Source organism: Hemiscyllium ocellatum, chromosome 45 (assembly GCF_020745735.1).
Source record: "Hemiscyllium ocellatum isolate sHemOce1 chromosome 45, sHemOce1.pat.X.cur, whole genome shotgun sequence".
NCBI lineage: Eukaryota > Metazoa > Chordata > Chondrichthyes > Orectolobiformes > Hemiscylliidae > Hemiscyllium > Hemiscyllium ocellatum.
The window spans coordinates 14985067-15057155 of record NC_083445.1 but is presented as its reverse complement, the minus strand read 5'-3'; the positions used below and the strand labels follow the sequence as shown (position 1 = coordinate 15057155).

General features: G+C 45.4%; 1 protein-coding gene across 1 annotated transcript; it reads left to right on the top strand.

Annotated features, from left to right (window-relative positions):
• Positions 1 to 21808: 21808 nt before the first annotated feature.
• On the top strand, positions 21809 to 34658 carry LOC132835951 (regulator of G-protein signaling 5-like). Its single transcript, XM_060855099.1, has 5 exons — positions 21809 to 22123; positions 23984 to 24094; positions 24926 to 24987; positions 30165 to 30331; positions 31506 to 34658. The coding sequence occupies exons 1-5, from the start codon at positions 22080 to 22082 to the stop codon at positions 31671 to 31673; spliced, it is 552 nt and encodes a 183-aa protein (XP_060711082.1). The 5' UTR covers positions 21809 to 22079; the 3' UTR covers positions 31674 to 34658.
• Positions 34659 to 72089: the final 37431 nt, after the last annotated feature.

Below are 72089 nucleotides of genomic sequence, written 5' to 3'. Positions count from 1 at the left end.
ATTTAATCGCTTGTAAGATTACCCTCCTTATCTTTACAAGTTGTTGCAATTATGGAGCTTCCAGTAATGGGGGTAAACCCTTTACCACAGTAACACTCATAGTTCCCAATTAAGTTGTGACATATTGCAGATGGATCACATGGTGACAGTATACACTCATCAAAGTCTATGTAAACAGTGATGTTTGTTAATGGCGGGATCACCATTTTGCTTTAATTAGAACCTCAGATAAAGGAGCATGAGCAGGGCCCTCAAGCCTGCTCCACCATTCAATAACTGGCCGGATTGTGGCCTTTACTCCACTTTTCTGTCTGTTCCTCACAACCCTCAACTCTTTTGTTGATCAAAATTCCATCTCATGTGCCTTGGATATAGAAACATAGCAAATAGGAGCAGGAGTAGGCCATTCAGCCCTTTTACATATGTTGTGTTATTCAATGGCTGAACATCTGATTGGCCTCTCTGCATAGGCCTTCAAGAGACATTAAACTTAGTGGGCATGTTGTGCAGGAAATTCTGAACAAAGCTTTCGCCCTTGATATTTTCTGTGCAGTTTTGGTCTCCTTATCTGATGAGGGGTGGCGATGTGAGCTGATTCATGGGATGGTGGGTCTGCTCTATGAGGAGAGGTTAAATCAATTTGGATTATATTCACTGGAGTTCATAAGAATGAAGAGGGCACCTCATTGAAACCTATAAAATTCCAATAGGACTAGGCGGGATAGATACAGGAAGGATATTCCCAAATCGCGGGAGAGTCCAGAATCAGAAATCATTGTTTAAGGATATGGGATAAAGCATTTAGGACTGAGATGAGGAGAATTCTCTTTACCCAGAGAGTGGTGAGTCTGTGGAATTTGTTGCCACAGAAACCAGTCAAGGCCAAAACATTGTAGGATTTCAGAAAGGTGCTGGATATAGTATGTGTGGCTCAAGGGATCAAAGGATATGGAGGAAAAGCAGGAAAATGCTGCTGAGTTGGATGGTCAGCCATGATCTTAATAAATATAGAAACAGGCTTGAAGGGCCGAATGGCCTCTTCCCATCCTGTTCTCTGTGTTTTGATGACTTGACTGTGGCCTGCTGAGAACCATGACAAGGTACTGAATAGCAATGTCAGGCAGAAGTAATGTGAGCAAAATACTGTGGATGCTGGCAATTTGAAAAGAAACTTAGGAATTGCTGGAAAAACCGAATTAACAATTCAAGCCCTAATCAACTCTTCTTCAAAATTAGTAGAAGCCAGGTATGTGGGACTGAGGGGTGAAGCACAAAAAGCCAAGGTAACATAAGGCAGGGATACAGTGGGCATCCTGGTAAGGCTCGCAGTGGGTGTGCACAATGACAGTGAGCAAACAGCCTGGAGATACAATCTGATCAATCTATGAACTGTGTGTCCCTGAGCACCCTTAGGTGTCCTTGCTGCAGCATTATAATGATCTGTGCTGGAGCAGTGTTCAAATGCAGAAGTAAGTGGATTGGAGATGTTCAAAGAGTTCTTTGAGGTTGGCACATTTTGGATGTCAATTTCCATGGATGTGAAGTACATTTGACCAGTGAGATATTGCTGCCTGGTGCCTGATAAGCAGGTCCTTCAGAGTAAGTGGTCAGGTGTAGTCACCAGGTAGAGGATAGTGAGGACTGCAGATGCTGGAGAGTCAGAGTAGATAGAATGTGGTGCTGGAAAAAGCACAGCAGGTCAGGCAGCATCTAAGGAGCAGGTAAGTTGATGTTTCGGACAGAATGTTGTTAAGAAAAGCAACAAGAGCTAGAGTGACTGGTGAGAATACAGCCATCCATCCGTTTTCAACACAGAAAGAAGAACAAGATGGGAAGGAGGTGCTGGGGAAGAGACTAGAAGAGGTAGGAGTTAAAGCAAAAGGGGAAAGTGGATAGGATGGGAGGAGGGGGAGAGCACTGGTGAGGAGAGGGGAGGTGAAGAGTCAGAAGACAGATTTGAGAGAGAGAACAAAAGACAAACAGCGAGAATGCAGAGAAAAGAGAGTGAGGACAGAGAACTTAGGGTTCGGAAGAAATGGTTGAGGGGAGGAAAGGATGGGCTTGCAGAATGTGAGCAGGAAAGAAGAGGAGAGGGGTGTGGAGGAAGAAAGAATGGAAGATGGAACATGATAAAGCAATCAGAAAAATACTTATTAAATACTTTTAGCCAGAAACGGCAAGCCACAGCTGATTTTCAAGTCAAAGGTACCGTTTTCCTCAGATGCTGGAAGTGCTGCACTATCTTGGCACTGAATATGAGAAATACATTCTCTGTATAAATTTTCATCTGTGATGATTCAATCAGCAGGGGCAGAAAATCAAAAACTTTCTTGTTGGTCTTGATCAAGACCAGAAAAACAAAGCGTATTTTTCTTCAGGTAACATGGATGCAGTCATTTCAACAGAGGCCAAATCAGGACTGACAGAAACAAGACTTTATCGCAAGGTTTGGGGTTTCAGGAATGAATACCCTTCCCCGGGATTAGGAGCTACGTTAGCAGCCACAGTTTTATAGAGACCACATTAACTACAGCACTGTCCGAGCCATAATGCCAATTCCCTTGAGATTAGCATCTACAACTATAATATCATAAATCAAGGGTTATGTTTCACCCAAACTGAGGTACATCAATTTCAAGAACACTGCTGGACTGCAATTTGATCTTAAAGCTCATTCGGCAGGCGGTTCTGAATAAAAATCCTGAATAAATTCTTTTTTTGCTAATCCTTGATATTTCGGTATTCTTTCATGGAAAGTATCAAGGTAATTGTGGTGGGAGCTCCTTGTATTGTGGTATATTCCTCTTCAGGAAAAGAGTAAGGCCATTGAATTAATCACTGAACTACTTCATGCTTATCCAGCCTCCTCTTAAATACAGCTATATTTAACTTTTCCTTGTGGTATAAGTTTCAGTTTCTCAACAAACTGTTTCTCCTGAAATCTCAGCTGCATTTAATTAGTTGTTATTTATACTTATGTCCATTGACTTGATTTTTGCAGTCTACTTGATATAAACGCCTTCATAATTTTAAACTGTAATGGAACCTCCATCAGCAGATGACAACAGTGACAGACAGCAGCTGGAGCAGTCAAACGGACCCTCTGTGGAAAGAAAGGGTCTCTCTGGGGGGAAAGGCATCTCTGTGGGAAGATGACAGACAGAAATGAGTCAGGCCAGGTGTCAGATCTCTCGGTGGGAAAGCATTTCGGTGACAGTGACCATAACTGCCCTCACCTTTACCATAGCCATGGAAAGGGATAACAAACAATATGGGAAGGTATTTAATTGGGAAGGGGAAATTATACTGCTGTTAGACAGGAGCTGTGAAGTTTAAATTGGGAACAATTGTTCTACAGGAAATGCACAACAGAAATGTGGAGGCTGTTTAAGGAGCACTTGTTGACAGTTTTGAATAACTTTGTCCCACTAAGACAGGCAGGAATACTAAGGTGAAGGAGCATTGGATGTCAAGAGCAGAGGAGTTTCTCATCAAAAGGAAGAAGGAAGCTTACTTAAGGTTGAGGAAGCCAGGATCTGACTCAGCTTAGAGGATTACAGGATAGCTACAAAATAACTCAAAAATGGATTGAAGAGAGCTAGTAGCAGGCACAAAGTAGCCTTGGTAGGAAGGGTTAGGGAGAATCCAAAGACGTTCTACACGGACGTGAGGAATAAGAGAATGATCAGAGAGAGGGAAGGGCCGATCAGGGATATTGGAGGGAACTTGTGCCTTGAATCTGAAGAGGCAAGAGTTAGAGCAAAGGATGAAAGTAGATAGAATGGGAGGAGAGGGGAGAGCACTGGTGAAGAGAAGGGAAGTGAGGAGAAAGAAGAGTTTTTTGCTTCAGTATTCATGACAGAGAGGGACTTGTTGATAGTGTGAACACTCTGGACAAGGTAATAGGCTTGAACAGATTGCTATTAAGGAAGGGGATGTGCTGGAAATTCTGGGAAGCATCATGGTAGACAAGGCCCCAGGGCCGGACCAGACAAAGAACACTAAACAGTACAGCACAGTACATGCCCGTCATCCTTCGATGTTTTAATGGCCTTTTATCCTACTCTTAAGATTAGACTAACCTACATACCTTTCATTGTACTAACTTCCGCGTGTATATCCAAGACTTGCTTAAATGTCCCTAATGCATCTGACTCTACTAGCACTGCTGGCAGTGCATTCCACACACCCTCCACTCTGAGTAAAGAACCTACTTCTGACATCTCCCCTAAACTTACCTCCAATTACCTTAAAATTATGCCCTCTCATGACAGATATTTCCACCATGTGGAAAATGTCTCTGGCTATCCACTCTATCTATGCCTCTCAACATCTTATGAAGTGACTTGTCATCCTACTTCGCTCCAATGAGAAAAGCCTTGACTCCCTCAATCTTTCTTCAGAAGACATGCCCTCCAGTCCAGGCAGCTTCTTGGTAAATCTCCTCTGCACCCTCTCTAAAACTTTCACATCTTTCCTATAATGTGGCAACCAGAACTGAACACAATATTCCTTGTGTGGTCGAACCAGGACTCGATAGAGCTGTAGCATAACCTCGCAGCTCTTAAACTCAATCCCCTGCTAATGAAAGCCAACACACTACATGTCTTCTTAACAACCCTATCAATTTGGGTTGCAACTTTGAGGGATCTATGGACATGGACCCCAAGATCCCTCTGTTCCTATACACTGCCAAGAATCATGCCTTTAACCTTGTATTCTGCTTTCAAATTCGATCTTCCAAAGAGAATCACTTCACACTTTTTCAGGTTGAACTCCATTTGCCACTTATCAGCCCAGTTCTGCATCCTATCAATGTCATGTTGCAACCTACAACAGCCCTCTACACTATCCACAACTCCACCAACCTTTGTGTCAGCGGCAAACTTACTAATCCACCTTTCCACTTCCTCATCCAAGTCATTTATAAAAGTCACAAAGAGCAGGGTCCCAAAACAGATCCCTGTGGAACACCAATGCTCACTTAGCTCCAGACTGGATACATTCACCACCATCCTCTGTCTTTTATGGGTCAGCCAATTCTGTATCCAGACAGCTTTTTTAATCTTTCTCCTTGCGCCTGAAAAATATGTCCCCCACATTTGAACTCCCCACCTCAGGGAAAAGACGTTTACTACTCACCTTATCTATGCCCTTCATGATGGTACAAAACCTTTGTAAGTCACCCCTCAACCTCCTATTTGTGCCTTTGACTATCCTTCACACTGAGCTTGCTCACCTCCACACTGGGCCTGCTGTCCCCCATAGAACGTGGATGATGTGAGTGACTTCAAAGAAACATTGACAACTTGGCTAAATTGGCAGACACCAATGTCTGACCATTTCACTTCATGTTTGCACTGACATGAAGTCAGTAGAATACAGAATCCCTGTTTCATGACTTGGGGCCATCCATGTGTTCAAATCTCATATTACATTTCTGATGTAGACATCAGGAGTTCACAACGTTCCAATTCTTGGGAGATGAAGTTGAAAGGTGCCTGGCCAGCATGGAGTGGATGGTCGGGGGAGCTGAAACTGTCTATGTTCATGAGGAGGGAGGCTGAAGCTCTATGGGATCATAGGAGATTCATCAATTTGCAGAGAGAATCAGATGTTTATGCCAAACCGAGGCAGAGGCTCCTCATGTGCATTCCTTTGACACAATGGAGGAAGGAAGCAGTCATCCTGGTCAGTACTTACCTGCCAATGAGTGAAAAACTGAACAACTAGGGGGAAGATTGGAAAAATGTGATGTTCAGTGCAGTATCTGCCAACACTGCAACAGTGCATGCATGCTTGTGTGGAAATGCGCATGTGCACAGTTCCACACCCTCTTATGTTGCTCCATCATGCACAAAGTGTGCACTGCAGATGTGTACAAAGCAGGAATGACATTGAAATGGGGATATGGGTGGAGAATAAAAGGAAATGAATAGTAGGGGAGGGAGAATAGACAGAGCTGGCGAACAGATGGAGTGAAATTAAGGAGGTGTTCTTCTATTTTCCTCCAGATACCCCATGCACTACCTGCCCAGTCTCCTCCCCCAACAGCACACCTCCCCTGATGCTCAGTTCCACGTAGAGCAGCTCACTCCTTTCCCATAATTCTGCCTGTACAGTTCAACCATAGGATGTACACTGCGACTTTACTCAGAAATCATTAGGATATCATATCAGTACAAAACTTTCCCATAAATACATAAACAGCTCTTATCATCTGCAAGTGGGCCTGGCAAAGGACAGCTGGAGTATCAAAATGTCATTTTTACAGGATGGGAACCATGCAAGGGCCTTCAGAAGCCGTAAAATTGGCTGCTGTTTCAAAAACCTCTGTATTTCCAGTTTGATTATTCAAAAATCAACACAGCTTCTGTTCTAACAAGCTTCTCCTCTCCTCTCCCCTCCCCGTGGCACTGAATACTCTACCTTTCAATTGCCTGTAAGCAATTCCCTGGCAATTACCCTACCAGGGAAAAGATTCACAGAAATATCAGGACAGGCAGTCAGAATGCTGGTCAACGATGTAGCATCTTGAAGTTGGACAAGGAATCTAGCAATGGAAAGTGGTTTAGGAAGAGAATTCTAGGGTCTCAGGCCTGGATGGAAGAATATCAGAGACAGGAGGAGACCATACAGTCCCTTGGGCCTATTCCATCACTCAATTACATTACAACTGATGTGCAACTTGACACTATCTACCTGTCTTCGTTCCGTAAACGTTAATGCATTTGCCTTAAAAATGTGTCAATCTATGCTTCCACATTTTCAGTTAAATTCCGCCCCAGAATCCACCACTCCGTCCAGTCTTCACAGCATGCACTAATATGCTATGGGAAGAGATGTTTCTTGATACCATCTCTTTATGGCCAGATTCTGATGTTAAAGCTTAGCTTTACATCGAACATTGAACAGCACAGCACAAGAGCAAGTCTATAGCCTACCATATCTGTGCTGACCATGATGCCGTTCTAAATGAATCCTATCTCCCTGCACATTGTCCATATCCCTCCATTTTCTGCCAGTTCATGTGTTTGTCAGAATGCCTCTTAAATGTTGCTTTCACGTTTACTTTTACCAGTTCCCCAGTCATGCGTTTCAGGTACCTATCATCCTCTGTGTAAAAGCTAAGCTCACACATCCCCCTTAAACTTTCACCTCCCATGTTAAACCTATAGTCTCTAGTATTTGACATTTCCACTTTGGGAAAGAGACTCCCATTATCCACGTCTCTCAAGATTTTACATAATTCTATCAGCTTGCCCTCAGCCTCTGAAACTATTATGAAAACAATCCAAGTTTGTCCAGTTTCTCCTTATAGCTAATATACTCCAATCCTGGCAACATCCTGGTAAATCTCTTCTGCACCCTGTCCAAAGCCTGCACATCCTTCCTCAAGTGTGGTAATCAGAACTGCACACAATACTTCACATGTGGCCTGACTGAAGTTTTATATAGCTGCAACATGACTTGCCAACTTTTATATTCAATGTCTCAATCGATGAATGCATGCATGCTACATACTTTCTTTACCATCTCATCCACTTGCCTTACCACTTTCAGGGAGCTATGGACTTGCACCCCAAAATCCATATCAATGCTCCTAAGTATATTGCCATTTACTATATACTTGATTTGACCTCCAAACATGCATCACCTCACACTTGTCCAAGTATCTCCATCTGCCATTTCTCCACTCAAATGTCCAACTGACTTATATCCTGCTGTATCCTTTGATAATCTTCTTCTCTATCTGCAACTTCACCTATTTTTAAGTCATCTTCAAACTGACTGCTCAGACCACCCACATTTTCATCTGAACCATTTATACATATTACAAACATCAGAGGTTCCAGCACCGATCCTTGAAAAACACTACTGGTCACAGATCTCCAGTCAGAAAAACACTCTGCCACAACTACCTTCTGTCTCCTATGACCCAGCCTATTTAGTATTCAACTCACCATGGATCCCCTGTGACTTAATCTTCTGGATCATCCTACCATGAGAAACCTTGTCAAATGCTTTAGTAAAGTCCATATAGACAACATCCACTGCCTTACCCTCATCAATTATCTTTGTTACTTTCTCAAAACTCAATCAAGAATGTGAGACGAGACGTCCTCCATGTAAACCCACATTGACTATGCATAATAATTTCTCTCCAAATGCGAATAAATACTGTCTCTAAGAATATTCTCCAATATCTTCCTTACTATTGACATAAGGCTTATCAGGCTCTAACTTTTTGGATTATCATTCTTTCCCCTCTTAAACAAAGGAGCAACTTTGTTATTCTCTAGTCCTTTGGGACCTTGTCTGTGGCTAAACAGGATACAAAGATCTCAGTTAAAGCCCCAGTAATTTCCTCCCTTGCCTGCTTCAGTATTCTGGGTTATCAACCTTAACGCTTGTCAAGGCACCTAACTCCTCTTCTTTCTTAATAACAACATGCCCTAGAACTTAACATACCCATCATCCATGCCTTTCTCATTGGTGATTACTGATGCAAAGTACTTCTCAAGGATCTCACCCACTTCCTCTGGCTCCACACGTTAATTCCCAACCTTGTGCTTGAGTGTATGACATTGTGAACTTCAGAATAACTGTTCATGGATTGGAAGAATTAACAAACTATTGCATATAGATTGAAATGAGCAGCAATAACTCTTTTTGGAATAAACTATTTCTTGAAATGAAAGGGATGAGAAACTGTCATAAAAGGACTTATAGCAACATGCAAATTAACCATTCCTGGGAAGGGGGAGTTACAGTAACAACATTAACAAGCTGTTTCCTGGGAGACAGGAGATAACACTGCTTGACAATTTGCTACCTTGTGACAAATGGACAATGAGACCTGCCAGCAGAAGCAATATTCTGTAGTAAAGGGATTAATTGCAGGGAAAAAAAAACTGTGTTTCAAGTAGACAACTAATGCCAAATGTAACAAGGAACAAAGGAGATATTTTTGATAAAAAGGCAAGCTTCAGATTTGAGGTCTGCAAAAAAGTAATTAATATTGGGGTGAAAGAATCTGAAGAACATCAATAATGCACACTACAAACTTTAAAGGCAGAAAATTATGTAAGAATCCAACACTGGAACAACTCAAAAGCAGAATTTCATGTAGGAGTTAGGAGGTCATTTTGCAGCTGTATAGGACATTGTTTAGGCCACTTTTGGAATATTGTGTGCAATTCTGGTCTCCTTCCTATAGGTAGGGTGATGTGAAACATGATAGGGTTCAGAAAAGATCTACAAGGATGTTGCCAGGGTTGGAGGATTTGAGCTATAGGGAGAGGCTGAATAGGTTGAGGCTGTCTTCCCTGGAGTGTCGGAGGCTGAGGGGTGACCTTATAGAGGTTTATAAAATTATGAGGGACATGGATTGGATAAAGTAGACAAAGTCTTTTCCCTGGGGTGGGGGAGTCCAGAACTAGAGGGTTTAGGGTGAGAGGAGAAGGATTTAAAAGGGATCTGTGGGACAAATCTTTTCATGTAGAAGACGTTGCATGTGTGGAATGAGCTGCCAGAGGAAGTGGTGGAGGCTGGTCCCAATACAACATTTAAAAGGCATCTGGATGGGTACATGAATAGGAAAGGTTTAGAGGGTATGGGACAAATGCTGGGAAATGGGACTAGATTAATTTAGGATATCTGGTCGGATTGGACAAGTTGTACCAGAGGGTCTGTTTCCATGCTGTACATCTCTATAGCTCCATAACAACACTGCAGAAGGAATCCTGGGACAGCTCCAGAAGACAGACTGTAGTTGGTTGAAGTCCTGGTTAGATTTCACCATTAATCGGTTAATAGCTGGATTGGGTTGGAAGCTTTTACTTGCTTACATGAGGATTCTCCTATTTGGTTGCTACATGTAATAACGTTTGAATTATTGTTTCAGTATTTGATCGTCTGTGAGATTTCTTAATAAGCAATTGAATTAAATGTAAGTTGTGTGATTTACCCACAAGTGGATCTACCCGTTCCCTACTTATCCTCTTGCTCTTCATATACATAGAAAATGCTTTGGGGTTCTCCTTAATCCTACTTGCCAAGGACATTTCATGGCCCTTCTAGTCCACTTGATTGATTGTTTAACTTGTTTTCTGCTTCAATGATACTTCTCAAGGGCCTTGCTTGATTCAGTTTGCTAAACCTTACACCACGCTTCCTTTTACTTTCTGACTAACCTTTTAACATCTCTTGCCAATAAAGGTCCCCAAATCTTGCCGTCCTTATCTTTCATCCTCACAGGAACATGTTGAACTCTGGTCAACTGGCTTTTAAAAGATTTCCACATATCAGATGTGGAGGAAGTGAGGACTGCAGATGCTGGAGATCAGAGTCAAGAGTGTGTTGCTGGAAAAGCATGACAGGTCAGGCAGCATCCGAGGAGCAGAAGAATTGACATTTTGGGCATAGGCCCTTCAACAGGACCACACTCTCGGGACATATCAGATGTGAATTTATCTTCAAACCCCGTGCCCAATCTAATTTCTCCAGTTTCTGCCCAATACTATTGTAATTAGCCTTCCCCAATTTAGCACTTTCCCCCCAAAGGCTGATGCTATCCTTACCCATAACTTTCTTATGACTTAAGAATTTATGATCACTGTTTCCAAAATGATCCCCCCACTGAAATTTTGATCACATGACCAGGCTCATTCCCTAACACAGGGTCTAGTATAACACCTTCCATATATTATTTCAAGAAACCCTCCTGGAAGCATCTAATAAATTTTGTCCCATCTAAGCCCCTGGCAATAAAGAAGCCCCAGCCAATATTGGGAAAGTTAATATCACCCACAACAACTCTTTTTTTTAAAAACTTTCCACAATTTGCTTACATGTCTGTCTCAAGATGGTGGCATTGGCATGGGAGGGAGTGTAAGGCTGCTGAGTCCATGCTATAGCAGTGCTTGATGCACAATGTCATTTTCTGCAGTGGAACTTGGTGCTAGAGTGGGGCTGCACTCTTTGTGCGGTATAAGGCTACGTTCAGTGAGGTCCCAGCACGGATTGCAGGCAAGATCCTGGCAAGATTGCTTGAAGGACCGCAATGCTGAACATTTAGTTCTTTATTTTTCTAATTTATTCCTAAACTTTTGTACCTAAGTACCTTGCATCAAAGATGGTGCAAAGGAATGCAATACTGAACATTTTAGTTCTTTATTTTCCTAATTTACTCTTAAAATGTTGTACCTAGGTACAATTGTACTTAGGATGGTACCATTAGCGGTAACTTTGTAAACTTTTCACTGCACTCACATGAGTACATGTGACAATAAACCTAATTCTAATTGTGTTCCTCCATCTCCTGCTGGCTATTAGGCGGCCTACAGTGGAACACTACACATACACACACACACATTTGTTGGGTGAATTTGTACTTGCAGAGTTACATTGTACTTTGCTCAAAAATTGCATGAATCTATGTAAGACTCTGTGAACTAATTTTTTAGATTAGAATCAGTCTAAACATTATGGTACAGACAACAGAACATAGGGGGCTAAACACCTTCAACATCTTATCTGGCCTAACACCAATTGTTACAGTTAACCTGAGAATATAACTTTTTAAAAAAGTTTTGTGATTTACATATGAAAGAAGTGAAACTGTCATGGTCAGTCTAACACATGAGACTTAACAAACAAAGTATTTTTCAATGTATAATTTCAGTTACATCACACTGTAAATGTTTGCTATAAATTCTGTGTCTTACAATTGTGTACTCCACAACCACCTGATGAAGGAGCAGCACTCCAAAAGCTAGTGTTTCCAATTAAACCTATTGGGCTATAACTTGGTGTTGTGTGATTTTTAACTTTGTACACCCCACTCCAACACCAGCATCTCTAAATCATGACTGCCTTACCTGTTATACTCTGCATTAAGATAAATACACTTCCAATAAATACATTCTTGCTGTGTTCATTTAACTGGTCTTGCCTGTTGTTCCTATTAGACTTTCTTGACTTAACCACTCCTTTCTACTCAAGCACTCCTCTTGCGAAGCTACTGCTCTGGTTCCCACCCCTCTGCTGCACTAATTTAAATCCTATTGAGTGGAACCAGCAAACATTCCTGCAAGGATATTAGTGCCCTTCAGTTTGGGTGTAACCTGCCCTGCTTGTACACTTCCCACTTGTGCTGGAAGAGATTCTAATGATCCAGATATCTGAAGTCCTCCCTCCTAGACCAACTCTTTAACTACACATTCAGCCATATTACCTTCCTTTTTCTGACCTCACTAGTACAAGGTAGACAGGCAGGAGGCTGGAAGAACACAGCGAGTCAGGCAGCATCAGGAGGTGCAAAAGTTGATGTTTCAGGTGCAACCCCTCTTCAGAACTGGGCGTAGGTGTGGGGGGAACTGCAGATAAAGGAGGAGGTGGGGGCAGGATGGGGAAGTGGGGATAGTTGAAGATAGGTGAAGGGTATGACCTGGTTGGTCAATGGGATGAATGAATCCGGTTGCTGGCAGGGAGCAGTGGCTGGGAGGGCCTGGAAAGGGAGTCAGGATATGAGGAGGGGAGTTATTTGAAATTGGAGAACTCAATGTTGAGTCCTCCGGGCTATAGGGTGCCCAGGCAGAAGATAAGGTTTTTGTTCCTCCAATAGATGCTGTGTTTTTTTTTTGGCAATGGAGGAGGCCGAGGAGGTCATGTCAGAAAGGGAGTGGTTGGGAAAATTGAAATGGGCAGTGATTGGGAAGTCTAGTTGGCCCTTGTGGACCCAGCTCCGATGCTTGGTGAGCCATTCCCAAGTTATGTTCGGTCTCCCTGACATAGAGAGGACCACATCGGGAGCACCTGATACAGTAAACTAGGTTGGAAGAGAGGCAGGTGAACCTATGTCTCACCTGGAAAGACTGTTTGGGGCCCTGGATGGAGGTAAGGGGTGTTGGTATACTGGCAGGTTTTAGATTAGATTGCTTACAGTGTGGAAACAGACCCTTCAGCCCAACAAGTCCACACCAACCCGCTGAAGCGCAACCCACCCACACCCATTCCCCTACATTTATTTACCCCTTTGCCTAATACTACGGGCAATTTAGCCTGGCCAATTCACCTAACCTGTACATTTTTGGACTGTGGGATGAAACCGGAGCACCCGGAGGAAACCCACGCAGACACGGGGAGAACGTGCAAACTCCACACAGTCAATCACCTGAGACGGGAATTAAACACGGGTCTCTGGCACTGTGAGGCAGCAGTGCTAACCACTGTGCCACCTGCATCTTTTCTGGTTACAGGGTAAGATACCTGGGGGTTTGGTGGTGGGGGTGGCATGAACCAAGGACTGTCAGAGAGAGTGGACACAGAAAGTAAACCTGAGATTACAACAGTCTTTCAACTTCCGACCTACTACTGAAGTTCCCTTTGCAGCACCTCATTTCTCTTTCTGCCTTTGTAATCAGTACCAGTATGAACCACAACCTCTGGCTGCTCACCCTCCCCTTTCAGAATGTCCTGTGCCTACTCAGAGACATCCATGACTTTGGCACCAAGGAGGCAAAGTACTATCCTGGAATCTCACTTGCAACCATAGGAATACTTTATCTCTCTGTGTAGCTCTTACTAGTGGTGTGACCAACTCAATCAATTACCTTTCCACACCATGATGATCTATAGTGAGTCCATTCACAGCTCCAACTGCTCCATGCAATGTATCAGGAGTTGCAACTAAACACACTTCCTGCATACATCATCACAATGGAATTGGAAAAGAATCATAGAATCCCTAATCCCTACATGGTGGAAGCAGGCCATTTGGTCCATTGAGTCCATAGCATCCCATTCAGACCTATCCCCCTACCGTATTCCTGTTAACCTGCATTTCCCATACTAATCCACCTACCCTGCACATTTTGGCACTTTGGAAGTGTTACTGATTTCCTACATACTGAAGGAAGAGCATTTCATAGGCTGGGTTTTCCTACAACTGTGAACCTTAGCAGCTACAAACAACAAACTATTCACAAACTTACCCACTACTAACCAACATCAGATTTCTCACTTTTGCTCTCTCTTCCTAAGAAACTATAAATCATAAAAATAAGTACTTTATCTCTGGGTATTGCTCACTCATTCTCCAGACCCGGTTCCCAGCAGCCAAGCCTACATCACCTATTGAAACCGAGGATTACCTCTGGAGCTTTGCCTCCTGATTCCCTCTGACTGACCTCGATCCAAACCCTACTCCTCAGGTATTTGGCCAGAAGGTCCTGCTGCTGTTTATTCCCAGGTCAGTTTTGCGGTACTCTCACGGCCATTCTGACTGACCTTTGTTTGATCCGGATTTCCACCACCACAGGAAATTATTTCTGCGTGTAAACAAAAGAATCAACCCTTTAACCATCCAAAAACAGTTAATAGAACTGAGAATATAGAATTCAGCCCTCGATGTGTCAGCTCTGATCTCCAGCATCTGCAGTCCTCACTTTCTCCTCGAAGATTTTAACCTACTGCGAATCCTCTTGCCAAGATCCGATTAACCTACATACGCTTCACTGTACTAACTTCCATGTGCCTATCCAAGACTCGCTTAAATGTCCCTAATGTATCTAACTCTACTGACAGTGCTGGTAGTGCATTCCAGGCACCCACCACTCTCTGAGTAAAGAACCTACTTCAGACATCTCCCTTAAACCTCCCTCCACTCACCTTAAAATTATGCTGCCATGGGAAAAAGTCTCTGGCTATCCACTCAATCTATGCCTCTCAACATCTTATGTACCTCTATAAAGTCACCTCTCATCCTTCTTCACTCCAACGAGAAAAGCTCTTACCTCCTTCAACCTTTCTTCAAAGCATATGCCTTCCAGTTCACACAGCATCCTGGTAAATCTCTTCTGCACCCTCTCCAAAGCTTCCACATCTTTCCTATAATGAGACAACCCGAACTGAACACAATATTCCAAGTGTGGTCTAACTCTAAATCTGCGAGCATAACATCACAGTTCTTAAACTCAATCTCCCTGCTAATGAAAGCCAACACACCATATGTCTTCTTAACAACATGGCTGGCAACTTTGAGGTATCTATGGACATGGACCTGAATATCCTTCTGTTCCTCCATACTGCCAAGTATCCTGACTTTAACCCTGTATTCTGCATTCAAATTTGACCTTCCAAAGTGAATCACTTCACACTTTTCCAGGTTGAACTCCATCTACCACTTCTCAGCCCAGTTCCGCATTCTGTCAATGTCTCTTTGAAATCTATAACAGCCCTCCACACTATCCACAACTCCACCAAACTTTCTGTCATCGGTAAACTTACTAACCCATTCTCCCACTTCCTCATCCAAATCATTAATAAAGATCACAAAGAGCAGGAGTCCCAGAACAAATCCCTGCAAAACACCACTGGTCATCAAACTCCAGGCTGAACACTTTCCATCTACCACCTCCCTCTGTCTTATATGGGCCAGCCATATCCAGAAAGACAACCTTCCCTGTGTCCCATGTCTTCTTATTTTCTGAATGAGCCTACTATGGGGGGCCTTATCAAACTCCTTGCTAAAATCCATATACACCACATCCACTGCTCTACCTTCACCAGTGTGTGTTGTCACATCCTCAAAGAATTCAGTAGGGCTTGTGAGGCATGATCTGCACCTCACAAAGCCATGCTAGCTATCTCTAATCAAACTATGATTTTCCAAGTAATCATAAATCTTGCCTCTCAGAATCCTCTCCGATAATTTGTCCACCACTGATAGAAGACTGTATGGTCTGTAATTCCCAGGATCATCTCAATTCCCTTTCCTGAATAAGCGAATAAAACTTGCCAACCGCCAATCATCTGGCACTACTCCATTGGACAGTGAGATGCAAAGATTATCGCCAAAGATGCAGCAATCTCTTCCCTCACTTCCTATAGTAACCTAGGGTATATCTCGTCTGGCCCAGGGAATTTATCTATACTTATGTTTTCCAAAATTTTCAGCACATCCTCCTTCCTAACAGCAAACTGTTGTAGCACTATCCTCTGAAACAACAAGGTCCCTCTCAGTAGTGAATACTGAAGCACTCCCCTACCTCCTCCAACTCCAAACGCAAGTTCCCTCCACTATCCCTGATTGGCCCTATCCGCACTCTCGCCATCTTCTTGTTCCTCACATAATTCCACCTGTCCAGGAGGTACGTAGAGAAGATTCATTAAAAATAATTTATTTGAGTGACTTTCCTCCTCATTCCAAGGCTAAGACAGAGACAGTGACATAGCCACTGGACAATAATCCAGCGATCCAAACAAATGTAATGTTCTAGGGACACAGGTGTATAGATGCTACCATGGCTAGTGAGATTTAAATTCAGTTAATAAACTCTGGTCTTTAAAGCTGGTCTCAGGATTATGGCAATCATCAAAAGTCATAGTGGCACATCTGGTTCATTAATATCCTGGAAGGAAAGAACTCTGCCATCTCTACTTGTATTGTTCAAAACATGACTCCAGACCAACAGCAATGTACTTTTTCCCCTTTAGTGGAGTCAGAGATAGGTTCTTTGGCCCAAACTGGTCCATTCTGACCAAAATGTCCGTCCGTATCTTAACTCCATTTCCCTTCACTTGGCCCCTGTCCTTTTAATCCTTTCCTATCCATATATTTGTCCAAATGCCCTTTAAATGCAGTTAATGTAATGACCTCAGTCACTTCCGCTGGCAGTTAATTTCATATCCATACCACTCCCCTATCTCTGCGTAAAAAAGCTGCCTCTCAGGTTTCCTTTTATTCTTTCCCCTCTATCCTTAAACTATGCCCACTCGTCCTCGATTTCCCAACCCTGGGAAAAAGACAGAATGCATTCTCCCTATCCATGCCTCTCATGATCTTATACCACCCTATAAGATCCCCTCTCAGTCTCCTATGCTCTTAAGTAAAAAGTCCCAGCTTGTCCAAATTCTCTCTATAACTCAGACCATTGAGTCCAGGCAACATCTTGTAAATTTTTTTCTGCACTCTTTCAGTTTAATAATATCTTTCCTATAGCAAGGTGACCAAAACTGAACACAATATTCCAAATGCGATCTCACCAATGTCCTGTACAACTGCAACATAACTTCCCAACTTCTATACTTAATGCCCTGACTGATGAAGGCTAGTGTGTCAAAAGTCTTCTTCACTACCTTGGCGGAAGTGAGGACTGCAGATGCTGGAGATTAGAGTCAAGATTAGAGTAGTGCTGGAGATGCACAGCAGGTCAGGCATCATCTGAGAAGCAGGAAAATCAATATTTCTGGCAGGAGCCCTTCATCAGGAATGAGATTGGAAGCCTCAGGGGTGAAGAGATAAATGGGAGGGAGTGGGGCTCGGGGAAAGATAGCAGAGGGTGCAATAGGTACATGGAGGTGGGAGTAAAGGTGATAGGTTGGACAGGAGGGTGAAGTGGATTGGTAGGAAGAAAGATTGGCAGATGGAACAGGTCATAAGGGTGGTGCTGAGCTGCAAGTTTGGAACTGGGATAAGGGTGTGTGTGTGTGTGTGTGTGTGTGTGTGTGTGTGTGTGTGTGTGTAGGAGGAGGTGAAATGAAGAAACTGATGAAGTAGTCCACATTGATGCCTTAGGGTTGAAGGGTTCTGAGGCGGAAGATGAAGCGTTCTTCCTCCAGGCGTCAGGTGGTGAGGGAGTGACGGTGGAGGGGGCACGGGACCTGTATATCCTCTGGAGTCACATATGGACCTGACAGTACTCCTATTGCAAAGCCAGTCAACTTTCTGAAGTCTGAAAATGTGTTGCTGGAAAAGCGCAGCAGGTCAGGCAGCATCCAAGAAACAGGAAATTCGACGTTTCAAGCATAAGCCCTTCATCAACTTTGAGGTCTATCCACTCCTCCAATTCTAGCTTTGTTCATGCCTTCATTGCTGGCTGTGCCGTTAGATCACAAGAAGAGTGAAGTATACAGAATCAGAGACAATCCATTGGTTTGGATCAGCAGTTATTAAGAACTGGAGACAGAGAAGGGCTACTTCAACAATAGGAACAGCAATACTGACTCAAATTAGCATAATATGTCCATTGGTATCCCCAAGGATCTGTATTAACATTCTCTGCCTTTCACTGTATTTGTAAATGACTGGAACAAAGGAACAGAAAGGTGTATATCTAGGTCTCCTGACAACACTAAGCTCAATGGCACAGTAAATATTGCAAATGGAAGCAGGAAGTTACAATGGGATAGCAATAGATTCCAATGAGTAGACAAAATGAGTGTGGTAAATTGAATCTGGCTAGGCAAAGTGTGAGGACATCCAAATTGGACCTAAGGAACATAGTACAAAGTATTCTTTAAGTGACAAGAAGTTGGGAATTGCCAAAGGCAGGAATTTAGAAATTCATTCACCGCAATCACAGAACAGAGAAAAAAAAATCCTCATGCCAAATCACCCACTACAAACTGACCAGTCAAATAGTAGCCTCTCTCTCAAAGAATGAATAGAATGGGGTTTGAGGTTTGTTACAGCTGCACAGGGGTCTGGTTAGTAAATATTGTTAATCTTTTCGTGGGATGGCAAGGCCAGCATTTATTGCCCATCCCTAATTGCTTTGTTCAGAGTCAATCACAAAGGAGAAAGATGGTGACACAGTGGTAATATCACTGGACAAATAATTGACACACATCTATGAATGGTCTGGCCATTCCCACCACATCAGCTGCTTGAATCTGAAATTCAATTGATCATCGCTAGAATTGAAAGCTAATCTTGGGAATGTTGACTAGGAAATTACCACTAGGAAATCCATCGAATTTACTGATATCCTTCAGGGAAGGACATCTGCTGTTCTTATCTGGTCTGCCCTACATATGTTTCCAAACCCACAGCAATGTGGTTAACTCTTCACTGCCCTCTGAAACGGATGAGCAAGTCTCTCAGTTCAAGGAAATTAGGTGTGGGCCACAAATGATGATCTCCTAGCAATGTCTACATATCACCAACAAGTTTTTTAAAAAATGTTTTGGAGATTGTGAGGATTGCAAGACTTGAGGCTATCAAGATACAGTGGTTTGGACGGCTGGAAGAGCTTACAGAGATGGGAGGGAGTTACAGGAGGAAGAATTGTAAGAACAGAAGAGGTTACAGGAAGGAAAGGATTATAAGGCTAGTGAAATTACAGGAAGGCAAGATAGAAACAGGGAAACATTGAACATAAGAGCAGGAGTAGGCCATTCAACACTTCGAGTCAAGTCTGCCATTCAATATGAGTATGGTTGATCATTAACCTCCATATCCTAATCCCACCCTCTTCCCATATCCCTTGATCTCTTTAGTCACAATTGCAATATCTACCTCCTTGAAACCAAATGATAGTTTGGCCTCAAGTTCTTTCTGTGGTGGTGAATTGCACAAGCTCTCTCTGCGAAAAAACTGACTTGGAGAGATTAAAACATTAACTGACTTGGAGAGATTCTTGCCTTATCTGGTTGAGTTGGAGGAAAGTTCACTGAGAATAAGCCAATTTAAAGCAAAGTCAGCTAGAAAGAAGCTGAGTTGCCAGACTTCTGTAGTACTGACTGTGTACATCAACCAATTTTTGCATCTTTATTTTGAGAATTTTTATTTTGAGAATAAACTCACATTGTTTTTATTAAGAGATCCAGTTGATAAATCTATTTGTTTAAAACCTGATAAATGTGAGTTATTTAGTTGGTAAAATCTGGGAGGGGCAGAAAAAAGTGATTTTATTTTGTGTTGTCATCCATGTTTCAGTGGAATTAGAGAGCGAGGAGTGAGTGTGAGAGTGAGGACAGCTTCAGCCTAAGTTGTTACAGGCTGTAGGGCTGGAAGTGGTCAGGGAGCAGTATTTGCAGCAACAACAGGGACCTTTTCTTCTCCAATTTGAATACGAGAGGGTTTTTATGCTGATGTGGTAGGCTGGATATTATTTATTGTCACAAATTGACAGAAAGCAAAGATCCACACCTCCAGAGATTCTAATCAGCATGTCCGCTGCGAAGGAGAACGTGAGGATAGAACCTGTCAGACTGGTTGTGTTTGAGGTGGACTGTCTTTGTGTCTGAACTGTCAGCATCTCTGAAGTGTGATAAATCAGGTGCTGCTTTCACTTGAAAAGACAAGTGTCTTTTTTTCAATGGAAACTCTGCCCTACTCAAGTTCAGTCGAGAGGGAGGTCACTGCTTCTCAGAGGAAGGTTGCAGGTGGATGCAGGAAACAGGAACTTATATTGCGCTGTTCACAACCTCAAGATGTCCTAAAATGTTTTTTGGCATTTAAAGCATACTAATGTTGTGATGTTGGAAACCACTGCACACACAGTAAGAGGAACACCAGGTTGATTCCTGGGTTGGCAGGACTGAAGTATCAAGACAGAAGGGATCTGTTAGGGCTATATTTCACTTGACTTTAGAAGAATGTAGGAGAAATCTCATAGACACCTTTAACATTCCAACAGGCCCAGATAGGGCGAATAGAAGAAGGATGTACCCAATGACCATGGATCCGAGGGGTCAGAGTTGTAGAGTACAGGGAAGGCCATTTAGGACTGAGATGAGGGGAAATGTCTTCATCCAGAGGCTGGTGATCCTGTTGAACTCTGCCACAGAAAATATTTGAGACAAAAACATTGAATATTTTCAAGGAGTTAAATATAGATCTGAGGGCTAAAGGGATCAAAAGGGATAGCCGTAATGTCACCCCCTCCTCCACTAACAGCCTGCAGCAGAATTTCTTCCACTCAGTCACCTGCAGGGTTGCCCCCTTTAGTGGAGATGCTTCTCCATGCTAGTCTGTAGGTCAACAAGTGGAATTAAACAATGGAGTCATAGGGCTCAAGACCCAAACATGGGGACAACAGGCACTGAGTGAGAACTCCACAAACACAACGATCCAACAGGAGGAGCGGCTCCAAGATTTGAGGTGTCTACTGCACCCACTTGCTTGTCTGTTTATAGTTCTGACCACCCTCGTAACGCCCCTCATGAGGTCCCTCAGAGTCACCAACTTGCCTCAGCTGTGCCCATCCTCTGCTGGTGGGTCTGCCAAAGCCTAAAAGCCAATGCCCTCTGATTGGGGAGCACTCCGAATCATAATGTACAGTAGAGGCCATTTAGTCCATTTGGGCTTTAACTCTAAAAATACACTAAAACCATACTCATGCCCATAGTATTCAATGTTATGGCACTTCAAATGCTCATCCAAATACTTTTTAAAGGCTGTAAGGCTTCTCATCTCAACTACCCTCCCAGTCCAAGCATTCCAAAATAGCATCACTCTCTGAGTCAAAGCCCTCGTCCTCAAATACCTTCTAAAACTCCTCGCTTTCACTTTAAAATTAAGCCCCCTTGTTATTGACCCTTCAGCTAAGGGGAGTAATTGTTTTTTATTCACGTTATGGCCCACACATCTCTATCACATCCCTCCTTTCAACCTTCAGTGTTCCAAAGAAAACAACCTAAACTTACCTAGCCGCTCTTCATCACTGAACTGCTCCATCCAGGTTACATCCTGGTGAACTGAAGGGTCACGAGGAGCTGGCCAGCCTGCCTCTGGACAAAATGCATGCTCAATGACTGGCCCTGGTACCTCGTAGGAGCAAAGTGACAGGTACACTCTGCTTGACGCAAAATACTCACAACCAAATGTCCCCTCAAGGGTTAACTGTTTCTTTCAGAGAATTCACCATTCATCATTCTCCTGGTTTATCATCAACTTGATCTGTGAATGGAAACTATGACAGAAAAACTAGTAACAAACTGAGCAGATGTTGCTCATTAGAGAAGAAGCTAGTAAATAGGTTCAGTGCAGCTCACTGAATCACAAAGCAAAGGCAACAGGTCAGGGCATCTTTCAACCTCAGCACTGGCTCTGAATGTCCCCATACTCTCAGCCAACAGAAGCTTTGTTGTTAAATGTCAGAGGCTCTTTCTTTGGGCTGAAATGAAGCTTAATTAGGCCTGCTGACTCCTCCCCCTTATCCGTGGAAGTACATCAAATGTATAAATCTCTGCTTCGTCCCCTCTACCTTGGCACTCACACAGAAATCAGTCTCAACTGGATGATTGTTTCCACTTCTCCCTCTGGAAGGTGAAAAGCATTAGCCGTCAAGATGTGTAGGGGTTTGGCTGCATTGCCCAGTACTTGCATTGAGAGGTATGTCGCCTTTTCCTTTTATCTCTTCAGCTACAGTTGTCAGTTTGCACAGACAATTTTTGCATTGGTTCATGGGTATGAATGGTTGATGTAACTGGTTCATGGGCATGAATGGTTCGTACAATTGGTATGATTAGTTGACACAGTCAATGTTAGTGCACAGTTGCTGCATTGTTCAGTTGGTACCAATGGTTGGTACAGTTGATATGAATGACAGCAACAACTGGTACCAACCACCAGTTGGCAAAGACAGGTGTTTGTTAGCTCAAAAGTAGAATGCTGAGCTTCACCACATAAGATCATGGATTCAACTCCCATATCAACAGGACATGAATAGATTATCCAGATTGACCATCTGGTGTAATACTGAGCAAGTACTGCACTGTTAAGAGTCAGACAGCATCAAAACTGACTCTTCAGTCCAGCCAATCTAGGCTGATCATCATTCCAAACTAAACAAGTCCCACCTGCCTGCACTTCACCCATATCCCACAAAACATTTCTTATTCATGTTGCTTATCCAATGTTTTTTAAATGTATCTGTACCTGCATCCACTATTTCCTCTGACAGTTCATTGAACACAAGAACCACTCTCTGTATAAAAAGGTTGTCCTTGTGTCTTTTTTAAAGTCTTCCTCCTCTGAAAATATTTCTCCTTTTAAAAATATGCATTTGAAATTCCCCCACTCTAGGGAAAAGACGTCTGCCATTCACCTTATTTATACCACTCATGATTTTCTAAAACTCTATTAGGTCATTCCTCAACCTCCCATGCTCCAGTGAAAAGCGTCCCAGCTTATCCAGTCTCTCCATGCAATGCGAACCTTCCATTCCTGGCAACATCCAAGTAAATCTTTTCTGAACCCTCTCCAGCTTGACTACATCCCTCCTATAACAGGGTGAGCAGAAACTGGACCTAGTATTCTAGAAGAGGATTTACCAATGTCGTGTACAACCTTAACATGACATCCCAACTCCTCCACTCGAAGGTTTGATCAATGAAGACAAGTGTGTTAAATGCCTTCTTGACATATGATGTAAACTTTAAAGAATTAAGTATCTGAACTCTTATGTCTCTCTGTTTTACAACACAACCCAAAGCCCAACTTTTTGTGAGGGAGTGAGTGTGCATGTGAATGAGTGAGTGTTTATATGAAGGCATTTGTGAAACTGTGAGGGAATGAAAACTTGTTCTTGTATTTGAGTGAGGGACATTAGTGAGTGCCTCAGAGGTTTGTGTAAGATTGTGAAATTCTGTGAGATAGTGAGTTTGTAATACTTTACAAGTATATGTTTGTGAGACTAAGGTGCCATATTTTAATTGAAATCCAGTCTGCCCTCTCAAAAGAACATAAACAATTCCATAGTCCTGCTTTCAGAAACAGCAGGATAGTTGTCCTGGGTGTCCCGGTACAATGTTTCATCCTCAACTCCAATAATCAGGGTAAATTATCTGGTCATTTATCTTCTAAGGTTGTCATGGGACCCTACCGTGCACAAATCAGTAGTCCTACGTTGTTTGTGTCAATGAACCGTGCAAGAAACAGGGGGATGTGACAGTAATTGTGAATGTATGGTAACATGTGATCATTGTTCTACCCTCCCCCAACACCCCCCCCCCCCCCCCCCCGCCACTCTGCCACCCCAGGTGCCAATCCCATCTCTTCTAAGGTTCTGCCTCTCCCAGAGGTAAAGCTCCCTTCATCTTCTGAACAGATGACTTCTCCTGGAAATACAGCTCTTTCCAGCAGGGAACCTCGACATCAACCACTGAGAGGAGAGAGCTGACTCAACTCAGTGATGCTCCTTAAAGCTGCATAACTAACCCACGGATATATTTTGACATACCTCTGTTCCAGGGCCAAAGAGATGAAAGTTCACCTGGGACAATTTCTGCACAAATCGAAAGCCATTGGTGACTTTGACAATCTTTCTCCTGTCAAACAAGACAAAGTTACAAAAATCGCCAAGTGAGTGTAAATGTTACTATCTCAGACACACGTACATTCAGAAACACATGTGCAGGCCTGTATGTACATACAGGAGAAAGTGAGGTCTGCAGATGCTGGAGATCAGAGCTGAAAATGTGTTGCTGGAAAAGCGCAGCAGGTCAGGCAGCATCCAAGGAACAGGAAATTCGACGTTTCGGGCATAAGCCCTTCATCAGGATGATGATGAAGAGCTTATGCCCGAAATGTCGAATTTCCTGTTCCTTGGATGCTGCCTGACCTGCTGCACTTTTCCAGCAACACATTTTCAGCTCTGTATGTAGATACACTCTCTCACACAAATACGTGCACAAAAAGACACACAAAATAAGACACAGACACAGACACAAACACACATAGAAGGGCACACTCAAACACATATACATATACAAGCAGACTCCCTTGAGGGGCTACTGTCAGACCAATAGAGGATTAAAGGACGGTTTCTTTTCTATTGACTAACCTAGGCCTTGAGTCCAGATCCACTGCTCCACTGGAGTCTCTGACCTTATCGACTGGGATCAAACTCTGGGTTTGTCTGATTCAGGCATACACTGGCTAAACAGGAATGATTGCGCCCACAGGTCAGTTCCAGTTAGACCTCCTGCTGCACAATTAGGGATTTTCCCACAGAAGTTACCTGGGTAGAGTTGTGCTGATAACTGAGTGAAGAAATCCAGTGCTGGACAACAGCACTCTCCCTCCCTCAAGTTATTACAAGCTTAAGGACTGCAACAATCCTTGCTTCAGTGGCTAAAAATAAGATACCAAAGTTAACATATTCTCAGTCTCATCTTCATTTTCAATCCCCAGACCCAGTGCTGAGGACACACTCCAAGGAGGTCAGCTCTTCGAGAAGCTCCTGGCTAACAAACGTAAGCATCGATTTTACGAGTTCCACTGTTTATCACCAAAAGCATAGTAGTCCTTTCAATTTCCCATCCACATGCCCTATAATTCCAATGAAATCCTTGTTGAATGTGTTCTTTGTTCAAACAGAAGATTTGCACTTTCCTCTCTTGGGCTGACATATTGGCCTTGGGGTGGGTGCATCACATTGTCCCCAGAAACAAATACCAGGCCTTCAATAGATAAGTTGCAATGACAGGCTGTATGAGCTGGGTTTGCATCCCCTTGAATATAGATAATGGAGATGGTCATATGATTGAGAGGTTTTTAAACATTCAGTGGACTTGCCAGCAAGGATAGTTTGGAAACCTTCAGCTGGAAAATCAAAAATGAAGCAGGGTGTAACTTCGCATTTGAGGTGGTCCAACTGCGGGAAACATAGAAAGCACTCTTCCGTGAAATGTAAAAGTCTTTGCCTTAAAACGCTGGGGTGACCATTAAAGCTTTCAAGAGTGAGATTAATAGAGTTCTTCTGGGTACACATATCAAGGAACAAAGTTGGAAAAGTAGTTGAGGTGCAGATCAACCGTGATTGAATTCAATGATAGTGCACATTCAAGGTGCTGAATGGCCTCCTCCTGTTCCTAATTTCTCCCTCACCAGCCCTTTATATACAGCCTATTCATGATACTCCTTATATCAAATGTACATTGTGGATGTGCATTATTGTTACTAGAGGTCAGGAAGAGAAGGAACAGTCTTAGAGAGATGGTAATAGCAGCTAATCAGAGGAGGGCTGGGAATGGAATCTTACACCCAGTGAGGGGTTGCTGTTAGAAATAAGGATAAGGGAGGAGGAGAAGCATTCGCATTGCCTTCGATGTAACCAAATTCCCAAAAGCAGGGACACAAGACAGTTATCGAACAGAATTTGGTGCTGAACCTGAAAAAGAGATATCAGGATATAGAACATAAAACATTACAACGCAGGCCCTTGATGTTGCTCCGCCCTGAAAAACCAATCTAAAGCCCATCTAACGTACACTATTCCATTCTCATCCATATGTCTATCTAATGAACATTTAAATGCCTGTAAGGTTGGTGAGTCTACAACTATTGCAGGCAGTGCACTCCACAACCCTACTATTCTCTGAGTGAAGAAACTACCTCTGACATCTGTCCTATATATAAATCACCCCTCAATATGAAGCTATGCTCCCTCGTGCTATCCATCACCATCCTCGGAAAAAGGTTTCTACTGTTCACCCAAACTAACCTCTGATTATCTTATATATCTCCACTCATTCACCTCTCAACCTTCGTCTAATGAAAACAGCCTCAAGTCCCTCAACCTTTCCTCGTAAGACTTTCCCTCCATACCAGGCAACATTCTAGTAAATCTCTTCTGAACCCATTCGAAAGCTTCCATATCCTTCCTATAATGCAGTGACCAGAACTGTACATAATACTTCAAGTGTGGCCGCACAAGAGTTTTGTACAGCTGCAGCATGACCTCATGGTTCCAAAACTCGATCCGTCTCCCAATAAAAGCTAACTCTCTGTACGCCTCCTTAACAGCCCGATCAACCTGAGTGGCAACTTTGATGGATCTAAGTACATGGACACAGAGATCTCGCTGCTTATCCACACAACCAAGAATCTTACCATTCGCCCAGTACTTTGCACTCCTGTTACTCCTTCCAAAGTGAATCACCTCACATTTTGCTGCATTAAACTGCATTTGCCATCTCTGGGCCCAATTCTGCAACTTATCTATATCCCTCTGTAACCTACAACACCCTTTGACACTATCCACAACTCCACCGACCTTAGGATTATCTGTAAATTTACTAACCCACCCTTCGATGCCCTCATCCAGGTCATTTATAAAAATGACAAACAGCAGTGGACCCAAAACACCACTAGTAACTGAACTCCAGAATGAACATTTCCCATCAACCACCACCCTCTGTCTTCTTTCATCTAACCAATTTCTGATCCAAACTGCTAAATCACCCTCAATCCCACGCCTCCGTATTTGTGCAATAGCCTACCATGGGGAACCTGGTCAAATGCCTTACTGAAATCCATATACATTAATAGTACATCAACAGCTTTACCCTCATCCACCTGTTTGGCCACCTTCTCAAAGGTCAAAAAGGTTTGTGAGGCACAACCTATCCCTCACAAAATGTGTTGTCTATCCCTAATCAACTTATTCCTCTCTAGATGATTATAAATCCTATCTGTAATTTAGATTAGATTACATAGTGTGGAAACAGGTCCATCGGTCCAACAAGTCCACACCGACCCGCTGAAGCACAACTCACCCACACCCATTCCCCTACATTTACCCCTTCACCTAACACTATGGGCAATTTAGCATGGCCAATTCACCTAACCTGCACATTTTTGGACTGTGGAAAGAAACCAGAGTACCTGGAGGAAACCCACGCAGACACAGGGAGAGTGTGCAAACTCCACACAGTCAGTCACCTGAGGTGGGAATTGAACCCTGGTCTCTGCCGTTGTGAGGCAGCAGTGCTAAGCACTGTGCCACCGTGCTGCCTCTCTTTTAACCTTTTCCAACACTTTACCCACAACCGAAGTAAGGCTCACTGGTCTATATTTACCAGGATTGTCTCTACTCCCCAATCTTGAACAAGGGAATAATCTGTAGATAATGACGACAAAAAAGTCAAAGCCGACAATCACCTCCCTGGCTTCCCAGAAAATCCAAGGATAAATCTCATCCGGCCCAGGTTATTTATCTATTTTCACACTTCCCAGAATTTCTAACACCTCCTCCTCGTGAACATTAATCCCATCTGGTTGAGTGACCTGTTCCTCAGTATTCTCCTCGACAACGTTGTCATCAGTGTGAATACTGATGAAAAATATTCATTTAGCACTTCCCTTTCTCCTCTGACCCCACGCATAACTTCCCACTACTGTCCTTAATTGGCCCTATCTTGCTCTAGTCATTGTGTTACCCCTTATATATTTAGAAAAAGCTTTATGGTTTTCCTTGATCCTATCCGCCAACTTCTTATGTCCTCTCCTCGCTCGTCTTAGCTCTCTCTTTAGGTCTTTCCTGGTTACCTGGTAACTCTCAATTGCTCTGAGCCTTCACATCTCATCCTAACATAAGCCTCTTTCTCTTGACAAGAGATTTAACTTCCTTAGTAAACCATGGCTCTTGCACTCAACCACATTCTCCCTGTCTGACAGGTACATACTTATCAAAGACACACAGTAGCTGTTCCTTTCTATTGCACCTATTCCCTGCATTTCCTTCTCCATCCTATGCATCCTAAATCGTGTCTAATCGCATTGTAATTGCCTTTCCTCCAGCTGTGGCTCTTGTCCTCCGGTGTATTCATATCCTTTTCAATCGCTAAAGTAAACAGTAACCACAATTCAGTTATATCACCAAAGTGCTCACCTCCCTCCAAATCTAACAACTGGCAGGGTTCATTACCCAGTATCAAATCTAATGTGGCCTCGCCCCTTGTTGGCCTATCTACATACTGTGTCAGGAAACCTTCCTGCACACATTGGACAAAAACTGACCCATCTGAAGTACTTGAACAATAATATTCCCAGTCAATATTTGGGGAGTTGAAGTCCCCCATAGTAACTACACTGTCACTGTCGTTCCTATCGAGAATCAGCTTTGCTATCCTTTCCTCTACATCTCTGGAACTATTCCGAGGCCGAAAGAAAACTCCCAACAGGGTGACCTCCCCCTTCCTATTTCTAATCTCAGCCCATACTACTTCAGTTGACAAGTCCTCAAATGTCCTTTCTGCAGCCATAATACTGTCCTTGACTAACAATGCCACACCCCCACCTCTTTTACCATCTTCTCTGTTCTTACTGAGACATCTAAATACTAAACCTGCAACAACCATTCCTGTCCCTGCTCTACCCATGTCTCTGAAATGGCCATAACATCAAAATCCCAGGTACCAACCCATGCTGCTAGTTCACCCATCTTATTCCTTATTCCCACCGATATAGAGTCATAGAGTTGTACAGCACGGAAACAGACCCTTCATTCAACTCATCCATGCCAACCAGATTTCCCAACCCAATCTGTTCCCACCTGCTCGCACCCGGCCCATATCCTGCCAAACCCTTCCTCTTCATATATCCATCCAGATGCCCTTTAAATGTTGCAATTGTACTCACCTCCACTACTTCCCTCTGGCAACTCATTCCATACACATACCACCGTCTGCATGAAAAAGTTGCCCCTTAAGTCTCTTTTACATCTTTCTCCTCTCACCCTTTGCCCTCAAGCTCTGGACTCCCACAACCCCAGGGAGAAAACTTTGTTTATTTATCCTATCCATGCCCTCATGATTTTATAAAGCTCTATTAACATCACCTCCCAGCCTCTGATGCTCCAGGGAAAACAGTGCCAGCCTATTCAACCTCTCTCTATAGCTCAAATCCCCCAATCTTGGCAACTTCTTTGTAAATCATTTCTGACAAGATTTTGCTAAGGGTCTTCAAGGTGTTGTGAGGTGATGTACATATACCTTGATAGGGGCATATTTCAAACTGCTATCACTGTACATCACTTGATATATAATCTGATGGCTTTGTGGAAGGCAATAGTACTCATAGGTCAGAGACAGCTAAAGTACCCATGTGTGGAGTTATATAGCATATTTATACATGTCTATACATTTACCCTTATCATGAGCTGACATTTCAATTTATCAGTCTTTGTTGTATGATTGGGATCATTAGGATAAGTAAAAAAAACACAACAAAGGGAGAAGGGAGAGATTGAGAGAATTAGGAAAGACATTCCAGAGTTTAGGATCTAATCAACTCAAGGCACATGACCACCAGTCATTTTCTGGGATTCCGTTGTTCATTTGTGTGACATGGATATCACCGGCTGGGCTAGTATTTATTTCCTATGGCTAGTAGACCTGGAGAAAGGTGATGGTGAGCTGCATTTCTACTGGAAGGTGCTGGTGGAGGAGTCTTGGTATGGTGCCATTGGTATTGCATTTGTCTCCTTCCCTGCTAGATAGGGGATGGACGAGAGGCCAGAATTAGAGAAAGACTGGAAGAACAGGGAGACAAACAGATGGGAAGCTGGAGGTGAACTAGTCAAGAAGTGGGAAAGGGTTTTTAAACAAAGCATTGAATGAAATGACTGAGAATAGTGTTGTCATTCCAGATGGTGTGGCTGCGTTCCGTGCATTTCTTTGCTCTGAATTCAGCGAGGAGAACATTGACTTCTGGCTTGCCTGTGAAGATTACAAGAACACAAAGACCAGCTCCAAACTCATGCTCAAAGCCCAGAAGATTTACGATGATTTTGTCAAAGTCCAGGCACCAAAGGAGGTAAAATGTACAACCCCTGGGAAAGGAGGTGGGGAGAAATGTTTAAATGCCCCCTAAATATTTTTCATGGTTTGGGTCATCTCTCTCAATCCATTTTAAAAATCAGAAATGATATGAAATCTCTACAAGTGGTCTGTAATTCTATCTTTAATTTAGAGTTTACAGCACTTTTCTATGGTGATCGCAATACAGAAGAGCATTTAAGTATCATCTATTGATATGCAATGATGTTACCTTCACTGTGTAAAATGATGTTACCTTCACTGTGTTACCATTGATCAGAAACTGAACCGGTCTAGCTTTTTAAGTGCTATAGCTATAAAAGCAGGTCCGAGGTTGGGAATTCTAGTGGGCAACTCATTTCCTGACTTCCCAAAGTCTATTCACCATCAACAAGGCACAAGTCAGGAGTGTAATAGAATACTCTCCATTTGACTGGAAGTGTTTAGCTCCAACAAAACTCAAGAAGCTTCACACCAAATCAAAGCAGCCCACTTCAGTGGCACTACTAACTTCAACACTCACTTCATTCACTCGTAATGCACAGTGGCAGCAGTGAGTACCATCAACAAGATACACTGCAGCAACTTGCCAAGACTCTCCCACGAACCTCCTTCTCCTCTGACCAGTTCCCCCTAGAAGGACAAGGGTAGCAGATGCATGGGAACACACTAAGTCCCACACCATCCTGACTTGGAATATATCATAGTCACTGGGTTAAAATCCTGGAACTCCCTTCCCAACAGCAATCTGTGTCCCTGCAATCCAGGTTTGTAACAGTTGAAGAAGGCAGCTCACCATCACCTTCCTGGGGGCAATAGGGATGGGCAATCAATGCTGCCCCAGCTACTAACATCCATATCCCATGAATACATTTTAAAAATCTAGTCTGCATATTCCAGTGCAATCACATTCCAGTGTTTTCATAGTCCAATTCTAACTCACTTCTGTTTCATCTGCAACCGTGCCCAGTATTTTCAGACTTTTCCTTTGTCTAATTTCCTCCCTCAGTGCGTATGATTCTCTCTTGACTGATCAACTCATCATAACCTGGGGGAGCACAGAGATATCTCCATAAAAACTGATCGTCATTGCCTCATGTAACCCTTGCATTACTCGCCCCTAACCATTGTGCTCGCTTCTTTCTTTTGATGGATTATTTCCTCTATTTCAGGTGAACCTTGACTCACTGACCAGAGTAATCGTGACCAGAAACTTGACCAATCCCAACAACTCCTGCTTCCAAGTGGCCCAGGAGAGAACGTACAGTTTGATGGAGAAAGATTCCTTTCCCAGGTTCCTGAAGTCAAACGCATTCTTTGATTTGCTTAAATACATATAGAAGTGAGATGTCCTGCCGTGGGTTCGATCCTTCTGTGTCTCAAGTCATTCAGCATTTCACTTTTCAGGCACTTGCTCTAGTTTTAGCCAATTACTGCAGATATCATTTGCTTAGTTTCAGCAAACTATGTAGATGCCTCAGTAGCCATTTTGAGATGCCCAGGCCTGCCATCCCAGGGGGAATGTTGTGAGATTGAGAGATAATTGTGACCCAATCCTGTCCTGTCTTAGATTCAAGGAAGGTTAAAGGATTTTTTTTTAAATGTGCAGTCGATGCAATTAAACCCAGGAAACACAACCACAATCACTTTGCATGCACCATTTGCAAAAATTGATGACAAGCTTGCGGTCTGTCTGTTAGTTCTTTTCCCGAGCTTTCGCACACAAAATGCAAATTGCACACACCAACTTCTGCAAACTGTTAAACTTTATTAAAGCTTGTACAAGCTAGGTAACCTCTCTGATACTCTTCGCGGGCATGCCAAGTCGAGTCAAAAGAGAGACCCCAAATAAAGAAAATACATCCCCTTTATACAAGTCAGTTGGCAATGTTACAGATGCTCTGGCCATTCCCTCATTGTCACATGCCACTCAAGACAATCCCAAGTCACTCACAACCACATGTTACCCTAGGTACAATGGCAGGATGAGATCATCCATGGAGATAATGCAAATGCTAATGCCCTAATCCTGCATTCGTTATGCAGCCAATTTCCTGACTCAGTGTTTCTGCAAGACAATACAGATGCTGCATACTTAGCTTCATGGGATGGCCAGAAAGCATTGCTGAATGGAAGAGATTGAATGATAGTTTAACTTGACAATAGCAAGGGAGAGCTGAAAATGTGTTTCTGGAAAAGCACAGCAGGTCAGGCAGCATCCAAGGAACAGGAAATTCAATATTTCGGGCATAAGCCCTTCATCATCATCATCATCCTGTGCAGTCCTCACTTTCTCCTCAATAGCAAGGGAGAGTAATGGCAAATAACCATCTAATTGGAATGGAGGTCACTTGCATTCCTTCATGACTGTCATCCCCACCCAAGGACAGTGCAGGTTAACCCTTTAATATTAATGTCCAGAGAGATAGTCCCATTTAATGTTTAAAATTACATGTCGATGTAGTTAAATAAAGTGAGCATTGCAATGACTTTAATTGACTGATATTGGTAATAGTCATTGAGACTTTGAAAGATAATGTTGGGAACAGTGCCGAAAAGGATTCAGAACTGGCCCCATTGGCCTCACCAACCTGGAATTGATTTCAATATCACTTAACTAACATCTGTCTGCAGAAATGAGGCCAAGCTTCCTGTTGCCTGCAGCTTCAACACGTAACTGTGTTCCCTGGCCAATATCTCTGTCTCAGACTTACTGTAGGGGTCCAGCTCAACACACTTGAAGAACAGCATCTGGACTCAATCTCGAGTTCAATAATTTTATGAACTTAATCCCCACACTCCGAGCCTTGTTTTCACATGGACTGCTACCATTGCTAATAATTCCTTGTAAGCCATTAATGGTCTCCATCAGGAGCTACTGATTATCCCAGGTTACCTTTTTACCTCTACTATTGTTTTCTCTCTCAATCTGAGCTCCATCTCCACCTAAGGTTGCTTCCTACAACACCAACCGTCCTTTTGGGTTTTATTTAGCGTTTTTCAGAGGGATTGGAGGTCATGTTGAACTAAGGAGGTTGGTCTGTCGGTGGCCGTCGCCAACCGTTCAGTTGCTAGTCTTCAATCATTGGCTGGTTATGATGTCATTCCATCGAAACTATCTCCAGATTGGTTGGTGATTTCCTCACGCGCCACTCCCCCTCCTCCCCCCGCCCGCCGGTGAAATAACGGACATTCCCTCAGGTTGGGAGTGGTGGACAAAATGGCTGCCATGTACCCATTCCCGCCATTTTGGCATCACGTGGAAGTTGCTGAGGTAAAGTGCCCTCCATTTCGAGGCCCCCCGGTCTTCGCGGTTTGACCTGTGCGTCGGTTCGCTAACGGGCGTGGTCGAAGCCGAGGGTGAGTGACGGCGTCGAGAGACACTTCGCAGGTCACGTTAGCTTCGTTTACACCAGCAGCCCACCCGTTAGCAATGCGCTCTCTCTCTCACTTTGGGGGAATGGCGTGAGATTTCGAGGAATAATTTCTACCCAGCCCCGTCCCTGACGGGGAAATCAAAGTTTGAAGGGTTTTTGAAAAAAAAAGTGTCAACCAGATCAATGCGTAAAACAATTTTATTGTAGAGAGCATATTTTGGAACATGTTCTTCAAGAGCTATAATGCTGTTGATTGCGGAATAAATACTGCATGCTGATCTCTGTGTGGACACCATTGGGAAACAGTGAGTCTTCAACCCTGATTAACAATATCCAGATTCATGTAACAAAACGTAGAGAGGCTGGGAATAAACCTTGAATAGGACTACACATCCTGAATAGAACTATTTGGAATCACCAGTGTAAGGTATCCGGTTAAAATTGTATAGAATAAGGGAACAGGTGTTGCTTCTGCAAAAACTTGCATCATAAAATTAGGCTGCACATGCAAATACTAAACAATGAGAAGCGAAAACAGGTAGAATTACCTATGACTAATAGGGCAACCGTGTAGCGGGATGTACCAGTAACAGGAGAATAGTGTACTAGTCGCAGGAGGGATGTGGCCAATGGTTGGAATTTAGTTTGGCAGGATGATCACACGAAGACAGCAAACTATGCCAGGATAGTCACATATAAGGAATGGGATAAATAAGAGTAAGACGCGAAAGGCTTAGAGTAATGGGAGAAGTAAACAGAGGTGGAGTGAAGCTAGAGCTTGTGATAGACTACGCGCTACAGCAAAAGTAACCAATGGGGTGAAAGGGGAGGACTGAGAGACGCAGCTGAACTGCATAAATCAGAATGTAACCCTCAGATCGAGGTGCTTACTCGTTAGGCACCCGTTCTTGCAAATATGTATCAATAAAATTTGCTGCTTCAGAATTTGACTCGGACTGAAATTTATTAATATGTGAGTTTTGTTTCTCACAATCAGCTTTTGAAATGCTGCTTCATCTTCAGGCTGTTAAAGATAAACCTGTTGGATTATAACCTGGTGTTGTGTGATTTGTTTTTTAAACTTTGTCCACCCAAATCCAACACTAGCATCTCCAAATCAGGAATAGGACTACACTTTGGTACTCTCTTGAGTATCCACACATGACTAAGGTGGCATGCGTAAACTATAGTTTAAATCCCAATCCACACACCCGAGTTCTATACTATCACTCTCACCACAAGTGTGTTAATATCTTGTCAATTGCACTGTTGACTTTGTTCATATCTTTATTGAAGTTAAAAGAAATTGAAAGTTTGTATTAATTGGCAAGTCATGTTGCAGCTGTATATAACTTTAGGCCGCATTTTGGGATATTGCTTGCATTCCTGGTCGCCACACTACCAGAAAGGTGTGGAAGCTTTGGAGTGGCTGTGGAAAGAGTTTACCAAGTTGTTTTCTGGTTGGAGGGTATTAGCTATGAAGAGAGATTGGGCAAATTTGAAATCTTCTCACTTGAACATCAGAGGATGTGAGGTGACCCAGTAGAAGTTTACAAAATTATGAGAGGCATGGATAGGGATGGGATAGTCAGTCTTTTTCCCCAAGATAAAAATGTCAAATATCAATGGACATAAATTTAAAGGAGATGAGAGACAAGCTTTATGTGCAGAAGGTACTAAGTGCATGAAATGCATTGCCAGGGGTGGTGGATGCAATAACAGTATTTAAGAAGCATCTGGACAGACTCTCTGAGTAGGCAGGGAATAGAGGGATATGGACAGCTGAGAGGAAAAAGTGTTGTAGTTTAGAAAGGCATTGTGTTGGTGATGTCTCGGTGGATGGAAGGGCCTGTTACTGTGTTGTACTGTTCTTTGGACGTTTTGGTCTCTTTGAGCATACTTAATTAGGAGAGGGCTATTGTGGTATACTGGTTATGTCCCTACCAGTGAGCTAGGAGGCTACAGATCAAGTCCCACTAGCTCCAGCGATGTCATTACACATGTTATGGACCAGGCCAGACCCCCTCAAAATAGCCCAGACCCTAACTTTTTTTTCTGAATTTTAAAAGCAGATGTGAAATGGACATTCTAAGAGTGGTGCAGTCAATCAAACCACTCAACTTTTTTTAAACACTACAGTTGAAATACGAACAAAAGAAAATAATTTAGAATAGCATAACTATTTGAAAACTCAACCAACCCAATACTGCAACTTAACTAAGGAGCTGTTCCAATTTCCCATAACATTCCATAAACACACCCCTTTGCAAAAGTTAAATTCAAGCACAGGTTCTTACAGGTAGGAGAGATTTCAGAAAGAGAAGCCAGTCAGGAACCAAAGAGCAAAGAAAGTTTGCAGCCCAGGAACAGGCTCTTCAGCCCTCCTAGCCTCAGCTGATCCAAATGTACTGTCTAAACCTGTCGGTCAATTCCTAAGCATCTGTATCCCTCTACTCCCCTCCTAATTGTGCATTTATCCAGGCGAATCTTAAATGAATCTACTGTGCCTGCCTCAACCGCCTTTGCTGGCAACCCGTTCAACTGCCCCGGTGACCACCACACACACAACCGCTTCCACGATCGCCGACGGACCCGCGACCCACGCGGCCACCGGGAATGACCACCACTCCTCCGTCGCCGCAACCATTTCCGCCCCTCCGGTTGCCGTCGGCGCAGCCACTTCCGCCCCCACTGACATCACTAACCTGCAGGAGCACAAATCCTCAGGTTTCCCCACCCCCACGCCGTCTTTCGTCACTACGCGTAACCCCGCCCCCACGCAAACCTTCGTCACCACACATAACCCCGACCCCACTCCGTCTTTCGTCACTTCACGTAACCCCGCCCCCACGCTTATTTCCGTCACGACGCATGACCCCGCCCCCACATCGAGCAACGTCACCACGTCTAACTCCGCCCCTACTTCGATCTCTGTCCCCGCCCCCAGCTCCAGTCCCACACCAGGTCCTAGCTCCCAGCCTTGCCGGATTTTCACCATCCCTCCAGATCTCCCCCTCTCTGAGGATGAAAGATCAGTCCTCAGCAGGGGCCTCACCTTCATTCCCCTACGCCCTCGGATTAATGAGTTCAACACGCGGCGAGATATTGAACAATTCTTCTGCCACCTTCGCCTCCGTGCCTACTTTCACAACCAAGACTCCCGCCCACCCTCTGACGACCCCTTCTCCCGCCTCCAACACACCCCATCCACCTGGACACCCCGTGCTGGCCTCCTACCCGCCCTCGGCCTCTTTATAGCCAACTGCCGCCGTGACATTAACCGACTCAACCTGTCCACCCCTCTCACCCACTCCAACCTCTCACCCTCAGAACGTGCAGCCCTCCACTCCCTCCGCTCCAATCCCAACCTCACCATCAAACCCGCAGACAAGGGAGGCACGGTGGTAGTTTGGCGCACTGACCTGTATACCGCTGAAGCCAAACGCCAGTTCGCGGACGCCTCCTCTTATCGCCCCCTTGACCACGACCCCACCTCCCACCACCAAACCATCATCTCCCAGACCATCCAGGACCTCATCACCTCAGGGGATCTCCCATCCACCGCCTCCAACCTCATAGTCCCACAACCCCGCACCGCCCGTTTCTACCTGCTGACCAAAATCCACAAACCTGCCTGCCCCGGCCGACCCATTGTCTCAGCCTGCTCCTGCCCCACCGAACTCATCTCCCAATACCTCGACACGGTCCTGTCCCCTTTAGTCCAAGAACTCCCCACCTACGTTCGGGACACCACCCACGCCCTCCACCTCCTCCAGGATTTTCGCTTCCCCGGTCCCCAACGCCTTATTTTCACTATGGACATCCAGTCCCTGTACACCTCCATCCCCCATCACGAAGGACTCAAAGCCCTCCACTTCTTCCTTTCCCGCCGCACCAACCTGTACCCTTCCACTGACACCCTCCTTCGACTGACTGAACTGGTCCTCACCCTGAATAACTTCTCTTTGCAATCCTCCCACTTCCTCCAAACTAAAGGAGTTGCCATGGGCACCCGCATGGGCCCCAGCTATGCCTGCCTCTTCATAGGATATGTGGAACAGTCCATCTTCCGCAACTACACTGGCACCACCCCCCACCTTTTCCTCCGCTACATCGATGACTGTATCGGCGCTGCCTCGTGCTCCCACGAGGAGGTTGAACAGTTCATCAACTTTACTAACACCTTCCATCCCGACCTGAAATTCACCTGGACTGTCTCAGACTCCTCCCTCCCCTTCCTAGACCTTTCCATTTCTATCTCGGGCGACCGACTCAACACAGACATCTATTATAAACCGACTGACTCCCACAGCTACCTGGACTACACCTCCTCCCACCCTGCCCCCTGTAAAAACGCCATCCCATATTCCCAATTCCTTCGTCTCCGCCGCATCTGCTCCCAGGAGGACCAATTCCAACACCGCACAGCCCAGATGGCCTCCTTCTTCAAGGACCGCAGATTCCCCCCAGACGTGATCGACGATGCCCTCCACCACATCTCCTCCACTTCCCGCTCCTCCGCCCTTGAGCCCCGTTCCTCCAACCGCCACCAAGACAGAACCCCACTGGTTCTCACCTACCACCCCACCAACCTCCGCATACAACGTATCATCCGCCGCCATTTCCGCCACCTCCAAACGGACCCCACCACCAAGGATATATTTCCCTCCCCTCCCCTATCAGCGTTCCGCAAGGACCACTCCCTTCGTGACTCCCTCGTCAGATCCACACCCCCCACCAACCCAACCTCCACCCCCGGCACCTTCCCCTGCAACCGCAGGAAATGTAAAACTTGCGCCCACACCTCCACACTCACTTCCCTCCAAGGCCCCAAGGGATCCTTCCATATCCGCCACAAGTTCACCTGTACCTCCACACACATCATCTATTGCATCTGCTGCACCCGATGTGGCCTCCTCTATATTGGTGAGACAGGCCGCTTACTTGCGGAACGCTTCAGAGAACACCTCCGGGCCGCCCGAACCAACCAACCCAATCACCCCGTGGCTCAACACTTTAACTCTCCCTCCCACTCCACCGAGGACATGCAGGTCCTTGGACTCCTCCACCGGCAGAACACAACAACACAACGGCTGGAGGAGGAGCGCCTCATCTTCCGCCTGGGAACCCTCCAACCACAAGGTATGAATTCAGATTTCTCCAGTTTCCTCATTTCCCCTCCCCCCACCTTGTCTCAGTCAGTTCCCTCAACTCAGCACCGCCCTCCTAACCTGCAATCCTCTTCCTGACCTCTCCGCCCCCACCCCACTCCGGCCTATCACCCTCACCTTGACCTCCTTCCACCTATCCCACCTCCATCGCCCCTCCCCCTAGTCCCTCCTCCCTACCTTTTATCTTAGCCTGCTTGGCTCTCTCTCTTATTCCTGATGAAGGGCGTATGCTCGAAACGTCGAATTCTCTATTCCTGAGATGCTGCCTGGCCTGCTGTGCTTTGACCAGCAACACATTTGCAGCTGTGATCTCCAGCATCTGCAGACCTCATTTTTTTACCCGTTCCAAACGCCCACCACCCTCTGTGTAAAGTATTTGCTGCGTGTATCCCCCTGAAACTTTCCACCTCTCACCTTGAAAGCATGACCTCTTGTTATTGAATCCCTCACCCTGGGAAAAAGCTTGTCTCTATCCACCCTGTTTATACCCTTCATGATTTTATAAACTTCAATCTCCTTTTTTCTAATGAAAATAAGCCTAACCTACTCAACCTTTCTTCATAGCTCTCACTTGAAGAAGCAATACCTTCCATACCAGGCAACATCCTTGTAAACCTTCTCTGCACCCTCTCCAAAACGTCCACATCCTTTTGGTAATGTGGCGACCAGAACTGTACACAGTATTCTAACTGCGGCCGAACCAATGTCTTGTACAATGTTAACATGACTTGCCAGTTCTTATACTCAGTACTCCATCCAATGAAGGCGAGCATACTATATGCCTTCTTGACCATTCTATCCACCTGTGCAGCAACCGCCAGGGTACAATGGACCTGCACTCCCAGATCTCTCTGCATTTCAAGAATCTCCCTTCAACTACTACTCTGCGTCTCCTGTTGCTCACCCAGTTCTTTATCTACCTAGCTAGAACACCCTGCACGCCATATGACCTCACTTTCTCCATTAGTCTACCATGGGGAACCTTATCAAATGCCAAACGAAAGTCCATGTATATGACATCAACAGCCCTTCCTTCATCTATCAACTTGGTCACTTCCTCAAAGAACTCTATTAAGTCGGTAAGGCACGATCTCCCCTGCACAAAACCATGTTGCCTATCACTGATAAGCCCATTCTTTTATAAATATAAATAGATCCTAATCCTCAGTACCTTCTCCAGCAATTGTCCCACCACCGACGTCAGGCTCACTGGTCTGTAGTTACCCAGAATATCCCTACTACCCTTCCTGTACAGGGGGGACAACATGAGCAACCCTCCAGTCCTCCGGCAACTCATCTGTATTTAAGGATGCCACAAAGATATCTGTCAGGATCCCAGGTATTTCCTCTCTCGCCGTCCTCAGTAACCTGGGATAGATCCCATCCGGTCCTGGGGATTTTTCCACCTTAATAACATCTAGCCTACCCAGCACATCTTCCCTACTTATGTCAACATAATCCAGACTCATCAAGCTTCTGTCTCTAATCTGACGCAAAATAATCATTCAGAATCTCACCCATTCTCTGAGGTTTGACACACAGCCTTCTTTCGTTATCCTTTAGTGGACCAATCCTTTCTCTAGTTACCCGCTTGCTTCTTATATAAGACTAAAATGCTTTGGGATTCTCCTCAATTCTGCTTGCTAAAGCTATTTCATGACCTCTTTTAGCCCGCTTGATTCCTTGTTCAAGATTGTCCTACTCTTCCGGTATTCTTCCAGGGCCCATTCTGTTCTTAGCTGCCTCGACCTTCTGTATGCTTCCCTTTTCCTCTTGGCTAGTTGTATAATTTCTCCTGTCATCCACAGTTCACAAATCTCATGATGATGAATTTTGGAACCTTTCTCCACCGCAGCAGCTTCTGACTGTTTAGCTATAGTTTGATATAGCTAAACCAAACTAGAAAAAACCTGAGCTGGGAGAACTGGCCACTCCCCTGCCATTGTTAAAATAGATTTATTCCCAGATATTTCAGCACCTCTGCCTTTACAACCTCTCTTTAAAAAAAAACCCAAGGACAAAATAACCTTGTTAAACAGACAGCATCATCATACTTCCCCCATTAAAAAATGAATCATCAAGTGGAAAGCAAATGCCAATGTAGAGTTGTTGGCTGAACATCCCATTAGAGCATGGATCCTTCTATATACCCGCACCATTGATCTTACTATATGTCACATCATTAACCAAATGAGCTCTACCTAAATATTTCCTGCCATTTACTTCACTGGGATCTCAGGATAAGACCAATTACCTAAACTTCGCCTTTTCACGATCCTGATGGTCACCATATCAACAGCAATGCATTTGTTGGCTAACAGTCAATCTCTGAGAGCAATAAGTCCACAGCAGATCCAGGCATGATGTAAGGAAAACTCTCTGCAATGGGAGTGTTTCAGGACCCAGTGCAGAAGCTTGTTGATGAATCAAAGTGGGGGATTCTCAGCAGCCGCCTGAAGGGATAGTGTCCTGACACTTCCAGGGAAGGCATGGTATACGGCACCACAGTTTGTTTGAAAACATGGAACAAAGGGCCTAGTTCAGAACAGGCAACCAGCCCTCTCCACTCATCCTTCCATCCATCTTCTCCCCCCCCCCAAACTCCACACCCTCCACTTCTACAATTCCCTCTGCCCTTCCCCCACCTTCCATCACCTCTCACCAGTTCCTCCTCCACCCCTCCCAACTCTGCATCACAACTCTGCCACTCTATCTTCTCCCCACCCTGGGCCATCCTGCCCAGACTATAACTCTGGCAGAGGTGAGAAGGCAAGCAGAGTTAGGATTGGACTATCTCACCACTCAGCTGATGAAGTGCCTCTCTCAGCTCCAAGCTCACAACATCTGGCAGCAGAGGACACAGCCCCTCATTCACACATCAAGTCTCCAACTGGTCATTTACTGTAGCCTGAAATATAATTCACATGCACCTCATCTACTTTCTTTCCATTCAATGTCAATATTGAGTTGGTTTTTGCTGTAAATCCAGTGGAGGTGGAGCATTATGTTCATTCTACGGTACCAATCATTGGATGGATATGAGTTCAACTGTCAACTGGGGTCATTTATGTTTAATTATTGTTGGAATAAGATCAGTCTTATTAATAATAATTATGAAACTTTGTGATTGACATAAAAGCCTCATCAGGTTCGCTACTTAATAGAACTCTTTAAAATCCTGAGAGGCATGCGTAGTTTGGATAGTCTAAGTCTTTTTTGGAAATTTGAAATACTAGAGTACATAGGTTTAAGGTGAGAGGAGAGAGGGTTAAGGAAGATGTGCGAGGCAAACTCCTTGCATGCAGAAAGGTAGGTAGCTGGAACTCACTGCCAGGGGAGCTGGTAGAAGCAGAGATGATAGCAACATTTAAGAGATATTTAGACAGAGACACAAACAGGCAGGAAATAGAGAGACACTTGCCATGTGCAGGTAGATAGGATTAGTTTAGAATGGTATCATGGTTGACACAGGCATGGTGTGTTCCTATGCTGTGCCGTGCTGTTCTCTGTCCTTTGGGGAGGAAATCTACCATCCTTACATGGTTTAGATGACATAGGAGACCAGCTAAACAGCAGTGACCAATGGGAGAACCCAGAAGCAGGGGACTCTGTTTGAAAATAAGAGGTCACCTATTCAAGATTTAGACAAGAACAATGTTTCTAAGTCAGCAAAGCATGATTTCTTGAAAGATGTCAAATGTCTACTTCTGTTCCTGAGTTGAATGTTTGTCTTTGCTACCTTCTGAAAAGCCCAAAGCACTTTTGAAGTCCTGAGGGTGCAGCTACACCAGATGAACTGCAGTGATCCAAGAAAGGAACTCACTTATCGTCTTACGGTCAGGGAGATGTACACAGCAGAAACAGAGCCTTCAGTCCAACTCGTTAATGATGACCAGATATCCTAAATTAATCTAGTCCCATTTGCCAGCATTTGGTCCATGTCCCTCTAAACCCTTCCTATTCATATACCCATCCAGCTGCCTTTTTAATATTGTAATTGTACCAGCCTCCACCACTTTCTCTGACAGCTCACTTCATATATGTGCCACCCTCCGCATGAAAAAGTTACCCCTTAGATCCCTTTTAAATCTTGCCCCTCACACCTTAAACCTGTGCCCTCTAGTTTTGGACTCCCCTACCCACGGGAATAGACCATACCTATGCCCCTCATGATTTTATAAACCTCTATAAGGTCACCCCTCAGCCCCAGCCTATTCAGCCTCTCCCTGTAGCTCAAATCCGCCAACCCTGGCAATATCCTTATAAGTCATTTCTGAACCCTCTTAAATTTTGCAACATCCTTCCGATAGAATGGAGACCAGAATTTCACACAATGTTCCAAAAGTGGCCTAACCAATGTCCTTTACAGCTGCAACATGACCCCACCCCAACTCCTGTACTCAATACTCTGACCAATAAAGGAAAGCATACCAAATGCCTTCTTCACTATCCTATCTACCTGCGACTCCACTATCAAGGAACTATAAACCTGCACTCCAAATTCTTTGTTCAGCAAAACTCCCAGGACCTTACCAATAAGTGTATAAGTCCTACTCTGATTTGCCTTTCCAAACTGCAGCACCTCACAACACATCCTTGTAAATGTTTTCTGAATTGTTTTCAAGTTTTAATTATCAAGGGGATAATAATCTTGCCTCCGCCACACAGACTGAAGGTCTGTTTCCATGCTGTATGACTCAAAAAGAAACTAGAATTGAGGAGATGCTTTGAATTGCAATGGGAAATGTGAACCTTGGGCATAAAATAGATGCCACTGGATTAGAGCAGGAGCAAGGGAAGTCTCCCAAAAAAAACTGTCAGAAAGGCCCGGAGGGCCAGTGTCATGAGCAAAGAATTATTTTATTAACCAATTAGAAACATTAAAATAACCCTGGTTTTAATATGTCCCGCAGGGCTTGGATTCATCGATTGACACTTATTGACATTGTGGTGTGCATCCCAGAGACAGCTGTATACGCCCTGTCAAGTAAATTAATTCGTCACACGGCAAAAACTGATGCCTTATTCTTGTTACACTGCAGGGTGCTTAGTTTGAATAAGAGTTGTGTAAATGATGCGGAACTGAAAATGTGTTGCTGGTTAAATCACAGCAGGTCAGGCAGCATCCAACGAACAGGAAATTCGACGTTTCGGGACAGAGCCCTTCATCAGGAATGAGGAGAGTGTGCCAGGCAGGCTAAGATAAAAGGTAGGGAGGAGGGACTTGGGGGAGGGGCGATGGAGATGTGATAGGTGGAAGGAGGTCAAGGTGAGGGTGATAGGCCGGAGTGGGGTGGGGGCGGAGAGGTCAGGAAGAAGATTGCAGGTTAGGAGGGTGGTGCTGAGTTGAGGGAACCGACTGAGACAAGGAGGGGGGAGGGGAAATGAGGAAACTGGAGAAATCTGAGTTCATTCCTTGTGGTTGGAGGGTTCCCAGGCGGAAGATGAGGCGCTCTTCCTCCAACCGTCGTGTTGTTATGTTCTGGCGATGGAGGAGTCCAAGGACCTGCATGTCTTCGGTGGAGTGGGAGGGAGAGTTAAAGTGTTGAGCCACGGGGTGGTTGGGTTGGTTGGTCCCAGAGGTGTTGAAGCGTTCCGCAAGTAGGCGGCCCGTCTCCCCAATATAGAGGAGGCCACATCGGGTGCAGCGGATGCAATAGATGGTGTGTGTGGAGGTGCAGGTGAATTTGTGGTGGATATGGAAGGATCCCTTGGGGCCTTGGAGAGAAGTAAGGGAGGAGGTGTGGGTGCAAGTTTTACATTTCCTGCGGTTGCAGGGGAAGGTGCCGGGAGTGGAGGTTGGGTTGGTGGGAGTCACGAAGGGAGTGGTCTTTGCGGAACGCTGATAGGGGAGGGGAGGGAAATATATCCCTGGTGGTGGGGTCCGTTTGGAGGTGGTGGAAATGACGGCGGATGATACGCTGTATATGGAGGTTGGTGGGGTGGTAGGTGAGAAGCAGTGGGGTTCTGTCTTGGTGGCGGTTGGAGGAGCGGGGCTCAAGGGTGGAGGAGCGGGAAGTGGAGGAGATGCGGTGGAGGGCATCGTCGATCATGTCTGGGGGGGAATCTGCAGTCCTTGAAGAAGGAGGCCATCTGGGCTGTACGGTATTGGAACTGGTCCTCCTGGGCGCAGATGCGGCGGAGACGAAGGAATTGGGAATATGGGATGGCGTTTTTACAGGGGGCAGGGTGGGAGGAGGTGTAGTCCAGGTAGCTGTGGGAGTCAGTCGGTTTATAGTAGATGTCTGTGTTGAGTCGGTCGCCCGAGATAGAAATAGAAAGGTCTAGGAAGGGGAGGGAGGAGTCTGAGACAGTCCAGGTGAATTTGAGGTCGGGATGGAAGGTGTTGGTAAAGTTGATGAACTGTTCAACCTCCTCGTGGGAGCACGAGGCAGCGCCGATACAGTCATCGATGTAGCGGAGGAAAAGGTGGGGGGTGGTGCCAGTGTAGCTGCGGAAGCTGGACTGTTCCACATATCCTACGAAGAGACAGGCATAGCTGGAGCCCATGCGGGTGGACAGGCATAGCTGGGGCCTATGCGGGTGGACAGGCATAGCTGGAGCCCATGCGGGTGGACAGGCATAGCTGGGGCCCATGCGGGTGCCCATCTCATTAAAGAGCAGACCAAACTGGCTAAGGAACTGAAAGCAGATAGTTGTGGTGAACATCTTCGAGTAAAAAGTGAGGTCTGCAGATGCTGGAGATCACAGCTGCAAATGTGTTGCTGGTCAAAGCACAGCAGGCCAGGCAGCATCTCAGGAATAGAGAATTCGACGTTTCGAGCATAAGCCCTTCATCAGGAATAAGAGAGAGAGAGAGCCAAGCAGGCTAAGATAAAGGGTAGGGAGGAGGGACTGGGGGGAGGGGCGATGGAGGTGGGATAGGTGGAAGGAGGTCAAGGTGAGGGTGATAGGCCGGAGTGGAGTGGGGGCGGAGAGGTCAGGAAGAGGATTGCAGGTTAGGAGGGCGGTGCTGAGTTGAGGGAACCGACTGAGACAAGGTGGGGGGAGGGGAAATGAGGAAACTGGAGAAATCTGAATTCATATCTTGTGGTTGGAGGGTTCCCAGGCGGAAGATGAGGCGCTCCTCCTCCAGCCGTTGTGTTGTTGTGTTCTGCCGGTGGAGGAGTCCAAGGACCTGCATGTCCTCGGTGGAGTGGGAGGGAGAGTTAAAGTGTTGAGCCACGGGGTGATTGGGTTGGTTGGTTCGGGCGGCCCGGAGGTGTTCTCTGAAGCGTTCCGCAAGTAAGCGGCCTGTTTCACCAATATAGAGGAGGCCACATCGGGTGCAGCGGATGCAATAGATGATGTGTGTGGAGGTACAGGTGAACTTGTGGCGGATATGGAAGGATCCCTTGGGGCCTTGGAGGGAAGTGAGTGTGGAGGTGTGGGCGCAAGTTTTACATTTCCTGCGGTTGCAGGGGAAGGTGCCGGGGGTGGAGGTTGGGTTGGTGGGGGGTGTGGATCTGACGAGGGAGTCACGAAGGGAGTGGTCCTTGCGGAACGCTGATAGGGGAGGGGAGGGAAATATATCCTTGGTGGTGGGGTCCGTTTGGAGGTGGCGGAAATGGCGGCGGATGATACGTTGTATGCGGAGGTTGGTGGGGTGGTAGGTGAGAACCAGTGGGGTTCTGTCTTGGTGGCGGTTGGAGGAGCGGGGCTCAAGGGCGGAGGAGCGGGAAGTGGAGGAGATGCGGTGGAGGGCATCATCGATCACGTCTGGGGGGAATCTGCGGTCCTTGAAGAAGGAGCCCATCTGGGCTGTGCGGTGTTGGAATTGGTCCTCCTGGGAGCAGATGCGGCGGAGACGAAGGAATTGGGAATATGGGATGGCATTTTTACAGGGGGCAGGGTGGGAGGAGGTGTAGTCCAGGTAGCTGTGGGAGTCAGTCGGTTTATAATAGATGTCTGTGTTGAGTCGGTCGCCCGAGATAGAAATGGAGAGGTCTCGGAAGGGGAGGGAAGAGTCTGAGATGGTCCAGGTGAATTTCAGGTCGGGATGGAAGGTGTTAGTAAAGTTGATGAACTGTTCAACCTCCTCGTGGGAGCACGAGGCAGCGCCAATACAGTCATCGATGTAGTGGAGGAAAAGGTGGGGGGTGGTGCCAGTGTAGTTGCGGAAGATGGACTGTTCCACATATCCTACGAAGAGGCAGGCATAGCTGGGGCCCATGCGGGTGCCCATGGCAACTCCTTTAGTTTGGAGGAAGTGGGAGGATTGAAAAGAGAAGTTATTCAGGGTGAGGACCAGTTCAGTCAGTCGAAGGAGGGTGTCAGTGGAAGGGTACTGGTTGGTGCGGCGGGAAAGGAAGAAGCGGAGGGCTTTGAGTCCTTCATGATGGGGGATGGAGGTGTACAGGGACTGGATGTCCATAGTGAAAATAAGGCGTTGGGGACCGGGGAAGCGAAAATCCTGGAGGAGGTGGAGGGCGTGGGTGGTGTCCCGAACGTAGGTGGGGAGTTCTTGGACTAAAGGGGACAGGACCGTGTCGAGGTATTGGGAGATGAGTTCGGTGGGGCAGGAGCAGGCTGAGACAATGGGTCGGCCGGGGCAGGCAGGTTTGTGGATTTTGGGCAGGAGGTAGAAACGGGCGGTGCGGGGTTGTGGGACTGTGAGGTTGGAGGCGGTGGATGGGAGATCCCCCGAGGTGATGAGGTCCTGGATGGTCTGGGAGATGATGGTTTGGTGGTGGGAGGTGGGGTCGTGGTCAAGGGGGCGATAAGAGGAGGCGTCCGCGAGCTGGCGTTTGGCTTCAGCGGTATACAGGTCAGTGCGCCAAACTACCACCGCGCCTCCCTTGTCTGCGGGTTTGATGGTGAGGTTGGGATTGGAGCGGAGGGAGTGGAGGGCTGCACGTTCTGAGGGTGAGAGGTTGGAGTGGGTAAGAGGGGTGGACAGGTTGAGTCGGTTAATGTCACGGCGGCAGTTGGCTATAAAGAGGTCGAGGGCGGGTAGGAGGCCAGCATGGGGTGTCCAGGTGGATGGGGTGTGTTGGAGGCGGGAGAAGGGGTCGTCAGAGGGTGGGCGGGAGTCTTGGTTGTGAAAGTGGGCACGGAGGCGAAGGCGGCGGAAGAATTGCTCAATATCTCGGCGCGTGTTGAACTCATTAATCCGAGGGCGTAGGGGAATGAAGGTGAGGCCCCTGCTGAGGACTGATCTTTCATCCTCTGAGAGGGGGAGGTCTGGAGGGATGGTGAAGATCCGGCAAGGCTGGGAGCTAGGACCTGGTGTAGGACTGGAGCTGGGGGCGGGGTTAGGGGCGGGGACAGAGATCGAAGTAGGGGTGGAGTTAGACGTGGTGACGTTGCTCGACGTGGGGGCGGGGTCATGCGTCGTGACGGAAATAAGCGTGGGGGCGGGGTTACGTGAAGTGACGAAAGACGGAGTGGGGTCGGGGTTATGTGTGGTGACGAAGGTTTGCGTGGGGGCGGGGTTACGCGTAGTCACGTAAGGCGGCGTGGGGGTGGGGAAACCTGAGGATTTGTGCTCCTGCAGGTTAGTGATGTCAGTGGGGGCGGAAGTGGCTGCGCCGACGGCAACCGGAGGGGCGGAAATGGTTGCGGCGACGGAGGCGTGGTGGTCATTCCCGGTGGCCGCGTGGGTCACGGGTCCGTCGGCGATCGTGGAAGCGGTTGTGTGTGTGGTGGTCACCGGGGCAGTTATTGGGGCGGCGATCGCGGGGGCTCCGAGGTCGGTGGGGGCGGAAGTGACGTCACGGTCGGCAGCGGCCTTTGCTGCCGCGGGCGCTGTGGAGGCCACATGTGTAATGGCGTCCGACAGGCCTGTGGAAGGTTCTGGACTAGTTGAGGGGCCACGAGTGTGGGGGTAAACAGCCAGCTTGCCCACTGAAGCTAAAAATACTGTGGTTTTGGAATCAGCGTTCTTGTTATCATATGCTGAAGAGCTGGGCAGAAAAATTGTGGGCGCCATGAAACTTCGACATACAGCAAACAATGAGGAAGGTAGTTAGGCTGAGACTGTGTGTCATTGGACTGTTGCCTCTAGACTTCAAATCAGAGTTTCAGGTTTAAAGTCATGGGAACACGGATTCAGATCTCACCACAATATAATTTAAATACAATTAAGAAATCTGTATAGAGTTTCATAGAATGAGAGATGATCTCATTGAAACTAACAAAAGTCTTAAAGGAATGGACAGGATAGACACAGTTCCAGCATTATACTCATGCTTTTGTGTGAAAACCTTCTCCTCAGAAGGGAAGCTGCCCCCATGCCTTCTTGACCACCCTATCTCCCTGTCCTGCCACCTTCATGGACCTAGGGATATGCACTTCCTTTACCCCTCTCAGTGCCCTCCCATTTATTATCTATTCCCTTGCTTTGTTTGCCCTCTCCAAATTCACAACCTCACACTTTTCCGGATTGAATTCCATTTGTCAAGATTCTGTCACCTCAACCAAACCATTGATGCAATCCTGCAGGTCATAGCCATTCTCTTCACTATCAACTGCCTTGCCAATTGTTGTGTCATTTACAAATTTCCCAATTATGCTTCCCACATTTAAGTCTAAATGATTAACATATACCACAAGAAGCATGAGACCTAACACTGAGTCCCAAGGAACACCATTGAAATCCATTCACGAAAAACATTCATTCATCATTACTCTTTGTTTTCCATCACTGTACCAATTTTAGATACAATCCACCACAATCCCTGCTGAATTTTTCTGGCAGTTTCCGTTTTGTTTGAGATATCCTGAACCTGGGCACTAAGCAGGCAACATAGTCTTCAGGACACTGAATTCTGGCCACAGAGTCTTTCTTATTCATTCATGGGATAAGGGTGTCACTGGGTAGGCCATGATTTACTGCCTTCCCTTGCCCAGAGGACAGTTAACAGTCAACTACATTACTGTGGGTCTAGAGTCACATCTGGGCCAGACCAGCTCAGGATGGCAGTTTCCTTCCTTAAAGGACATTAGTGAGTCAGATGGGTTTTTCCCAACAATTGGCAATGGATTAGTGGTCATCATTAGACTCTTAATTCCAGAATGATATTGAATTCAAATTCCACTATCTGCTGTGGTGGGATTTGAACTCAGAGTTCCCAGAACATTACCTGAGTCTCTGGATTAATAATGCAGCAATAATACCAACAGGTCATCATCTCTCCTCAAGACCAGGGTTTATTCCCCTGACTGTACTGACCTCAATTACAACAATGTTTCTCTTTCACCCCCTTTCTCTTCACACGGTCACAATCACCAAATCCTGGGTTTGAACCCGGATCTCTGGCATTGTGAGGCAGCAGTGCTAACCAGTTGACACTTAGCTGCCCTCTAAAATGGGCCTAGCAAGCCACTTACTTCAAAAGAATTAGGGATGTACAGTAAATGCTGGGTCTAGCCAGTGATGCCTACGTCTCACGAAAGAACAAAAAAATGCAGTGCTCCAATTAGAATCTGACCATAACTTGGTATGCCAAATCATCTTAGATTCATATTTCCATCCTCTACCACAGTGCTATAGTCAGTTTGCTTCTCCTCACTGCAGTCCCCACTCTCACCCACACACAGCAAGAATCTCAAATCGGTTAGACAAGCTGAGGCTTCTTCAGCACTACCTCCCAGATACCTCTACCTGCCTCATAATGGATGCAAAGCCACTGATTGTGTGCTTGAATTTATCATATTTCTTCAAAAACCTACAAACTGTTGTCATTTTTGGCTCATAAAAAGCATCTCTTCCTCTCTGCACCAAATTTCCATGCTGCCTCTAAAGTTCCCAAGCTTTATAGTCACTTGAGTTGTGACTTTGGACGTGATCTCTCCTTCCTAAGTATGCAAAGCTTATTGATCGTAGGTGAGGAATTTCGGCTGATTCCCTTATCCAAATTTCAGGCTCTCCGCTGACTTGAATGCTTGCATGATTGGGACTTAAACCCAGAGTCAGCAGCCTGAGATAACGCAACACAGGAGCATTGTTTTGTATTTTTCCAACTGTGTGTGCAAATAGAATTTGAAAAATGTGTGCCTTCATAACAATGTGCCTCACATTGAAAGCGAATGTCAGACCACAGCAACTTCTTAAGAACTACAAATACAGACACAAGTTCTCAAACCTTGTGTGCCTGATGTTCAGTAAACTCACCACAAACCAAACATTGGAATCTGAATCAGAATCTTATTGAAACATGGAGGATCCTGAGGAGAATTGGTAAGGCTGGGAGCTGAAAGGATGTTTTCCCCTGTGAGAGACTAAAACAAGAGGATGCATAAAACTGAAGGCTTCCCACTTAAGATGGAGTTGAAGAGAAAGTCTTTCTCTCATGATTATAAGTAAATAGAACTCTCTTGTCCAAGGGACAATTCATTAGATTACTTACAGTGTGGAAACAGGCCCTTCGGCCCAACAAGTCCACACCGACCCGCCGAAGCGCAACCCACCCATACATATACCCCTTACCTAACACTACGGGCAATTTAGCATGGCCAATTCACCTGACCCGCACATCTTTGTGACTGTGGGAGGAAACCGGAGCACCCGGAGGAAACCCACGCAGACACGGGGAGAACGTGCAAACTCCACACAGTCAGTCGCCTGAGGCGGGAATTGAACCCAGGTCCCTGGCGCTGTGAGGCAGCAGTGCTAACCACTGTGCCACCGTGCCGCCCACAATGTCGTTGGGTATGTTCAAGGTTGAGATGAATAGATAATGGCTGACAGAAGGATAAATGAGTATTGGGGGCACGGCTGGGAAATGGACTGTAGACCACAATCAGATAAACCATGATCTTATTGAATGGTAAAGAAGGTGCAATAGCCCATCTCCTGCTCCTAATTCATATTTTTATATCTGAATTCAACAGGGAGACGCCAATCATCAAAAATAAACCTAGACAATGAATGCAGAACCAGCTGCTACTTGAGGTTTGGCAGCCGATGTGGTTTTTATAAAAGTATTTACTGAGAGGCTGTGTGTCAGCATTGGGCAATTTGAATCTGCATGCAATAACATGAGCAAGTACATCTCTCACTGAAACATCTGCTTGGAACATTCTTGAAATTAAAACAAAAAACAGCTTTCTGATGTGAGAATTTGTGTATGTATTTGTAGTTCTTAAGAAGTCGCTGTGGTCTGACATTCGCTTTCAATGTGAGGCACATTGTTATGAAGGCACACATTTTTCAAATTCTATTTGTACACACAGTTGGTAAAATACAAAACAATGCTCCTGTGTTGCGTTATCTCAGGCTGCTGACTCTGGGTTTAAGTCCCAAGCATGCAAGCATTCAAGTTAGCAGGGGTAGGCCATTCAATAAAATAGCCATTTAATAAAATCATGGTTGATCTGATGGTGACCTCCACTTTCCTTCCCACCCTGACAGCCTTTGACATTGTTGTTAGTCAAGAATCTATCTACCTCTGTCTTACTCAATCCTGCTGCCTCCATTGCCTTCTGGGAAAAAACTTCCAAAATCTCACAATCATTGGAGAGAAACAAGTTCACTTGATCTCTGTCTTAAATAGATGACTCCCTCCAAGCCATTTGCCATCTTGACTTGGAAATTGATGGCTGTTCCTTCAGTGTTCCTCAGTCAAAATCCTAGAATTCCCTTCCTAAAGGCATTGCAGGTCTACCTGCAGCACGTAGACGGCAGTGGTTCCATCTCTAGGGCAATTAGGGACAGGCACTAAATGTTGCTGTGGTCAGCGATGCCTTTGCCCCACATGCACATAAAGAAAAAGCCAATTTATACAGAGCAAGATTGCACAATTGCAACAGACTGGTTCAAAATACAATCCGTGTCTTCATTGAGGTGGCAATAAATGAGCAGTTATCGCCTTTAGCAGCAGCTAGCAGAAGCTCAAACTTCAATTTAGGGAGTCTTATACATAATTCAAATTCTACCTCATGTTCCCTATGCCCTTAAGCACATGAATTGGCAAGAATCATCGGCAAGCCAGTTCCCCTCCCTGTACAGGGCTTTGAGCTGATAAAACACACAAAAAATCTCTGTTTGTTATATGCTGATGGTGAGACATTGCTTCGTGTTGATCTTGGCACAAAATGCTCCTGATACCTCACTCTGACATGAACATCGCTTTGTAGCATGGCCCATTCGGGGGGAAGGGGCTCTCCTGTCAGGATTATTAGCCTGATCCAATTTACAGCCATTGGATGGGCACCACCTTGCAGCTTGGTGCCAGGGTAAAAGTGATCAATCCCAGTGGCTAAAGGGCAGAGGTGAGGAGTGGAATCAACAAAGGGGTGGGCGACATCGTGGAGTGAGATCGATGGAGTGTGATCTTAAGGGAATTACGATCATTGGGAGAGTGTGACTCAATGGGAGTTGAGTAGAAGACTGTTTTACTGTAGTGCAGTGTGACCATCATGTGGAGCTAGATGACTAGGGTGACTGTACTGCACAGTGACTGTAGGTTGGGGTGTGACTGTAGAGGTATGAGACTGTTGGGGTTGGCTGAGAGTGTGTCATTAAGAGAGGAGACTAGCAGAGAAGAAATGGGTTTGTAAGGAAAACACATCTTGGGTAATGAAATCACTAATGGAATGTAATCATAAAGGAATTGTGATCACATTGGAAACAAAACTGTAAGGGAGATGTAACTGTAGTTAAAGGTGATTGTACGGGGGGTGTGACTAATGAATATACGGACGATTATGGGAGGTGTGTGACTATCAACAGATGAGCGATTGTGACTAATGAAGCATGACTACAGTAGAGGTGGGGGTGGAGTAGTTTGTAGAAGAAACAGTAGTGTAGGGGTGTGTTATTGCAGGTGAGAATGTTCAAGGGGGATTGTGATGTGGAACTATTGGTGTTGGAATGGGGTGGACAAAGTTGGAATGGGGTGGAAGTACTAGTTTTTGGAGCACAGCTCCTTCATCAGCTGACAGTCTTGACTCAGACAATGCATTAAAGTTGTGGGGTTAGAGTCTGTCTGAGCCAGACTGCTTCTGTTTCCAAAGTAGGAATTTATACAACGTTACATGGATTGACGGCCTGCAGACTGTGTGCTTTTTGAACAAAATAGAATGTATCTGCAATTACAATTCTGCAAATGCAAATTCACTCCATATACTTGAGAGAGAGAGAGAGAGACAGTGCATGTGAGAGTATGTGTTTGTGTGTGTGCATGCTTGGTAAAGTATGTGCATGAATGTGATGGAGTAGAAGCCTGTGAGAGGGAGTGTGCATGGGTGTGAGTGTGGTGGGTGTATGTGTGTATCTGAGAGAAAGTGTATGTATGAGAGAGGGTCTGCGTGAGTGTGTGAGTATGTGAGCTTGTGTGGGTGTATTAGATTCACATGTACCGTGACGTGAACCCAATGTTCTGGTTGAGGCCATCCTCATGGGTACCAAAATTGGCTATCAGTTCCTGCTCGCCCACTCTGCATTGTTGCATATCCTGAAGTCTTCCTTGGAGGATAGTCACCCGAAGATCCGAGGCCGAATGTCCCTGACCACTGAAGTGTTCCCCGACTGGCAGGAAACATCCCTGTCTGGTGATTGTTGCGCAGTGTACATTTATCCGTTGTCGTAGCGTCTGCTTGGTCTTGTCAATGTTACATGTCTCAGGGCATCCTTGCATGCAGCGTATGAGATAGACAACAAGGGGGAAATTGTACTTTTTGGGGATGTGAGACTGTCAGTACAGTGATTTTAGCAGGCTGTGATTGTAAGGAGTGTGGCTGTGGGGGAGTGTTTCTGATTGTAAGGTCATAGAGTTATAGAGTCATAGAGATGTACAGTATGGAAACCGACCCTTCAGTTCAACCTGTCCATGCCGACCAGATATCCCAACCCAATCTCGTCCCACCTGCCAGCACCTGGCCCATATCCCTCCAAACCCTTCCTATTCATATACCCATTGAAATACCTCTTGTAAGGTGGTGTGACTGTGGGATGACTGTAGGGTGTGTGTGTGTGTGTGTGTGTGTGACATTAGGGTGGGTGTGACTGTTGGAGTGACAGTGTATGGTTCGACTGCAGTCTGGATGTGATTGGAAATGTGATTGTATGGAGGATATCTAGGTGGTGTTGTTATTGTAGGGGGGGAGTGGTTAAGTGGGGTTGTAATTGTAGGTTGGCTGCAATTTAGGTGACTGTTGTAACTATCCTATGGACATGACTGCAGAGGACATTGTGACTAGTGAGCTGTACAATGATGGAAGGCGGGAGTATGGGTTCAATTGTCGCAGGGAACCAGGCAACACAGAGGGGCAACCTTTTAATGGAACGGGTGATTTGTTGTTGGTTCTGTCTCAATGCATTGGGAAAAGTTGGAGTATAATGAAATACTCTTTGATAGACTGGCTGAGGGCTAATTGCCTATTCACCTCCATCTTTATTTATTCTATCAGAGCCTGCAGCCTGAGAGGGGCAGACTCACCCAGGGTTCCTGTTACAATTTGGATATTTTAGCCACGTCTCTCCTGTGTTTACTGCTAGGCAACAGTTTCCATAATAAACCCACATCCCTGAAGAAGTGAAACCTCTTCCTGGACTATGTTTAACAACTAACCAAGTAACAATTGTGGTTAATTCTTCTGTCTCCTCCCACCTTTAGAAGGCAGAATCTCTCTAAATTCTTCAATGTGAAAATTGCCTGGAGACGCCTCTGGTTTTTTTTATGTTTATCGGGAAAATGCAGTCAATTCAAACTTCTTAGGAAATTTTCAGCAGCGGGTCTCCCCGTTCAGGTTCCTGGAGTCAATTATGGGATCGGTCTAGCTGAAGGGATGGAAGGTTGCTCGATTGACTGACTGGCTGTGAGGAGAAAGTGAGGACTGCAGATGCTGGAGATCAGAGCTTAAATGTGTTGCTGGAAAAGCGCAGCAGGTCAGGCAGTATCCAAGGAGCAGGAGAATCGACATTTCGGGCATGAGCCCTTCTTTATTAAACGTGATTCCTGAAGAAGGGCTCATGCCCGAAATGTCGATTCTCCTGCTCCTTGGATGCTGTCTGACCTGACTGGCTGTGAGCCAAGGTGACCATTTTGTGCTTCGAGTCTCTAGGTCTCAGGAGCATCCAGATTCAGGGGAAGATGCAGGGAGCCCCAGTTTCACATGGGACATCGAGAGTGTGGTATTGGAAAAGCACAGCAGGTCAGGCATCATCCAAGGAGCAGGAGAATGGACGTTTCGGGCAAAAGCCCTTCATCAGGAATAAGGCTGTGAGCTGACGGGGTGGTGAGATAAATGGGAAGGGGGAATAGGGTTGGAGGGAAGGTAGCTGAGAGTGCGATAGGTGGATGAAGGCGGGGGTAATGGTGATGGGTCGGAAAGGAGAGTGCAGCGGATAGGTGGGAAGGAAGATGGACAGGTCATGAGGGCGGTGCTGAGTTAGAAGGTTGGAACTGGGATAAGGTGGGGGAAGGGGAAATGAGGAAACTGGTGAAACCCACATTAATCCCGTGTGGTTGGAGGGTCCCAAGGCAGAAGATGAGGCACCCTTCCTCCAGGCGTCGGGTATTTAGGGAGTAGCAATGGAGGACACCCAGGACTTGCATGTCATTGGCAGAGTGGGAAGGGAAGTTGGAATGTTCGGCCACAGGGCAAAGGGGTTGGTTGGTGCGGGTGTCCCAGAGGTGTTCTCTGAAGCGTTCTGTGAGTAGGTGTCCTGTCTCCCCAATGTAGAGGAAACCACTTCTGTATCCTTATACAGTAAATGACATGCGTGGAAGTGCAGGTAAAACCCTGATGGATGTGGAAGGCTCCTTTGGGGGCTTGGACAGAGGTGAGGGGGAGGTGTGGGCACAGGGTTTGCAATTCCTGCAGAGGCAGGGGAAGGTGCCAGGAGGGGAAGGGAGAGTAAATAATCTGTGGGCTATTTATTATCTGGCCTGATTTAAATTAAGCCAGCAAGCCACCAACCCCTTTCCACTGATGACAGACTGACCACATTTTTCAGTACTCAGAAAGGTTTTCAAAACATGAGTAGTGAAAAAGAAGGCATCAGTTTAGAGCAAGGAGGGTGTTAAATGAAGAAGTAACTCAGCAGTTGATGAAAAGTTTCACAACTAAGGTGACCAGATGTCGCAGATAGAAAATTGTCTATCCCAATTTTCCCTCACATGTCCCAGTTTTCAGTTTGTTTTAAACTGGTCTTGAAGGGGGAGAGGCATGCAAAAACTCCATGCATGCTTATTCCTTTCCTGTAAACACTCCCCCCCCCCCCGGCTGGCATTGAATTTTGCCCTACAGGACTGCACATGGCTCATCCCAGCCTCACAGCAACTAGGGACCTGGGTTCAATTCTACCCTCGGATGACTGTGTGGAGTTTGCACATTCTCCCTGTGTCTGCGTGGGTATCTGCCGGGTGCTCCGGTTTCTTTGGTCAGTCCAGAGATGTGCAGATCAGGTGGGTTGGCCATGCTAAATTGCCTGTGGTGTCCAGGAATGTGCAGGCCTGGTGGGTTAGCCATGGGGAATACAAGTTTAAGGGATAGGGTCACGTTTGGATGCTCTGCGAAGGGTCGGTATGGGCTAAATGGCCTGTTTCCACACTGTGGGGATTCAAGTCTATTCTAGACTTGAATCCCCACCCCCACACTGCCCCCTGAGATCTCCAAGAGTGTTATCACTACCTTATTTTCTTTGGTGCTAATGGTTCTATTGCTGATAATATCTTTCAAAGAAGCAGTGGAACAGAGTTACATTTAATTTTATCAGGACATTTTGTGGGTCATGTCGTCACATGACAACCCACCTTCAGCTGACTCTGCCCCAGAGCCTGCTAGTTGGCCTTCTACAGGGTCAGTCATCACTGAGCAAACCCCGCCCCCCCACCCCCAAAGGGCTGTTAAATTGGCCCCAGAACAGACTTTATAAAGTTCTACTTATTAATATTTTTCACAACCCCTAGCAATGCCCAAAGTACTTTGCAGGCGACGCGGTCAATTTTCTTTTTTCTCTTTTGGAAGTGCGATCATTGATACTGTTGGAATGGCATAGGGCCACCTGTGCACATCCCAAAATCAAACAAACCAACAGCTGCGGTGAAGGGGGTCCATACGATGGCCATAAAACCAGGAACAGCTCCCCTGAATTCCTCCTCAGAGAGGGTCTTGGTGCAGCACCTCCTCTGAGGGATGGCTTCCTCTGTCAGTGCAGCATTCTATCACAACAGCCTGATCTGTTCGGAACAAATCACAAGAGTAGGGTTTGTACCTGCAACCCTTTGAGATCTGAGGCAATGAGTTACCCATTGAGCCTCTTCTTGCACATATCGACCAGCTCTGAACTTCAGTGGGCCAAAGCTTGGTGAGATTTCTCTCATACTGCTCTACTCTGCTATCCAAAGTGTTCATTTACAGTGACTCCCTTCTGAATATTAAGGTCTTGACTTGTCAGGTCACACTGTGAATCTTTGCCTCATGTCCTATCATGAGGGAAACTAAATACAAACTCATATACGTGACTCGAGCTGCCACAGGAACAGGGAGGCAGCTGTTTAAACATGTAACAATATTCTCAAGCACCAGATAGTGTCAATGCTCAACTAACCTGGTAGCATAAAACTCATACAATGGGACATGATGTTTTTCACTAGCCTATTAATAACTCTTTCTAAATAATCTCTTAATTTCATTTTTAAAAGTTCTCTCAGCTAATGTGGGCATTGCTGGCTGGGCCAGCAGTTTTGCCCAACCCTAGTTGCCCCTTGAGAAAGTGGTGGTGAGCTGCCTTCTTGAACTGCTGCAGTCCATGTGCTTTGGATAGACCCACAATGCTGCTGGGTGGGGAGCTCTAGGATTTCAACCCTGTCTCAGTAATTACCTTATCTAGAAGAGATCCAGCAGACGGTACACTGTGAGTGGAATTTATTGAATCATGGAACATTTATAGTACAGGCCCAACTGACTCTCTGTCAGAGCAATTCAGCTGATCAGCCACCACCCCGCTGACCTCTTTCTCTGCAGCCCTGCAATTCCTCTTCTGTTCATGTGCTAGACTAATTCCCTTGTGAAAGGCTGGACAATCTGCCTCCATCATGTACTCAAACCATTCATTCCAGATCTTAACTGCTTACTACATTAGAGCTGAAAATGTGTTGCTGGAAAAGCGCAGCAGGTCAGGCAGCATCCAAGGTGCAGGAGATTCGATGTTTCGGGCATAAGACCTTCTTCAGGAATGAGGAGAGTGTGCCAGGCAGGCTAAGATAAAAGGTAGGGTGGAGAGACTTGGGGGAGGGGCGATGGAGATGTGATAGGTGGAAGGAGATCAAGGTGAGGGTGATAGGCCGGAGTGGGGTGGGGCGGAGAGGTCAGGAAGAAGATTGCAGGTTAGGAAGGTGGTGCTGAGTTCGAGGGATTTGAGTGAGACAAGGTGGGGGGAGGGGAAATGAGGAAACTGGAGAAATCTGAGTTCATCCCTTGTGGTTGGAGGGTTCCTAGGCAGAAGATGAGGCGCTCTTCCTCCAACCGTCGTGTTGTTATAGTCTGGCGATGGAGGAGTCCAAGGATCTGCATGTCCTTTTCAGCTCTGATCTCCAGCATCTGCAGACCTCACTTTCTCCTGCTTACTACATTAAACAAACTATGTCCTGATGTCGATGTAGGTTTATTTGCCAACCATCTCAACGTGATGTTCTCTGGTTTCAACCCTTCCCCCCAGTTGGAACAGAGATGTAATGCTCAGGCTCCATAAGGCTCCGGTCAGGCCATATCTGGAATATTGTGAGCAGTTTTGGGCCCTGTATCCAAGGGAAGACTTGGAGTGGTTCCAGACAAGGTGTACAAGAATGATTCCCGGGGATGAAAGTCTCGTCATATGAGAAGCGGTTGAGGATTCTGAGTCGATGGAGTTTAGAAGGATGAGGGAGAATCTTGATGAAACTTAAAGAATAATGAGAGGCCTGGACGGAGTCGGATGTGGAGAGGACGTTTCCATTAGAAGGAGAGACCAGGACCCAAGGGCACAGCCTCGGAGTGAAGGGACAATCCTTTAGAACTGAGATGAGGAGCAATTTCCTTAGCCAGATGATGGTGAATTTGTGGAACTCGTTGCCGCAGAGGACTATGGAGGCCAAGTCATTGAGTGCACTTAAGACAGAGAGAGATTCTTGATTAGTAAGGGGATCTAGGGTTTAGGGAAAAAGGTAGGAGAATGGGGTTAAGAAATATATCAGCTGTAATCGAATGGTAGAGCAGACTGCATTGGTCAAAGGAGTAGAATTTGGTCCCATGTCTTATGGTATTTATAGTTTCACTGTATCTCCTGTGTTGTTGCCTTCCATGGTTATCAAAACCTACATCTTCGGTCATCTGAGCCTTTCCATTTCTGAGAAGTTTAACTAACAAGGATTGATGCTTAATTAAATCTCAGCTCCTCCAATCTATCCACTTCATCCCTGGATGAAGAAGGATCTTCTAAAGAAGGGTCATAATCAGATTCAAAAGTTTAACTCTGCTTCTTTTTTCACAGAACCTGCCAAACCTGTTGAGTTTCTTCAGCATTTTCTGTTTTCTATTTAATTATCCTTCATCATATTACTGTGAATCTTTGCACTCTCATCAAATCCTTCTCCCCGGCAGTATGGAACCCAGAAATGAACGCCATCTTCCAAGTGACATTGAACAGAGTTTTATAGAGATTTAGAAATTGCTTACTTTTTTTCAACTCTGTGTCTCACCCGTGTCAAAGGCGCTTTGCTTTCAGTTCAAAAAAGTAGTAGACCTTACCTTTAGTAAAAAGGAGTATCTAATCCCATACTATTAAGGGAAACCAGCGAAGATTCACCAGACAGATTCCCTGGATGGCAGGACTGACATAAGAAGAAAGACTGGATCGACAGAGCTTATACTCGTTGGAATTTAGAAGAATAAGTGGGGGGATCTCATAGAAACATGTAAAATCCTGGTGGGACTGAACAGGCTAGGTGCGGGAAGAATCTTCCTGATGTTGGGGAAGTCCAGAACTAGGGGTCACAGTCTAGGAATAAGGAGTAAGTCATTCAGAACTGAGATGGGGATGGATTTCTTCACTCAGAGAGGTGTGAACCGGTGGAACTTTCTCCCACAGGAAGCTGTTGGGACCAGTTTGGTAAATATAATCAAGAGGGAGCTGGACTTGGCCCTTGCAGCTAAAGGGATCAAGGGGTATAGAGAGAAAGTCGGATTGGGATCAGCCATGATCATATTGAATGCGGGAGCAGGCTCGAAGGGCCTATTCCTGCACCTATGTTCTATGTTTTTCCTATGTCCCAATGCTGTTTGATGAAGACCGTGTGGAAAGAACTTTACTTTCTGTGTAAAAGAGTAGAGGGAGCTTTTATCTATCTAATCCTGTGTTGTATCTGTTCTGGGAGTGTCAGGTGACATTGTGTATGGAGCTTTATTCTGTTTCTAAGCCTATGCTGTTTGATCAAGACGGTTTTGAGGACGTTTTACTCTCTATTTAACCCTCTCCTGTCCCTGTCCTGGGTGTGTTTGATGCAGACAGTTTTGGGGCAGCATTATTTTCTTGCAGTACCAGCTCACAATTTTTTTTCCATTCTGCACTGATCACCTCCTCCTTCAGGACCAGCTGTCACATAATTCTTCTTTAATAATATGTCGGTGTCCTGTCGAAGTCTGTGCATAGAATTCAAGCTTTAGCTGCTGGCGTGAATACCAGACAAACAACATGTTTGAACATTTAGTTAAATAGTTACTTGACAAGTTTTGTCAATCCACAATCCCTGGTAAAGCAAGATGTATGTCCCTCCTTAGGCAAAACACAAACTATGCCACTCCCTGGGATCTTACACTGTCTCAAAACAGCCAGCCTATATTTCATGAAACCAACTCCATGTGTAGTATAGCAAAATACCAGAGGCACTAAGTTCAAATCCAGAGCCTACTTACTGTGTGGAAGAGCAGATTGTTTGTCACAGACTTCACACGTATTACAAATTCACAATCTCAGAATTATGGAACAACATAAACAAGATTTTCCGTGCCTTGTCTCTCCTTTTCACCTGCACATGCAGTTGCTGCACTGCCATTCAGCCAGTCGAATCTGTACCAGCTCTCCAAGTGAGCAGTTCACTTCATGTATTTCTCCAACACCCTCCCAAATCACCCAAGCAACCCTTCACATTTTACTTATAGAATCCCTACAGTGTGGAAATAGGCCATTCGGCCCAACAAGTCCAAACAGGCCATCAGAAGAGTATCCCACCCAGATCCATTCCCCTACCCTATTACTCTGCATTTCCCATGACTAATGCACCTAATTTACACATCTCTGAATACTATGGGCAATTTAGCATGACAAATTCACCTAATCTTCACATTTTTAGACTGTGGGAAGAAACTGGAGCACCTGGAGTAAACCCATGCAGACACAGGGAGACTGTGCAAACTCCTCACATAGTTGCCAAGGTTGGAATTGAATGTAGGTCCCTGGCGCTGTGCAGCAGCAGTGCTAACCACTGAGCCACCATGTCGCCCCATTTTCATGTTTCAGACGAATATTTCAATGTGAACCCACTTCACTGAAAATAGCCCAGGAATTTGGCTCCGAATGATATCAGCATGCTCTGGTACAGAGGGGTACATCAGTAACTCGTGCTGCAAAAAGGGGGTCATATTGGGGCTGGTGGTTCCTATATCTGACCTTCAGCATCAGAACAAGCAATCACCAATAGTATTTATCACGTTTAGGTGATAACACACTGCCCACTGGAGGTAGTGAGACCTCCCAGATCCCAGAAATCCCAAATTGTGAGACTTGAAAAAATACGAACCTGGGATATTTTCTTTTACTATTCACTCAAGAGGTGTGGCATCACTGGCAGGGCCAGTATTTATTACCTGTCCCTAGTTGCTCCTTCAGAAGGTGGTGGTGAGCTGCCTTCTTGAACCACTGCAGTCCATGTGCTGGAGGTGGCCCTACAATACCCTCATGGAAGTAATTCCAAGATTTTGTATCAGCAACAGTGAAGGAACGGCGATATATTTCCAAGTCAGGATGGTGAGTGGCTTGGAGGTGGTGTGCCCACTGTACCTGCTGCTCTTTTCGTTCTAGATGGAAGTGGTCGTGGGTTTGGAAGGTGCTGTCTGAGGAGCTTTGGTGAATTTCTGCCGTGCACCTTTTGGATTGTAGCACCGGCGGTAGAGGAAATGGATATTTGTGGATGTGATGCCAATCAGTGGGAGGGGCTGTTTTGTCCTGTGTGGTGTCAAGCTTCTTGAGTGTTATTGGAACTGTACCCATCAGGCAGGTGGGGAGTATTCACCACACTCCTTACTAGTGCCTTATAGGTGGACAGGATTTGGAGAGTCAGGGAGTGAGTTACATGCTGCAGGATTCCTCGCCTCTGACCTGCTTTGTAGCCACTCTGTTTATATTAGAATTAATTTTATCATCGCATATATTGGAATGAGTGCAGTGGCAAGTTTATAAGTCGCTACTTAACAGCTCTATCTTAAGAACAAAAGTACCTTTAGTACAACTCCTTCAGTTACAAGATCTTTAGAAAGTAGAGAAATGAAAAGTCCAGCATTGCAGAAATATGCTGGCACCTAGCCTGAATCTGCACGTGGCCTTGGCTTCAGACCACATGGGCTTTACCTGGAGGTTTGTGAGGGTGGAAGATCGCTCTGCAATCATGCCAAGACTGGGAGAGCAACCACGCTGAGGCCATGCCAGGCCAAGAGACTGCCACGTACTGCCGGAAGACCGCCACTCCAGGGGACCGTTATAGCAGGTCGAGAGGACCCATCGCCGTGTCTGCGCTGAGGCGGGGAGTCAATCAGAGGCCGGGAGAGAAGAAAAGAAAACACAGAGGCAAAAAAGAAAGGGCAGTGATCTGGCTGAAGCATCCTATTCTGTCACCATCTTGGACTGGAAAGGATTATTTATATGGTTGGCTGGAAAAGCACAGCAGGTCAGGTAGCATCCAAGGAGCAGGAAAATCGACATTTCGGGCATGAGCCCTTCTTCAGGAATCCCTTGAGACTTTTTAATAACCAGAGGATACATACTTCAGACATTTGGCAGGAAAGGACATGAAGTGAATTTTTTTTTAATGCAGCAGATTATAAACTGAAGCGCAGTGCCAGAAATAGCATTAGAAGCAGATTTAATGGGAACTCTCAAAAGGAACTGGATAAGTAATTGAAAAGCGTAATACTTGAAAGTGGTTGGGGAAGGAAGTGCAATAATCTGTAAGGCAGCCTGACCAGATGCTGCATTTGATAGGGATAGTTTTTAAATTAGGTCCCAAACATTTTTTTTTAAGAATTTTTATTTTTCTTTTTGGCCTGGGGCTGAACGGCCTGTTCCTATGCTGCATTTTTCTTTGTACTTTGAATGTCCACCTTGAATGCCTCGGTTGAACCTGTTTCTATCACATTTCCAGGCAATGCATTCCATACCCTAATTACTTGTTGAGTGAAAACATATTCTGGTCACATCATTCTTTTGCAAATCACCTCAACTCGTAAGTCCTGTCTCTTTCTGGTTCCTTTTACAAGCTGTGCACTCTGTCTAGGACAATTTTGAAAACTTCTATCAGATCTCCTGTAAGTTTCTTTCTCTCCAAGGGGGCCATTCCCAACTTCTTCAATATATCCTCATCACTGAATTCCTCATTCCTGGAATGTTCTTGTAAATTGCTTCTGCTTTCTCTCCAATGTATTTACATCTTTCCCACAATGTGGCATCCATAATTGTACATATGGCTTCAGCTGAGGTCTAACAAGTGTCTTGTACAAGTTCAACATCACCTCCTTACTTTTGTATCTATGCTGTATTAATAAAGCCATCTCTGGGCAAGACATTTATAGTCAGCAAGTCAGCACTTTCCATCAGACACATAGGTAACCTGAAGTGGTCCAGTCAGACCACATTTTGAGTATTATGAGCAATTTTGGGCCTCTCACCTCAGGAAGGATGTATTAGCCCCGGAGTGGATCCAGAGGAGGTTCACAAAAATGATCCCAGGAATGGAAGGCTTAACATACGAGAAACATTTGAGGATTCTGGGACTATAATCGATGAAGTTGAGAAGGCTGAGGGGGATCTGATTGAAATTTACAGAATACTGAATGGCCTGAACAGAGTGGACCTTGGGAAGATGTTGCCATTGGCAGAAGAGACTAGTACCTGAGGGCACAGCCTTAGAGTAAAGGGAACACCCTTTAGAATGGAGGTAAGGAGAAACTTCTTTAGCCAGAGAGTAGTGAACCTGTGGATTTCATTGCCAGAGAAAGTTGTGGAGGCCAGGTCATTGAGTATATTTAAGACAGAGATAGATAAGTTCTTGATTGCCAACAGAACCAAAGGCTATGAGTGGAAAGTGGGAGAACAGGGTTGAAAAACCTCTAGCCATGATCAAATGGTGAAGCGGACTCGATGGGCTAAATATTATAGTTTCTGCTCCTCTGGTCTTATGAAATCTCTGACACTGCATTAATAGTGATCTCCAGTTGTTGTTTTTGGCATCATGTAGCTTGAAATATGTTTGGACTATGCTACCTGGAGAGTCACTACAAAGCAATTTAAATTCATACAACATGACTACTTTATTGTCACTAAGCAAAATCTAAACTGAGACCCTGCCTGCATAATCATTATTTGTGAAATACTGCTTTGAAAAGAGGAAGAATGTAAATAATAATTACTGATTTAATCAAAGCATTCTCACTCTTTGCACATATTTTAACTGCTCCAGCTTGAAACCAGTCATGACATGAAATGGGTTTGGTGTAGATTTGTTTCCAAGCCCAGCGATGAGGCAGTGCTTCGGTTAAACTAGCTGCAGACAAGCTTGTTCATTCCACATACATGCGACAAAGGGAGTTGTCCTTTAGCCAAAGGCTGATTAAGCCAGAGAAAGAGAGAATTTGAAAGAATGGAGCAGAAAGTGAAGAAAGAGAGAGTAAATAGTGGATGTAGTCAGTGGTATTTGTTTGGGATATTGTAACACTAAATAAGCCACTGCTGCTACTTGCAGCTACTGCAGCCAAGGGATTAGCCATCAGGGTACGCCAGGCATGTTTGTCTGGTTCATCTGCAACCACTGTGATAGCATCATCGAACTATGCTCAGCTCGAAACGTTTTCTGCTGTCTTGCACTTTGTCCTCAGAAAGGGATCTTCTCAGCTCTGATCTCACAGTCGAAATGCTCACACCTTCTTTCATGAAAGTCACTTCTTAAAGCTGTTTTTGTCCTCTTGCAATTCCTCTGTGAAAAGTATACCCCCATGGGCAAGAGGACCAGCACTCCCCATAATGGTCCAAGTGTGGTCCCACCACAGTCCTGTGTAATTAAAGTAAGACTACTTTGCTCCTGTACTTGTGATGTGTTGAAGGCTAAATACTGTTTGCTTTCTGAATTGCTTGCAGTCCTGGCATGCTAACTTTCTGTGATGTATGAACGAGGACACAAAGGTTCCTTTGGACATCAATACTTCCCAATCTCTCACCATTCAACTAATACTCTGCACTTTGTTTGCTCCTACCAAAGCGGATAATCTCAGGCATTATATTCTATCTGCTTGTCCAAATACCCTTGAAGCCTGTTTGCATCCTCCCCACAACACACCCCCTCCCTAGGTTTTGTATCAAGTGTAAATATTACAATTGGCCCCTCAATCCAAGTCATTGATACATGTTGTGAACTACTGGGGCCAAAGCAGTGAACCTTGCTGTATCCTCTGCTCACAGCTTGTCAACACAATAATATAACTGTTGCTAAGTATCGCAAGGTTTGTGAAGGTTTGTAGCTCAGGTTGAGGTTCAGGGTGTAGGTTTGCTCGCTGAGCTGTAGGTTTGATATCCAGACGTTTCATTACCTGGCTAGGTAACATCATCAGTGGCGACCTCCAAGTGAAGCGAAGTTATTGTCTCCTGATTTTTATTTATATCTTTCTCCTAGATGGGGTTCCTGGGGTTTGTTAGCCACCAGGATACATGAACACCAGCTAGCCACAAAAAGACACAACCCCCTCTCTCTCATAGCCCTACACACGGATGAAAAAAACCCACCATTTCAACTGGGACAACACATCTATCCTGTGACAGGCTAAGCAAAGACATGCCAGAGAATTCCTAGAGGCCTGGCACTCCAACCACAACGCCATAAACAAACACATAGATCTAGATGCCATTTATCAACCCCTCAGAAAACGAACCGGAAATGACATCACCACAAACCCCAGGAACCCCATCCAGGAGAAAGATATAAATAGAAAGCAGGAGACAACAGCTTCGCTTCACTTGGAGGTAGCCACTGATGATATTACCTAGCCAGGTAGTGAAATGTTTGGATATCAAACCTACAGCTCAGCGAGCAAACCTACACTCTATGTTGCTAAGTATGACAGGTATCTATGAAATGTATTTGTCTCACTCTAAAACGGTATGTTCCCCTGTCCAACCCTCCTGCTTGTGACTAGGATTATGCCTTTGTGATTTTCATATAAAAGTTGACAAAATGGTTCTGTAAGATCCTCAAAATATTGGTAAAAGTTCACAAGGTATAAGAAAATTTAGGAAAAAGTTCCCATGCCAAATGTGAGATTCTCGCAGATAGTCAACCCTTCATCCTCTCCTCTCCCCAACTACTTCCATTCCATCTGGCCTGTCAGCCCTTCCAGTCCCTCTCTCTGTTCATATTCCTCTCCTCCTTGACTGCCAACCTCCCCCCATTGCTGTGCAACACACACCCCTACCCCTTACTATTCTCTTCATTTCTCCTTCCCCCTTTACCTGTTCTTTCTTTCCCCCTCTCCCGTTGCCATTCCTGTCAACTGATGAGGTTACTTGAGATCTCTTGCCCCTGGCTGATATCAGTGTTGGTGTAAAGGTTCTGTCAAATAATTTCACCGTGAAATCATGCTGATCGCACCATGTTTATAGAAGTGCCTGAGCTAGTCATTAATATATATATATATATATATATCATCGACTGTCATGGGGTGAAGGCTTTAGCTGCTATCTAAACCTCTTGTCTTTGACCTGCCAATGCTATGGACTGGGGCTGTGTCTGGAATGTGAATTACTCCTTTGCGGTGAAGCAGGCAATGTGCAGACAGGTACAGCACATCCTTCCTGCTCTTCCCACGGGTGGGGTTCAGAGCAACCTTTTGCTTGTTCATCTCATTCAACAGGCTGGCTCTTGTCAAGTATGCAGCTCCTTAATAGATCACCCAACACCATCAGGCTGCAAGTGAGAGTAATATGAAGCACAACTGAACTGGAACCCGATTGTCATTGGATATTTGCACAAGTAGACATACATGCTCACTCACACATGGCACTTACACCCACAGAAACACGATCACACGTGCTCACTCATGCTCGCACTCTCGTGCTCTCTCTTGCACTCTAGCACTGCTTGCTCTCACACTGTCGTGTGCACTTTCTCCCTCCACGCACTCCCTCTCTCCTCTCTATTTTGTGTGTGCTTTTGCATTCTTTCTCTCGTAGACTTTCCAGCACACTGTCATACTCATGTGCATACTCTCTCACACACACTCGCTCATGCACTGTCTTACTCGCACTCTGTTGCACTATGTCGCTCAGGATCTGTCTTGTATGCTCTCTCTTTCTTGCTCGCTCTCTTGTTCTCTATCATGCACATACTCTGCCTGTCCCTCTCACTTTTGCACTCACTCTCGCACTCATGCACACATTTGCTCTCATGTGTGTTCTCTCTCTATCCCTCTCACTCACCTGCTCTCCCTCCCTCCCTCTTGCATAGGTTCTTGACGCCCCCCCCCCCTCTCGTTGGTACATCCTCCCTCCTCTCTCGCTGGTGTCCTGTCCCTCCCTCTTTCTCTCTCGCACTCTTCCTCCCTCCCATTTATTGCTTTCCTTCCCTGCCTCTCACTGACGCACTGTCCCTTCCTCTCCATCTCTCATGCACTCTCCCTTCCTCCCTCTCGCTGGCACACTCTCCCTCCCTCCACCTCATTCACATTCTCCTTCTGGTATGCTCTCTTCCCCCTCTCTCGTGCATGTGCATACTCTCTGTCTAGTGGGTCCACTCTCACCCACACTCTCTCACTCTCTCACTCTCTGTTGTGTGTTGCTGTCTCTCCCTTGCGGCTCTTGCACTGTCTCCGCAAACACCCTCTCCCGCACGCATCTGCCTCTCCCCCTTCTCTCTCTCTCGTGCATGCTCTCCCTCTCTCTTACATGTGCGCACTCTCTCCCCTGAGCCCACTCCCGCGCACACTCTCTGCTCATATAATCCTGCCTCTGAATAGTATCATTGTTTCTTCAATGTCACTGCTTTAAACTACTGAGGCTCTGTTTCTCACAGCACTGTGGGTGTCCTGACAACCCGAAGACTGCAATGGCTGAAGGAAGGCAACTCAATTTTTAGAGATGCACAATAAATGACGTCCACGTCCTCAGTATAAATCAAAGAAAGCCATGAGTATCAACCAATAAGTCACCCAATGATAAAATTTACACACACACACCATACTGAATGTGATGGAATTTGTGAAATTTACATAAAAGATTTTTCTTAAGACTTTGGATTTCAAACTAGTGGCAATAGACAATAGGTGCAGGAGTAGGCCATTTGGCCTTTCAAGCCTGCACTGCCATTCAATATGATCATAGCTGATCATTCCTAATTAGTATCCTGTTCCTGCCTTATCTCCATAACCCTTGATTCCACTATCTTTGAGAGCTCTATCCAACTCTTTCTTAAATGAATCCAGAGACTGAGCCTCCACTGCCCTCTGGGACAGAGCATTCCACACAGCCACCACTCTCTGGGTGAAGAAGTTTCTCCTCATCTCTGTCCTAAATGGTCTACCCCGTATTTTTAAGCTGTGTCCTCTGGCATATGGGTCTTGATCTATTTAGGTAATTAGGTTCGGTTTCTCCAGAACCGTGACTTTAAAACCATTACGTACCTCCTGGAATGTTAATGGATGTTTGTTTATATTGTAAGAGTTTATGACAGGAGAGGGAAAAACTTTGAAAGATATGAGCCTCCTTTTGGTTTAGAATAATCAAGAATTGACTTTAGCTTAGGTTTAGTAAATAAAGAAGTTATAGCTGGAGTAGTGAAACAGATTCCTCGAGGGGGAATTGATTTTACCTTGAGAAATGGTGCAGCAGGTTCAAAACTATTGGCTTCACTGAGACTGATGGAACAATTACATACTAGAAAAAAGATGATCTCTCATGCCATATTTTATTTTGGGATGATGCCCATGGGAAAAAGGAGTATAATACTGTTCATGGAAAGAACAATCACCCGATCTGAAATGTTTAGCTTATTCAAATTCCAGAAGAGGTGTGTTTGGTCAGAAGTCTGGAGGTTATTCGAAACATGACACACACACACACACACACACACACACACACACACACACACACACACACACACACTATTCACTTATGCACATATACATCCCACTCAGGCACACGTGCACACACACACACACACCAGTCACTTATACACATAAGTGCATGTGGACACACACCACTAACTTGCGCATATGCATGCACACACCACTCATTCTCATAGAAACACGCACAGTACTCATTGCCTCTCATATACATATGCACCATTCACTCTCTCAAACACCACTCATTCATTTAAGCACATACATGCATGTGCACATGCACCATTAACATGCACACACATGGAAATATACCACTCACTCTCATAGACACACACATACAATACTTTCTCACAGGCAGACACACAGACCGGTCTCACAGACACGCACCACTCCCTCACAGAAACACACACACACCACTAACTTACATAAACCACCCACTCACTCACTCACACATACACACACCACTCACACGCACGAGACCATACATACCACTGACTTACACAGAAATAACACACCACTCACTCAAAAATATGCACACACTCAATTCACTGACACACACTTGTGCACTCATGCACACCACTCACACACTGTTCACACATATACACTGCTAAAATGCGTACATCACTCACTCTCTCACACACACATATGTACACCGCTGTCTCACTCACATGCACGTACACTATACTCTCTCACATACACACAAGTACACCACTCACTCACACACACACACACGTACACTGCTCACTCACTCTCAGAGACACACACACCATTCACACACACACATACACATGTATACCACTCACTCACACACACACGTAACCGTTCACTCACACACACATACGTGTAACCGCTCACTTTCTCACGCACACGCACGCACGCTGCTCACTCACACACACACACATACACTTCTCACCCACACACACCTTCCCCAGTCACTGTCTCACGCTCACACACATGTACATTATTAATTCTATCACGCAGACACACCACACACACACACGTACACCGCTCACACACATGGACATTACTCACACATGTACACTACTCATTCTCTCACACTCTTACACATATACAGTGCTCACACTCTCACACACATACGTGCACAAACACTCTCAAACGCACACAAACCACTCACTGGCAAACACACCCACACTATTCACTTTCACAGACACACATACACACACCATGCACTCACAAACACACCATTCATCCTCACGCATCATTCATTCTCTCACACACACACCATTCAGTCTGTCTCACACGCCATTTACTCACATACACCATTCCCTCCACTCTCTTTACACATGCACCCTCTCTCTCTCTCTCTCTCTCTCTCACACACGCTCAATCACCCACACACTATTCACTTGGTCCCATGCACACACGTCGCGCGCTAGTGCACAGAGAGCACAACTGTCACTGTTGCTTTCTTATGGTTTCTTTTTTTTGAAAAGCTTGAAAGTATGTTACCACACCCTTAAAAAAGATCCTGTGATGGTAACAGTCAAAATTATTTCTCTGAGTTTGGTGCCTGAGGCTTCCATTCATAATAACATGCATTCTCTGTAAGTCACCTGAGGAGCTAACTTGTGAGAACAATAACATTCTTATTTCCCATTTACCAGGTGTTCCTTGAGCTGACATGTCTGGAAGTGCTCTGTGTCCCACACCAGATTGCTCATGTTAAAGAATTTCCTCTTCAGCTTTTATCGCTAGCCAACTCATCTGGACATGACCATACCTATTCAATGCACATCAAGAGCTGGCTATCCAAACTGTAGCTTCCTGACCACCCTGGAAACTGCTTGGAAGGTGAAATAACTCAGTGCGGGAAGATGTGGCATCACTTGCCAGGCATTCGGAGGACCTCTGTCACTTGCAAAGACAGCACACATGCAGCCACTACTGGAAA

What these genes read in the sequence shown, in the direction of transcription:
- LOC132835951 (XM_060855099.1), top strand. Translation starts at nt 22,080, where the DNA reads ATGTGTAGGGGTTTGGCTGCATTGCCCAGTACTTGCATTGAGAG. An exon ending in CCCAGTACTTGCATTGAGAG is followed by an intron (nt 22,124 to 23,983) that starts GTATGTCGCCTT and finishes CCTCTGTTCCAG; the next exon opens with GGCCAAAGAGATGAAAGTTC. An exon ending in AAAGTTACAAAAATCGCCAA is followed by an intron (nt 24,095 to 24,925) that starts GTGAGTGTAAAT and finishes TTCAATCCCCAG; the next exon opens with ACCCAGTGCTGAGGACACAC.